Genomic DNA, 72,089 nt, shown 5'->3' on the forward strand with positions numbered 1-72,089 from the left:
GCTTTGGAAAAAAAAGCGAACAATCTATTACTATTATATAAAAAGTAATTATTTTTATTTGGGATAACCTGTCGAGAGATGTCTTCTCTTTTTCCCTTTTTATTGAGAGATGTGCGCCAATCGGCTCTCTTTGGCTTGACAAGCTATACAAGGGAAGGTAAAAAGATGAAGAGACAAAGCAACCTCTTTTGGAGCGCGTGACTTTACGGGCTGGGAGTTAGGACAGGGCAGCAAATGTTTTGCAAGCGCGACTGTCCTGGTTAGTTTGATGGAAGAAGCGGATCGTTCCTGAAGAAGCACATCCGCCTTTGGAGAAGATGAAAGTTATAGTGCCTGCTTTTGATCGCGTTTGATGGTTGCGATTTGATTACGAGAGATGGCATCTTTGTTTGCTTTTTTTTAATGATTCTATTTATTGAAAATTTTCTTTGTTAAACAGCAAATTTGTAATATTTATAAGTTAGAATCGTTACACAAACTGGTTTTATCAAAAAATAATTCAGCGAGAGATTCAAGTTGATCCCTGTATTGAGTTACATCCAAACCCTTGGAAATTTGGTTAAGGAGATAATAAGAGAAAATGGAGAGGGTATGGAAGAACGGTTAGACTCAATCTCACAGGTATACACGCAGAGGCGAACACCTGTGAGTCGTGCGCACCTTTTCGATCCCGGAATATGGATCAACGTCCGAAGGAATGCTGTGATACCTGTTCCGATGAACAGTGCGAACGTCGGTCCTACTTTTTAAGTCAAGAAACTTAATCTTTTTGATCCGGGACTGGACCTCATGCGATCTCAGGTATTAGAGGGAAGTGAATGCGAGAGGTGATTTCAATAAAAGACAAGGACTAAGTTACATTTATTAATAATAAAAAGAAGAAATATTTAAAAAAAAATTTTTTTACACATAATAAACTTCTCTTTTTTTTTTAACATAAGAATATACTTAATATATTATGGAGGCATGTGTGTGTGTGTGTGTGTGTGTGTGTGTGTGTGTGTGTGTGTGTGTGTGTGTGTGTATGAGGAGAGGAAAGGGTTAATGGATATGGGAGGAAAGTGTTGCAAGAGTACATCGGGATGAGCTGCTTGTAAAAGATGGTGTAAGGGGTGGGGTTTCCTGGGATGTAAACTGTGACTATTCTATCTCCTGTGTTGGAGGGGGACGAATATAGCCTAAATAACCGATCCCAGTCGATCAGTTCGGGATTCGCTTGTAAAGGAGCGGTTGAGAGCTGATCCAAGGGAGGAAGGAGAGGAAATCCTTCTTCGAGAGAAGGAGGGAGAGGGAATTGTCTCTCGAGAGAAGGAGGGGAAGGGAATCGTTTCTCGAGAGGAGAAGAATAATTTAGGATTTCCCGGATAGTAGGATCGATAACAGGAGGAGAGGTGAGATCTAAGGGTTGTGTCTGTTCTAACGTTGGTGAGTAGGAGACCTCGCGAAATTGGTCGTCGGTCAATTGTGGCGACGCGATTGTGGGTTGAGCAAGGGGACGGTTCCGCCTACTCCTCCGGTCATAAGGGGTTCGTCCGCGTTTTTAATGATACTAGTACGCACTACAAAGGGTTAAAATTAAATATGTATATGTTTCGTCAGAAACGCGGATAAGTGAATGTAAATGTGTTTCCATGCGGGGAGACGAGGAGATGAACCGGAAGGAATGGCGACTTATTATTAGCTGGCTGTCCACAAGATCGGGTAGCTTCCGATAGGTGACCGAGGAGATCCGTCCGCGGAGAGCGTCAGAAGGGCAGTCGCAGTGGCGTACGCCTAATGATTTCAATGACAATTTGCACTCGTATCACAACTTCGCACTCGTATGAAACCGCGAACTGGCGTGATTAGCGCGGGTTTTGATAATTTCCGCACTGCTCGCGACAATGGGTTAATTTGTGAACTGATGTGAACTGAGTTAGCATGATTTTCGTACTGACCGCAACAATAGTTTGGATCGCGAACTTCACTGACGTGGACCGGGTGGTTTAGAATTCACTGACGCTCTGCGCTTCCGCGGGACTTCTGTTTATACCCCGAAAAAAGGGCGTTGTACCTTTTGTCTAGGATGCAAAAGTTAGTTGCAATGTCACGCGAGATTTATTGGGTCGGGGAAAAAGTTTCTTCGTATTTTTTAATTCAAAATTGTATATACAATATCTTCGTCAAAAATAAATGAAATTTCAATTTAAAAAGAGAGTTTTAAAGCTTGAAATCTCTACTTTCGAAAGATTACTATATTTTTTCAGTTTCTGTGAGTTTAATAATTTTTACATCAAAAAAACTGCGAGCTAAAAAAGATGAAAATTTTTCTTTTCACTTTGAGGGTCTCTCACGTATCCAAAAAAAATTTACAAAAATTTTCGACTACCTATCGTAAAAGCTCGAAGCTTTTCCTACAAAATCATTTTTTAAAAATGTTCCTATGATTTTTTGTTACTGAGTTATTCGCGTAAAGGAGCATTCTAACTTTGTTCGTAACTCCGATAAAAATCATCTCACCGCAATTTAAAAAACAGATTCTTAAAGCTAAAACTTTGCTCTAACGAATAATATAATTGTAACGAAAATTTTGCAACAAATGAAAAACTTTTGCAAAAAATTCTTTTTAAATACGAAGAAACTTTTTCCCCGACCTAATATGATTTTTATAGCGTCCTATCGTTGTTAATTTAAAGTACATTGTTAGAGGAGTTTCGAGAAGAAAAGAAGTGATTTACGTTTTTCTTAAAGAGCCAAGATTGCTCCAGATGGATGACGAATTCTGTTATTCTCGCGAAAAATATGACTAGGTAAACAGATGGTTACCATGCATAACTAATTTTGAGTGCAGGGCAACCATTGTCAGTCGCGAGTCCGAGCTTAGATAACGCTACTGTGAGAAGTTATCCCATGCGTTTTATGATTTTTTAAGCGCGACATGACGCCTGTTTTTCTAAAATGAAATTGTTGGTCAGTCTCGACAAAGCTTAGATTTTTACTATTGCGTGACTTCGGTGCATTTATAATGTTTTTTGCAATCTTATCTCTTTTCGGGCCTGCATTAAGATTGTTATTCTTTCCAGGTTGATTGGAATTTGCGAATTTTCGCGGGCCTGTCCGGTCCCTCTTTTCAATTCTGTCAAACTGTTATCAGAAAGCTTAGCTCGAGTCTCGCAGACGCCAACCAGTCGCGTGAAGCCGAAGAAAAGAATCGTGACGTCTATAGGACAGTAGTTTAAAAAAAAGAAAAAAGAAAAAGAAAAGAAGAAGGTTAAACGTGATCTGTAAGGTGCTAAGTATCTTCTTGAATAGCTTTAAGTTAATTTTACTTTCCCGAGATCTACATATTAGGCTGCTCGTGGATAAAACGCCCCGAGTCTTGAGAGGATTCGCTTATATACATCGGAGGGGTGACGTCTCGCGACAAGAGAGATCGTCACTCATAAGCTGTACGAGTATTGTTTCAGAATATACTGTCGATTTTGAGAATTTCGGAACTTTTTGTGCGAAGCTGGTGCCAATTTTTACAGCGGAGAGGGTTTTCATATCTCCTCTTTACATATACTTGACCGGAGTTGTTCCTACTGCACCAGGACGCCATCTGCAACCTTACATGTATATTTACACCGATTCTAACTGATGCAACACAGATGGTTCTAGTGTGAGGCACAAGTGGAGAGGGGAAAGTGCACTCAGACGCTGAATCTGAGGGAGAGGAAGCGCGTCACTAGGGTCCGTATTAGAGGGAGAAGGAGATGATTGTTCTTTTTCTCTCTCACCCGTTACGTTCTAACTCGTTACCTGTCCTGCCCGTTGTGGTTGTACACTTACCATAATATTCGCTCTCTCTTTCACCCGTTGCGCTCTTTCCCACGTTCTCTTTTCTTCTTTCACACACGATTTTATTAAATAGATATTTGTTTTTTACGATTTTTTAAATAATATTACTCAGCAATAATTTTAATTTAGCAATTGATAATATGTTTACCAATACAAATGGTCAAGCATGCTTTCTTATCAAGTAATTCAGTATGGGGGTATGAAGAAGGAATGATTGAGTGACAAAAGATTGAATAATTTTAAACAAAGAATAATATAATTTTAATATTTATTTATTTAATATTCTTATTTTTCATGCATAGTATACAATATGTAATGCATAGCATACAATATGATCTGAAGCATATGCTATTAATTCACATTCGATATTAGAATTTCTATCATAAATCTTGCGCAAAATATTTACCGTATTAAATTAATTCATAATACAATTTTGACATAAATAAATCATGAAATATTTAAATTTATCGCTTACACTGACATAAATCGTACAATGACATAAATCGGAATACATGTGTTTAACGCATCATTCAAGTTCATAAAAAGTATAGTCGATAATTTCATATACAAACACTTATCACATAATGATAATTTTATATTGTGCACATTATGTACTTTGACAAGTTCAATCACAAAATCTTGAATCATTAATGACGATGGAGTATTCGACCACCAATCGCTCGATATTCACCCGTTTATCGACGAATACCGTCCACATAGCATATTGTTCGAGATCGGTAATTCGAAAGAAAAGCAAGAATTCTTTCAGTCGATCGACATTAATTGTCATTGAACGCATGCACAAATTGAGCTCGTGATTTCATCTCAAACATGATTTTAATCCTCGTTGAAATCATCAAATTCGTCGTTCTTTGTTCTTTTTAAAAACAATTCGTTACACGCAAACAAGTTGTCGTTACCGGCAACGGACAATCGAAAGTTCTAGAACGATTCAATTCGCGCACGCGAGCGCCGCGCTCCAACGAATACGTCACGCGCTGTCACCAATCCCACGCACGGATTTTCTGTCGCGCATGACTGTTACGTTGAACGTCGCTAGAAAAGAATCCAAAGCGCCAATCAATTTTGTACACCTAATGCCACGTAATAATTACGATTGTGGCAAATTTTTATTGGATTTTTCCCAAAAGGGAAAGCTCAGATCGAAAGCAATAAATGCCTCGATCTCGCCGTCCTCCTTCTTACTTCCAAAAAGTTCTTAGAGTTCTTAGAGTCATAGTCGCGCTTCGTAAAATCGCCGTGCTAACCGTTTAGTGAAATCGCTATAAACCGAATCTTTCGAGAAGCTTCGAGGAAACTCGCCGAGATTTTCCATCACCGCGATTCCAAGCTCAATTTGGAAAAGGTGACCGCATTTAATATTCTGTTAATCTGATCTTTAATTAATTATATCTTTTGACTTTGTAACTGAATACATTAAAGAAATTCTTTTGTTAAATTAAATGAAACGGAGTTCTCTTCACTGTCGTGCATCATATCAACCTTGTGCCGTTTTCTCACTCGAATCTGTCCGCGCGGTGCGCTCTCGCACATTTTCTGGTCCTTCGAGCCGGATTTTCGCCGGCATCCGCAGTGTCGAGTGCATCGCGTTCAGTGCGCGTGTTATCAAGAAGATCTGAGAAAGAAGAATTCGCGAGTGAAATCATGAGTGACGAAATAAACGTCTTGCTGAACTCCCAGCGCCACATCCATGATCGCATGGCCAGGTCAATAACCAATTTGAAGAAATTGGGGACGGCCAACATCACCCACCACACGGTCGAATCCCGCTTGGCGCTTCTCGACCAGATGTGGGCGAAATTTGAGAAGCAACACGATCTTCTTCAAGTTCATTACAAGGACGCCTTCGATGAGAGTGAGTACAACACGTCTCAATTCGTCGATTCCGTCGAAAACACGTACGTGCAGCAGCGAGGACTGCTGAACGAGTATCGGACGAAACTCATTGCGAAAGAACCGAGCTCAGCTTCCAAAACAGAAGGTAATGTGTCTTCCGGAAAACCGTCGCTGCCTCGCCTCAAGATTAGTTCGTTCTCTGGCGCATTCGAAGACTGGCCTACATTCCGAGATCTCTTCCAATCCATTGTCGGAAACAATTCATCAATCTCAGCAATTGAGAAATTCCATTACCTGAAAACTTGTCTGGAGGGTCCTGCCAAGGAACTGATTCAACCATTAGCGATGACCGAAGACAACTATCCACGCGCATGGGAGCTGCTAAGCGAGCGGTACGAAAATAAGAGAGAGTTATCTCGCTCTAATTTCTCCAAGTTTACCACCGTGGCTAAGATGAAGAGCGAAAGTGCGGAGGAGCTCAACCGCGTCTTCAACGCCTTGACCAGGGTAGTCAACGGCCAGGAGAACATTGATAGGCCTATCAACTCTCATGGCTTCGATCTACTAACTCATCTTGCCGTCGAGCTCTTCGATCCAAGAACTCGCCTGGAGTGGGAGTCACTCTCACGCGCCTCGAGCGACATGCCCACTCTTAAAGAGCTAATGAACTTCATAAACCAAAGAGCACTTACTCTTACAGCCGCCAAACCACAATCGCTCAAGGTCTCCGACAACCCGTCGCGATCTGCCAAATCGCATCACGTCAAAAAATACACCGAATCTTCACAATGCGTCCTATGCAAGGGAAAACACAACGTGATGGTATGTGAAGAATTCAAGAAAAAATCCGCGGTCGACCGCAAGGCCGTCGCCGAAACTCACAAGCTGTGCTTTAACTGTCTCGGCTCTCATGCTTTCGCGAAGTGCCATTCGACGAAGACGTGTGCTACGTGCAAGTCTCGTCACCACTCCATGTTACATGACGCGTACGCTTCACCGAAACCTCAAGAAGTCAGCTCACTGTCGGCGGTGCGACGCGACAACAACCACAAGGCCATTTTGCTCGCAACGGCGCGAGTTTCCATCGCTGATCGTCACGGCAATCAGCACACCACACGCGTGCTCATCGATCAAGGTTCGGAAATTTCTCTAATTTCCGAGGCTCTGGTCCAACGCCTACGCTTGCCACGCTCTCGATCCTCAATCGAGGTCATCGGCATCAGCGGCAAAAGCTCCGGGCCCAGCAGGGGAAAGGTGACACTCAAGGTGACCTCGTTAACAACAGGGACCGACTTCACCGTCGGAGCCTTTGTTCTGCCACGTCTGTCGCTTTATCAAGGCTCTCACGCAAGGATCAGAACTGAGTGGCCACATCTAAAGGGGCTCCAACTGGCTGATCCCGACTACACAGCAAACGACGCTATTGAGTTGCTTTTTGGAGCGGAAGTATGCTCAATCATTCTCCAGGATGGTCTCCGCAAGGGAGGCCCCCAAGCGCCTATCGCTCAAAAAACGCTGCTCGGCTGGATCTTATCGGGAGGTTGCGACCAAGTAACCAACTCAGCACAACGCCACTCGCTTCAGTGCACCGTAGATCACGAGCTTGCCGACCTTGTGCACCGCTTCTGGGAGCAGGAACGAGAAGCGCCCGCTCCTGTCGCACTCACGCCAAGGGAGCAGCAATGCGAAGACATCTTCGCGCTGCAGCATCAACGCACTGCCGAAGGACGATACATCGTGCGACTACCTTTCGCATCTCCGCTGACTACGATGATTGATACGAGAAGATCCGCCGAACGGCTCTTAGACGCCATGGAGCGACGATGTGAGAGAGACGCACGATTCGGCGATCTCTACCGAGCCTTCCTGAAGGACTACGAGGACCAAGGGCACATGGAATTGGCGCCAGAACCTCCGAATTCCAGCGAGGATCGGTGCTACCTTCCGCATCACGGTGTCCTTCGAGAATCCAGCACCACGACCAAGCTCAGAGTCGTCTTCAACGGATCGCAGCGCACAGGGTCTGGTGAGTCGCTCAATACGCATCTATTAGTTGGGGCTAACTTGCTGCCACCCCTCGCGAACGTACTTCTGCGGTGGCGGTGGCATCGGTACGCGCTAGTGGCTGACATCGAAAAGATGTATCGGCAGATTCTCGTTCATCCCGAAGATCAAAGGCATCAATGCATACTTTGGCGCCACAGCATCGACGAACCTATACGCGAGTTTACGTTGAAGACCGTTACTTACGGTCTCGCTTGCGCGCCATTTCTCGCCATTCGCACGCTGCGCCAACTCGCCGACGACGACGGACCGCGTTTCCCTCGCGGCGCGAATGCGTTACGACACGACTGCTACGTTGACGATGTCGTGACCGGAGCGCACGATAAAGACGACGCTATCGCGCTCCAAGTCGAGCTCCGCAACCTCTGCATGGCGGGCGGGTTTTCTCTCCGAAAGTGGGCCGCCAACTGTCAGGAACTTCTTCGCGACATTCCGACTGAGTTCTGCCTCACCAGAGACTCGCGGTCGTGGGAACAAGAGAATCACTCAACGCTGGGATTGCGCTGGTATCCAACTAGAGACGAATTCGCCTTCTCCGTCCCTCCTCGCACCGTCGTCGCGTTCACCAAGAGAGGTCTGCTGTCGGAAACCGCTCGACTCTTCGACCCGCTCGGATGGCTGGCTCCAGTAACCATTCGAGCTAAAATGCTGATTCAGTCGGCCTGGCTGCAGCAGCTAGAGTGGGACACACCATTGCCGTCAACCATCGCTGGAAAGTGGAAGCGGCTCTGGGAAGAACTTCCACTGCTTGAGAAGATCAGAGTCGGCCGCTGGCTCGGCACCGGCGACACGAGCTCTCAACTCGAACTGCACGGCTTCGCGGACGCGTCCGAAAGAGGTTACGCCGCCGTGGTATACCTCCGTATCACCGCAAACAACCAAACGAAAACTCTGTTGTTGACCGCCAAAAGCAAGGTCGCGCCGATCAAGCTCGTTTCTCTCCCGCGACTCGAACTCTGCGCCGCCGCCTTGCTGACAAGCGTGCTCGTGCACACGCGCTCTGTGCTAAACCTGGCGACAACGCCAGTGATCCTGTGGTCCGACTCCAAAGTCACGCTCCACTGGATTCGAGGTCACGCCTCGCGCTGGAAAACGTACGTGGCCAACAGGGTGACACGAATTCAGCAGCAGCTTCCAGAGGCTCAATGGCGTCACGTCCCGGGCAAGGACAACCCTGCCGACTGCGCCTCCCGGGGTCTGACACCAAGTGAGCTCCTCAGCCATTCCTTATGGTGGACAGGCCCCGCCTGGTTGAGCGGGAATTCGTCGCTATGGCCAAGCGTCAACCTCGAGCCCATCAAGGACGTACCGGAGCGACGGGCCACCACACTCGCGGCGGTCATCAAAAGCAACCAAGAGCCGGAAGAACTCCTCAGGTTCTCGGCACTGCACCAATTACTGAAAGTGACTTCCTGGTGCTTGCGTTGGCGTCGCCGCAGTCTATCAGTCGGATCCGGAGATAATGAGCTCCAAGGGTCAGCGCTTCTCCCAGCCGAACTCGACGCCGCACTCCTACAATGGATTCGCATCGTGCAGTCACGTCACTATCAGGAGGAGATGACTGCGCTCGAAAACAAACGCGATCTTGCAAGATCCAGTCATCTTCAGACCCTCAGCCCGTACATGGACGAACACGGAGTCCTACGAGTCGGAGGACGCCTCAAGCACGCAGCGCTGTCTTTCGACGAGCGACATCCTGTCATCGTGCCTCCAAGGTCATGGCTCACTCGCCTGCTGGTGGAAGCCTACCATCGCCGTACTCTCCACGGAGGAGTTCAGCTGACCCTGGGGTTGCTTCGCCTCCGGTTCTGGATTCCACAAGGCCGAGCGGTGGTCAAGCGATGGCTGCATCAGTGCGTGACATGCACACGGTGGAGGGCTGCCACTCCGCGACCAAAGATGGGAAACCTTCCTCCAGGAAGAGTGACGCCAGCGCGACCATTTCTTCACGTGGGCATCGACTACGCCGGGCCTATTTTCATCAGGACGAGCAAAGGGCGTGGGCACAGCGCTCACAAAGCGTTCATCGCCGTATTTATTTGTTTTAGCTCCAAGGCCGTTCATCTCGAGGCTGTTTCAGCGTACACCACCGACGCCTTCCTGGCTGCTCTTCGTCGATTCACATCTCGCCGAGGACTGTGCTCAGACATTTATTCGGATTGCGGCACCAATTTTTTGGGCGCCGATCGGCAACTTCGAGAAATGCTTCGAGCCTCCTCGGCAGAAGGACAAAAGATCGCACACGTAGCTACATCGGAGGGGATTCATTGGCACTTCAATCCTCCTTCGGCCCCTCATTTTGGTGGTCTCTGGGAGGCGGCCGTGAAATCGGCTAAGTATCACCTGCGCCGAACCATCGGCGAAACCAGGCTCACCTTCGAGGAAATGAGCACCCTGCTCGCACAAGTGGAAGCATGCCTGAACTCAAGGCCCATGTATGCACTTTCGGACGACTCCGACGACCTCACGGCTCTGACACCGGGTCACCTGCTCATTGGGGCACCACTGCTGGCCATTCCTGAGCCGTCCTTGTCGGACAAAAAGGAAAATTTTCTTTCCAGGTGGCAACTTATTCAGCGAATGCGAGACCACTTCTGGCAGAGATGGTCACGCGAGTACTTACACACTCTGGCTACCAGACCGAAATGGACCAAGGACGCTTTGCCACCACGCCTTGGATCGCTATGCATCATTCGCTCCGAGCTCTCACCACCAAATAAGTGGCCTCTGGCGCGAATCACGCAGCTACATCCTGGAGACGACGGCGTAGTGCGGGTGGTCACAGTCAAAACCGCCTCATCTGAATTAACTCGTCCTTTGATCAAATTAGTTTTATTGCCAGACGAGGCTAACGCGTTTATCTCGCACGCAAATGCATCAAATGTAAAGAAGAGCTTGAATTGATCGCGTGTATTTTCGTGAATCATTTTTGTCAATGTTATCTGTCATACAACTCTCGTTTACGGTTCAAGTTCTTCCACGAATTCATTGTATTGTATCGCTTGTCTTATTTACAGTTTTGTAATCTCAACGAGCTCGAGGTAACGTCAATACATACATCGTCACGGAGATGACGAGGCGGGCGGGAATGTTCGAGATCGGTAATTCGAAAGAAAAGCAAGAATTCTTTCAGTCGATCGACATTAATTGTCATTGAACGCATGCACAAATTGAGCTCGTGATTTCATCTCAAACATGATTTTAATCCTCGTTGAAATCATCAAATTCGTCGTTCTTTGTTCTTTTTAAAAACAATTCGTTACACGCAAACAAGTTGTCGTTACCGGCAACGGACAATCGAAAGTTCTAGAACGATTCAATTCGCGCACGCGAGCGCCGCGCTCCAACGAATACGTCACGCGCTGTCACCAATCCCACGCACGGATTTTCTGTCGCGCATGACTGTTACGTTGAACGTCGCTAGAAAAGAATCCAAAGCGCCAATCAATTTTGTACACCTAATGCCACGTAATAATTACGATTGTGGCAAATTTTTATTGGATTTTTCCCAAAAGGGAAAGCTCAGATCGAAAGCAATAAATGCCTCGATCTCGCCGTCCTCCTTCTTACTTCCAAAAAGTTCTTAGAGTTCTTAGAGTCATAGTCGCGCTTCGTAAAATCGCCGTGCTAACCGTTTAGTGAAATCGCTATAAACCGAATCTTTCGAGAAGCTTCGAGGAAACTCGCCGAGATTTTCCATCACCGCGATTCCAAGCTCAATTTGGAAAAGGTGACCGCATTTAATATTCTGTTAATCTGATCTTTAATTAATTATATCTTTTGACTTTGTAACTGAATACATTAAAGAAATTCTTTTGTTAAATTAAATGAAACGGAGTTCTCTTCACTGTCGTGCATCATATCAACCTTGTGCCGTTTTCTCACTCGAATCTGTCCGCGCGGTGCGCTCTCGCACACATATAATAGAACGATATGATTACTTCGAGTATCGCCGATCGCGATTTCCACGTGGAACATTAGTCCCACGGTTATTCCAATATCCAGATATTTGTAAGCTGTAGGTAATGCATATCTTCTTCTTAAGATATAAGGCATATAGCGAGAAAATGTGCTGTAATTTTGCATGATTCTTTTTGCTAATTCTAATGACAAAACGACACGGAAAAGTTACCAGAAACATACTTGCTCTTGTTAAAACATAATTTCTTCCACACAATTCTAGAATTTTCCACTCGCGGGACATAAATAGTATATAAAATGTCTTTCATGATTAGAGTTAGATATTTTCTTTTTGATTCTTGAACAGTTTAATATATTTTCCAAGTCTTGGATTCCACAACTCAACTTATTGTTAACACAGCTATCATAATTTTTATATATATATATATATATATATATATATATATATATCACAGTTAAATTTGTTGTTTGAAGAACTATTAACATTATTTATAAATTTCACATTTAATAGAAAATGTGTTTCAATAAGTTCGACTAACTTTTGTGACAAAAATACGACATTTGGCTTTTGAATTATTTGACATGATTTTATGGACTAAAAAAAATTTTTTTTATAACAATATAACTTAAGTGTCAAACGCAATACGAAAATATAATTGTAATCGTGTAAAATGTTCTATCTCATTATGATAATATTTGAATAAAATTTATGCAAAATTAGGCGTTCTCAATATTATGCAAGTTACACATATTAATTTTGTACTGAAAATGGCCTGATATAAAACCGAAACGTCTATTTTATTGTATTGTTTTTATTCTATTGTAATCTATTAAAATATAAATATTTCGCTGCTAAGTAAACGCTCAGCTTGTAAGTAAACGCTCGTAGTATATGTCTTTTTAATCATATTGTTTTAAGTTTTAACCACGTTTTGACTTCTATTGTGATTATAATTTGAATCACATGCATCTTCACATATTTGCCATCTCCCACGTTTGGCACACCATCATTGCGAGTAAGCACGTTTGGAAATCCAAGTTCTCTACCATGAAGTGCACCATCGATGAACAATATTGTTTATTTGTACTCATTTTGCATAGACTAGCGGAAATTCACAATTCTCGTGCATTCTCGATTAAAGTGCGGGGAAGAAAAAAAACTGATGCATTAAAATTCTCTTTATACATGTTTCCTTTTCCACTTTTTTTCGGACAGTGTATTCAATCTAGAATTTTACTTAACTTTGGAAATATGCGAGTTATTTTTTTCAATGTAATTGTCATCAAAACCTACGTTAAAATAAATGCAATGATATATGTACTAACAATGCACTTTAAGATATCAAACTTTTTTATGTGAGAGGATCGATGCCAACGACAAAGTCTGTCTGTTCCCATTATCTTTTTTCAAAAATAAGTCTTAAACAATGTATCCAATTTAGAATTTTACTTATCTTAAAAAATGCAAGTTATTTTTTAATGTAACTGTCATTAAGCCTAATGCACAATGACACATGTACTAAAAATGCACTTTAATGATATCGAACCTTTTTTTTATCTAAGAGATCGATGCCAACAACAATAAAATATGTCTGTCTCTTCCTCTCTCCCATGAAAGTAATGTACCATCAATATAAATGTCCCATTTCCATCTAGTCTTTTGCCAAAAATGTGGAATTTACATATCTTAATCATCGATGTAGAAATCATTAGCCATACTATGAATTACCTAGAGGGATACAAAAATAAAAAATTCGATAATGGAAAAAGAATTGAATATTCACAAAAATGCAATTCCTATCCTCAGTAGCATATAAAAATGGAGAGATCTGTATACACACTATCAGTAATGAAACTGAAAGGTTTGATGGAATACATACGCGCAAATCTTCAATTTTTCCAAAATTTTTTTCTTCGAGTTTTATTCACTTGGAATACGAAGATGTAGTGAATACGAAGAAGTAGAAGCAGAACTCAAGAAGAATTAGAAATTGATTTAGAAGATACAGAAGATGAATTTATAATTGATGAAGAAGAATCAGAATTAGAATCAGATTATGATATCGCGGACTCATGCTATGAAAGCGACATTGTTAGACATGCTGAAGTAACAAATCGTTCGACAACGCGAGTTATAATCAATACTTTGGATGGAACAAATAGGATGTGAGTCATATACTTTTATTATTTATATACTTCAAACCATTCTTTAGATTGTGACAAGTTTTGCTCATCGTACATCATAAAAATGCATGATTTATTTTTACGTCTTCACGCTATTCGACAACATGTTATTAGTCAAAATATACATATTGACGGTATGTATTGTAAGGAATGCCGAGATTCGCTGTATCAAATATTATCATACAATCTATGCCCTATTTGTACAATGTGAAAGACATTTAACGCAACTGTGCAAAATTTATATTTTTAATGAGTGTGTGAAAATTATATTTTAGTAACTGTGAAAAACAGTTTAATATGGATCAAACGGAGCGTGATTTGATGGCGCAAGCCGCTCGATTGAATACGCGAGAAGAGTTTCTTGCGTGGGAACAGCGTTGCGATAATTTTATCAAATTGCTGGAGGAACGGAGTTGCGTTAAATGTCCGCGATTATCCGCGATTGATGTTAAACATTCGTTAAACATCGCTCGTATCGCGAGACTGGAAAATTTGAAAGATATTGTTTATGGACGTTTTGTGCAAGTGGGTGCTGGATATAGTGCGGGACTCCGATAACATACATTTTATTATCATGGATATAGTTATCGCGTATAAAGGACGTATAGAATTACTTCTTATAACTAAAGAAAAATATATTTTGTTTACGAAACATGTCGATAGCATTATAAACAAAAATGATCAAAAGAAAACTTGTATAAAATTATGATTTATTGATTCATATAAATTTCTCGCATCAAGTTTAAAAAAATTGGCATTATATCTCGATAAATTGAAAATTACATGGTCAGAATTTTTTAATCTCAACCTGGAGAATTTCGATCTACTCACGCGTAAAGGTGTATTTCCGCACGAGTACGTTGATTGTGTCGAAAAATTAGAGGATACATGTTTACTTTCGTGCGAAGGATCCTCCAATTTTTTTATAGTTCGTTATCGACACTGTATCCGAGAGTGATCCGCGCACGCCTTGAATGTATGGCAATGGTTCTTAAACATTCGGCGAATATAGCGATTTGTACTTAAAAACAAATGTATTGTTGTTGGCCGATATATTTGAGAATTTTCGGGATAGTTGCATCACCAGTTATGGACTCGATCGCTCGTATTATTATGCACTATCGAGTTTTACGTGAGACGCGATGTTGAAATATACTCACCTCAATTTCGAACTTCTTATCGACGTTGATATGGTTCTATTCATCGAATGTGATATACGTGGCGGTCTGAGTCAATGTTTTAACAGATACGCGCAGGCTAACAAGTACATGCAGTTGTATGATCCATCAACACCTGATGTACTATGACGTCAACAACCTGTACGGCTGAGCAATGTATCAATGTGTTGCCATACGTTGATTTTCGCTGGGTTGACGTAGACAATTTTGACGTTATGAATATCGCGTAAGATTCACCGACGAGTTATGTTTTTGAGGTTGATTTGGAGTATCCGCAAGATCTCCATGATGTGCACTCCGATCTACTGTTTTGTTCAATGCGTGAGAACCTGGCAAACGAGAAGAGAAGCTCCTCGCGACATTGTATAATAAAAAGCGTTATGTCATACATTATCGCAATTTGCAGCAATGTACTCGTCACTGTCTCCGCATTATAAAGATCCATCGTATACTACAATTCGTGCACTCTCTATGGCTTCGCGAGTACATCGAACTCAATACAAATTTTAGAACTTTAACAAAGAATGAGTTCGAGAAAATCTTATTCAAATTAATGAACAACGCGATTTTCGGCAAGACCATGGGGAATGTGCATAATCACGTCGATGTAAAATTATTAACAAAATGGAAAGGCAGATACAGTGTGGAGGCAATGTTCACGAAACCAAATTTTCACAGTAAAAGCGTTTTTTTCGAGAATCTAGTCGCGATAGAAATACGAAAGTCGAAGTGAAGTTCGAAAAACTGATATACGTGAGTAACTGATATATGTGTATCCTGGACATATCCAAGATATGTTTGTATAAATTTTATCACGAGTACATGTTACCGCTTTTTCATGAAAAATGTAAAATTATGTACACTGACACTGATAGTCTCATATATCATGTAGCATGACGATATCTACGCTGTTATGAAACGATATCAATAGATTCAATATGAGTGATTACGCGATCGACAATGCTTACGACATTCCGTTAGTAAATAAAAAAGTTCCTGGTTTAATGAAAGACGAAAACAATGGCGCGATCCTGACTGAATTCGTCGGGCTTAGAGCGAAAATGTACGCCTTGCGCGTCGATAGCAAAAAATACTAAGAAGGCAAAGGGCGTCAAGAGCAACGTTAAAGCAAGATCTATAACGTTCAATGATTATACGCGGTGTCTCAATGACACAATTAAAATGACGCGCAGGCAATCGTGCATAAGATGGAAATTGCACGAGGTATACATCATATCCGAAACGAAAATTGCTCTGAGTCCATACAACGATAAGCGGTACATTGTTCCAGATTCTATCGACACGCTGCCATGGGAAATTATAAAATATTATTATAAAAAAATTCATTTCTTTTTTTTTCGTATTTATTAATTTTTGTTATTGATAAAAACATTTGTATATGATGTATAATATGTTTAATATATATGTTATGTATATTATGTATAGTACGTATAATACGTATATTACGTATAGTATGTATGTATGTATGTATATACGATGTATGTATATATGTACGTACGTATATATGTATGTATGTATGTATGTATATATGTATGTATGTATATTACGTATAGTATGTATGTATGTATGTATATGTATGTATGTACGTATGCATCTAATATGTGTAATGTGTATAACATGTATAATACGTTAATATTAAATATATATTTACATAGGGAAGAAAAATAATTATATAATTTGTAATAAATTTTATTTTTATAACACACTATCCTTGTATATCCAAGAGTTATGCGAATTATCAAATTCTAGCCATTTTAAGTAAACTTTGTCTCCTTTTTTACGCAACATCTTTTCAATTAGATGTACGTCGGGATTAACGACGCGATGCAACTCGTACTCGTAGAATTTGCCAGCGACAGGTTTCCCACGGTAATCTTCCAGTAGATACGTCACGATTAGTTTTCTGTACTTTGATGATTCTCCGTGGTCCAATTTAGCATGTAACTTTTCTTAAAGATCGTCTTGAATTTGCTCACATGTACCGAATCATTCACTTTGAATCGTGCGAATGCGATAGCCTTTACGCCTATTGTACTTAAAAGTTTGTCAGTAATTGTGAGAGTTACATCAATAAGTCACATATCGATGCTTTTGCACGTTGTACTTAGACACGTGTCAGTCAGAGACATGGAAGCAAGTCGATCCATTTATAATTTTCATTGTGTGTAAATTGTTTCCACATATCGATTTTCAATGTACGATTGAACCGTTCAATGACAGATGCTTTCATTATGTTGAATAATGATTTATGTTGTGTTTTTTCAAGAATTTTTGCACGTTTGTGTTGTAAAATTCTTTTCCCATATCGGTTTGCGAATTTTTCGGACATCTCTCGATCATATCAGCCTACTATAGGTTATCGTATCCGTAAACTAGGACACGTCTGCGTGAAAAATTTTTTCTCGCCAGAGCGTACAGTTCTTCCACCAGTCGCCACTTTTCGAGGCTTTTCTTCTCATGACATGTTACATTATGTTATGATTATTGGCTATATAATGCGTAAAATATCACAAACTTCTTTCAAAAACGTTATTCATCGGCATTTCGATGTCAACTAAAATGACTGTGTATCCCGTTTCAATTTATAATAAAGTTAGTTTCACGAAGCTCCTCGATAATAGACAATATTTCGTCATCGTGGGCGTTGTGACCTGCCTGACGCGAGGCCTCAAGCAATCAGAGACGATCCACTAGCTTGTTAGGATCGTCCCAATGAACATAATCGATTTTATTGTCATTTAAGATCATGGTGCGTAGTATTATACCTTTTTCGACTCTTTTATCTAACTTATTTAGTTTCCTGGCGCGTGACATACCTGTATCTTACTTGATATCAAGGATACTATTATATTCTTATATTTGTATCCTTTGTTACCCAATATTGAATTATCCGCATTATAGCTGTGTCTATGAGCATTCGTTGCCAATAGTATACTTTTGTATGCTACGAGAGCAAGTCAATAAATTATTAGAAAAACATAGTAAAACATATTTTTTTTGATCGATTCATTTTTATTTCTCTACATAGTCTCCTTTCAACTCGATACACTTGATCCAATGATTTTTCAACTTTATCAAGCTGTCTGAATAATATGATTTGTCCAACCTTTCAAAATAAGCCTTTGTTTCGGCGATGAGCTGCTCTCTGGTGGTGAATCTCTTTTCTCCGAATCATTTCTTCAGGTTTGGAAATAGGAAATAGTCACAGAGGGCTAAATCTAGCGAATATGATGAGGAAGCAATTCATAATGGAATTCGTTGAATTTGACCATCAGTGCCGGGCATATGTGAATCCATGCATTGTCTTGCTGGAAGAGCACTTTCTTTTTCGCCAAATGAGGACGTTTTTTCTTTAAAATGTTGAAACGGTCCAATAAGGCTGCGTAGTAATCGCCATTGATCGTTTGCTTTGACGGAAAGTAATCGATATGAATTATACCGCGTGCATCCCAAAAAACTGTGGCCTACATCTTTCCGGCCGACTTCACAGTCTTCGGAGCTGGTTCACTCGGTGAAGTTGTTTTAACTGTTCCTTCGTCTCGGATGTGAAGTAATGGATCCATGTTTTGTTCACAGTAATGAATCGACGCAGAAATTCATCTGGATTACGTTGAAACATCTCCATACATTGTTTTGAAATCATCACACGGTCACGCTTATAGTCCACAGTGAGCAAACGCGGCAGCCATCTTGCCGATATAGCCGATAGCTTTTTCATACCCAATTGTTCGTGCAACATTGATATCACTGTGCCATGTGATATGCCTGTGGCCTCAACAAACTTGTGCACTTTCACTCGTCGATCAGTCAAAACAATATCGTGGACTTTATCAATGATTTCTAGCGTATGATTTCTAGGCGTAGCAGCCTCAATTGGACGTCTCGAACGAGGTGCATCACATGTGGATGTACGACCACGTTTAAATTCATTTACTCAATTGTATACAGTCGCAAACGCTGGTGCAGATGTGCTATGAAAATTATTCAACTCGGCTTTGATTTCTTTCGGCGTTAAACCTTTCATATGTAGATGTTTGATCACTGTACGAAACTCGTTTTTTTCCAAAAAATACAAAGGTTATTCGCTTTAATCGTCTACAGAAATAAAACCACGTGATGAATTCCGCTCAAAATTTGACAGTAAACAGCTGAAAACAATTGGAGAAACTGGAAGAATGGTCAACCTATGGGTAAAGGAACACCAACGTCATGTCAGACTAATACACGCAATCAGCATTACAGCAGAACACAACATCGAAACAGGACATCAAATACTGTTTGACAAAACGACAACAGCCAACATTACATCATATTTTCTAAGAAAGTATAGAGAAGCCAGAAGTATAGAGATACAAAAATACCCTAATCTAAATAGAGATAATGGCTACAACATAAATATTATAAAATATGGAAAACCATTCTTCCGGTTATTGAAGACGGACCAATTTCTTCCACTTCTCCCCCCACTCACAATTCTTTTCATTCCTCTCATCACTCCAACAAGTAACGTAATATAAAAGGAAGGAGCAACTCAGTATCAGGCTGCTCCTGATGAAGTAAACTGCAAGGTTCCCGAAACGTTAGCATTCCAAGAATGGATCTGGACATGGAGAAAACCCGCGAAACGCATAATCTTTATATAAAAAGCACTCGTGGAAGTCTCAAGAATATATATTTATGTTTCCATATGTCTCAATCAAATCATGAAAGAAATGAACCATCATTCCAATTAAACTCCTTTTTGAAAAGTTTTACTCTAGTAATTATTGACTGCTCGTGATAAAACGAGTTTGTCAAGAGTGGCATTGTGGATGTACGATTAGAATTTGAATTTAAAGAGAATGTACCTGCGAATATAACCGCCTGTTGCTTTATCATACACGATCGCGTGATCGAATATAGCACAATGTTAAATGTAGCATGCAAGATTACGTAAATTATCATCAAAAAATACCCTCCCCTTCTTTTTAATATATTAAATAAAATTCAAGATCATTTGTGATCAAGCACAGTCTCGAAAAGTCATTCACCATGATTGTACCAACGTTTGTGGATCTGCAAGGATTTATCATTAGAAAGAAGTCTATTTCGAAGGAAGTGGCAGTATTGAGAAAAGGAGCTATTCTCTCTCATTATATTTTTATATGTCCCATGCCATGGAATTTCTTGACAAAATCCGAAAAATATTTCGCTTCCTAGCTGAATGCTTATCACTATGGATTGCAATGGGAAAACGGGATGATTCCATATAGCATGATGAAATGCCTGATTACGATGTGTAATTGGTGTGGAAAAGAATGACGACAATAAGGCTGTTGTGTTCGTGAAAAACGCGAATGGCTGGCTGGTATATTCGATAGCAACGACTCGACAATTGAGACTCTGAATGCTGATTTACGAAGATATACAGTCTTTATGAAATCTTGATATTAATACTGTATGATGTGGAAAACATGTTAAAAATTGTGCGTATTTAATGTATGTAGAATGTATTTAAAATATACAAATATTAATTATAAAGACTTGAACAGATACAACTTAGTAATGTAAAGGTAATTATGCGATTGGAATTGAAGGACGCTTACTGTCATTTGTACTCAACCAGAAATAATATCTCTTTACTTTACAACACAATTTTTTACAATTTACCATTCCCGTAGCTTGTCAATTTTTCAAATATTTAGATCAAATTAACAGTTTTCATTTTTCTAAACAAATGTTTAGAATCAATAAAAAAACAAATTGATTACGACAGAAAAAATTAAAATTATCAAATTCAAAAATTAGACCAATCTCTTACGATGTTCCCAAAGACACTAATTATTCTCCAAGTATTCAACTCGTTGTTGATAGGTGCTCATACAATATCCAATCCAATTTCGAGAGAATTGATATTGCTCCCGACATTTTTGATGAGATTCCTCCTTTAGACTTTTTACGGGATAAATGGTTTATCAATCTAAGCGACATTGACGTTTCCTTAGAAGTTCGTTATCTTTTGCAACTTGGCGAAAAATTCGGGCTTCCAATCAACAAATACAACAAAGACAGTATCTTGATTGAATTCATTAAACATATAGAAAATAATATTACTGGTCGTCCCAATAATATCATTAATTTTGTCAGGAATAATTCCCTTCCAATTCTCAATAGATTCCACAATGATTTTCCTTCTCCTACATTCACTGACAAACTAATTTTGGACTGGTTATGCACTACCAAGAGTTTTATTAATGACCATCCTAATATACTCATTACAAACGCCGATAAGGATAACGTCATTGTTGCTTTGGACAAGGACGCCTATGTATCGAGAATGGAGGAGATTCTCTCAGACACGAGTACTTACGCCTTCGTTAATAAAGATCCAAGTAAAAAATTAACTCGAGACTTACGCACTTTTTTGGTGAGATGGAGGCGAGATCAATTTATTGACGAACTAACATACCGTAGACTGCTTACATCTGATGGTGTTATACCTAGAGCTTACGGTCTGACTAAAATACATAAGGAGGGTTACCCATTGAGAGTGATTGTTTCTTGTATCAACAGTCCATTATATAATTTTTCTCTTTTTTTACACAATTTAATTAATGAGAGTATTCCAAAAGCTCCCAGTTACATTAGAGACAGTTTCCGTTTAGTTGAGCATTTAAATGGTTCTGTTTTTGATGCTAATTATGTTTTGGCTTTGTTGGATGTAATATTCCTTTTTACTAATATTCCTGTTGAGCTAGCATTAAATAGCATGGACAGGAGATGGGTTTACATCTCGGCGAAGACAAGCATATCAAAAAATGAGTTCATTATTGCTGTCAGATTCATTTTAAATTCTACCTTTTTTACTTTTAACAATAGAACTTATAGACAAGTATTTGGCACTCCGATGGGTTCACCGTTATCTCTGATAATCGCTGACATTGTAATGCAAGATCTAGAAGAAACAGCACTAAAAAAATTGTCAGCACAATCCTTGTTCTATTTTAGATATGTGGACGATATTCTGCTCGCGCTTCCATCTGATACTGTCAATGACACTTTGAACATTTTTAATTCTTTACATACGAGATTGCAATTTATCTTGGAGGTTGGTACAAGTGGCAGATTGAGTTTTCTCGATACAACACTGGTTATAGATAACCAGAGAATTATATTTGACATTTATCATAAAAAGACATTTTCTGGAAGGTTTCTTAATTTCCATTCAAATCATCCTCTGTGTCATAAAAAAGGTACCATCATCAGTTTTATTGACAAAATTATCCTATTATCACATCCACGATTCCAACAAAAAAATTTGATAGATGCTATTCATAATTTCTTAAATAACTGTTATCCTCTTTCCTTTATTTTCTCTACAATAGAACGCAGATTAAAGTTTCACAAATATAACAAAGATACTACACACTATTCACATAATAAAGACAAATATTTTACGATTCCTTATGTTAAATCTATTTCCGAAAGTTTCCTTCTAATCTTTAGTATGTTTCATTGTAAATTGGCCTTTTCTATTCCTAACACTTTAAAAAGCTTCATAAAGAGAGGAAAAGACAAGCTTAATTTCCTATCCAATCAGAATGTTGTCTACAAGATCTCATGTGATGATTGTGAGGCAAGTTATGTTGGTCAGACAAAAAGAAAACTGAGCACGAGACTACACGAACATATCTCTGATCATATCTCTGACATCAAAAAGAATACAGGTTCTCCTACTGTCATAACTGATCATCGAATCAATTTTGATCATAATTTCAAATGGAATGATGTGAGAATTTTGGACTACGAATCTTCTTACAATAAGAGATTGGTGTCTGAAATGATTCATATTAAAAGACAGAAACAAGGCCTTAATAGGCAAAATAATACCGAATCTTTACCTGATACTTATTCACAAATCATTCAATCTCTTTCTCCTTCTTGACTGCTTTCCCTTTCCTATTCTTCTCTTCTCTCCCTATTTTCTCTCCCTTCCACTTTATTCTTTCCTTCTTATTTTTTTCCCCTTCCCTTTCTAGTTTTCCATTTCAACCTTCTTGTCTTTATATGTTGTACTTTATATCTTAGCTTCCTAGAGAGATGATCAATTTCGATTCCCATTGCATTGCCTAATCGATAATACATCATTTCGACACACACATAAGGTACTTATTATAAATTTATTTGTTCTAAACTCATTATACATATACAATGAATGTCGGCATTTTACTCTTTTTCTATCATCATTATTATTTCTTATGTGCTTGTCTTATAATATCAAAGACAATTTTTGCTTCTTTCTTTTAATTTTGACTTATTATTTACGTCTTGTTTTGTATCTTTCTTTTTATTATTTGCGACTCTATTTGTACTTATCTTATTATTTTTATTTACTTCCGTCGTTAATTTATTATTATAATTTATACTTGCTAACAGAAACATGTTCGTCCTTATACACACACACACAGTTCGGAGGAGCACATTTGTGTCAACTATAATCTTTGTTTGATTTCCTTTCAATTTGGAGCGAGTTTTATAGTTAATTTTGCGTCCGAATGCGAATTTTACTTAATTTCTTATGTTTTTATCTACGTTACAACTCTATTGTTAATTACCATTGTTAATTTATTTGTCACATTAATTTATTTGTCACATTGAAAATCCAACAAGGATCGAAACGTTTGTTTTGTTCACCTTCTGTTTGTCAAATTATAATTTACGTTTTTAATTTTATGACATAGTTTTATTTTATTTTTTAACTATTTATACAGTTTGTCAATTTATGTTTTAGGCTCGTAGCCCTTTTTCCTATTTACTTATTTAAAATATACAATGGTGGTCGCAATACCAAAAAAATATATGTCAAATTCAAAAAAATAAAGTATGAGATTTTTTTAAAAATGCATTTTAATGTCTTTCGCCTATCCCTATAATTAAGAATCTATCAATAATTGTTCGAGATTAACATCCGTAAAGCCGATTTTACGGAATTAATGTATGTACGGCATGTAATTTAGAAACGTCTAGAAACGCTATATCATTTAAAATTGTTCTAGAAGTTTCCAAATGAATTTGACGATCACCTTTCTTTGTTAAAGTCAAGAGTGTAATCAAAACCGCATGTACATAAAAACCAATTGTTAAAAACGACAATTACAATTCTGATCGATCACAGCGCACGCGCGACGCGAAATGTGTAATTCGCTCATGCCCAATCATAGTCGCTGATTCTGCGGGTGCGCATGGCAATAACGTGCCGTTTGACCATCGTCGCTAAAAATTGCCAATGGCGGCCCGAATCATGAGGTCACCTCAAAAATTCATATTTAGGGAATCTCATAGGCGATTGACGAAAAGAACCTTTATTCGATCAAATCGATAAAAGGCCGAATCGAGTGGGAATCAAACCCTTAGTCGCAGTTAATGCTCCGCAATCTAGATCAATCGCCTCTGAGATGCTCCGTCAAGAGAAAACCACCGCGTTTGACTCGTAAGACTTACAAAAATCCGAAAGAGTGTTCGCCTGTAAAAAGGAAACGTTCATTTCCATTTGCATTTATTTGTGCTGTACTGTATTAAATTCATTATCTTAAAAATTATTACATTTTTGTGAAATCATCAACTCCGTGAATTGTTCTAAATAAAAATTGTGATCTGTTAAGTGAACACTCGCGTTGATTGAATTTCAGCTCGAAAATGTCTTCCCGCTCAAATTCTCTCTCTCTCTCTCTCTCTCTCTCTCTCTCTCTCTCTATCTCTCTCTTACTCTCGAACATTGTTGGTCCTTCGAACTGGTCCTTTCGCCTTCGCCAATTATTGCTTGTTCGGAAATGCCACCGTCGCGTTTAGTGCGCATAATACTTAAAAGAGCAAAAAGAACGTAAGTGAATGAATCATGAGTGGGGAAATAAATACCTTGCTGACCGCTCAAAGTGGCATCCACGGGCGCATGGCTAGATCAGTGACAAATTTGAAGAAGATGTTTGGCCAAAAAATGTGCGAGAGCGAACCAGAGCGAGAGCGCTGACGTGAAATTTTTAAAGTGATGCGACGTTTGTCTAACAATGTTTCTCGCTAGTTCAAATCCGGCTCGAAGGACCAGAAAATGTGCGAGAGCGTACCGCGCGGAAAGATTCGAGTGGGAAAACGGCACAAGGTTGATATGATGCACGACAGTAAAGAGATCCGTTTCTTTGTAATTTAACAAAAGAATTTTCTTTAATATGCTCAGCTACAAAGTCAAAAAATATAATTAATTAAACATTAGATTAACAGAATATTAAATGCGGTCACCTTTTCCAAATGATATTTTGGAATCGCGGTAATGGAAAATCTCAGCGATTTTCTCGGCACTTCTCGAAAGATTCGTTTTATCGCGATTTCACTAAGCGGTTAGCACGGCGATTTTACGAAGCGATATAGTAGCAAGACTATGACTCTAAGAACTCTAAGAACTTTTAGAAGTGAGAACTCTAAGGAGTCAGAAAATTCTAAGCGATGTAAACGGTTTAAGCGATGTAAACTATCTAAGCAATCTGCCCTGAGGGACGGCGAGATCGAATCATTTATTGCTTTCGGTCTGGGCTTTGTTCTTGGAAGAAATCCAATTAAATTTTGCCACAATCGTAATTATCACGTGGCATTGGTTGTACAAAATTGATTGGCGCTTTCGATTCTTTTCCAACGACGTTCAACGTAACAGTCATGCGCGACAGAAAATCCGTACGCGGGATTGGTGACAGCGCGTGACGTATTCGTCGGAGCGCGGCGCTCGCGTGCGCGAATTGAATTGTTCTAGAACTTTCGATGGTCCGTTGCCGGTGCCTGTTTGCGTGAACCGAATTGTTATGAAAAGACTAAAGAACAATGAATCCCTGACTTTGACGAGGCTTAATGTCAGGCTCGAGATGAAATCATGAGCTCGCCTTGTGCGTGCGTTCAATAACAATTACTGTCGGTCGACCGAAAGAATTCTTACCTTTTTTTTCGAATTACCGATCTCAAACATTTCCGCCTCGTCATCTCCGTGACGATATATGTATAAGGTTACGCATAGAGATTACAAAAAAAACAGTAAACGCGTAAATAAAACAAGCGATACAATACAATGAATTCGTGGAAGAACTTGAGCCGTAAACGAGAGTTATCGGATAAATCACATTGAAGAAATGATTCACGAAAGTACACGCAATCAATTCAAGCTCTCCTTTTAGTTTGATGCATTCGCGTGCGAGATAAATGCGGTAGCATCTTCCGGCAATAGAACTAATTTGACTAGAGTACGAATTAATTCGGATGAGGCGGTTTTGACTGTGACCACTCGCACTACGCCGTCGTCTCCAGGATGTAGCTGCGTGATCCTCGCCAGAGGCCACTTATTTGGCGGTGAGAGCTCGGACCGAAGAATGCATAGCGATCCAATGCGTGGTGGCAAAGCGTCCTTGGTCCATTTCGGTCTGGTAGCCAGAGTGTGTAAGTATTCGCGTGACCATCTCTGCCAGAAGTGGTCTCGCATTCGCTGAATAAGTTGCCACCTGGAAAGCAAATTCTCCTTCTCGTCCGACAAGGAAGGCTCGGGAATGACTAGCAGTGGTGCCCCGATGAACGCTTTGTGAGCGCTGTGCTCACGCCCTTTGCTCGTCCTGATGAAGACAGGCCCGGCGTAGTCGATGCCCACGTGAAGAAATGGTCGTGCCGGTGTCACTTTCCCTGGAGGAAGGTTCCCCATTTTCGGTTGCGGAGTGGCAGCCCTCCATCGAGTGCACGTCATGCATTGCTGCAGCCATCGCTTGACCACCGCTCGATCTTGTGGAATCCAGAACCGGAGGCGAGGCAATCCCAGGGTCATCTGGACTCCTCCGTGGAGAGTACGGCGATAGTAGGCTTCCACCAGCAGGCGAGTGAGCCATGACCTTGGAGGCACGATGATCGGATGTCCCTCGTGGAACGACAGCGCGGCGTGCTTGAGGCGCCCTCCAACTCGCAGAACTCCGTGTTCGTCCATGTACGGGCTGAGGGTTCGCAGATGGCTGGATCTGGCAAGGTCGCGTTTGTCTTCGAGAGCTGTTCTCTCCTCTTGATAATGCCGTGACTGCACTATGCGTATCCACTGGAGGAGCGCCGCGTCGAGTTCGGCCGGGAGAAGCGCCGACCCGTTGTGCTGAGCGTTCACAGAACCGACCGAGCGACCGCGGTGACGCCAACGCAAGCACCAGGAAGTCACTCTGAGCAGCCGATGAAGCGACGAGAATCTGCGGAGCTCCTCCGGCTCGCGGCTGCTCCCGATGACTGTCGCGAGTGCTGCGGCCCGCCGCTCTGGTATGTTCTTGATGTTGATGGGCTCCAGGTTGACGCGTGGCCATTGCGTCGGATTCCCGCACAACCAGGCGGGACCCGTCCACCACAAGGAATGGCTGAGGAGCTTGCGTGGTGTTAATCCCCGGGAGGCACAGTCGGCCGGGTTGTCCTTGCCCGGGACGTGACGCCATTGAGCTTCTGGGAGCTGCTGCTCGATTCGTGACACTCTGTTGGCCACGTAAGCTTTCCAGCGCGAGGCGTGACCTCGAATCCAATGGATCGTGACCTTGGAGTCTGACCACAGGATTACTGGCGTTGTCGCTAGGTTTAGCACAGAGCGCGTGTGCACGAGTACGCTTGAAAGCAAGGCGGCGGTGCAGAGTTCGAGTCGCGGGAGAGAAACGAGTTTGATCGGCGCGACCTTGCTTTTGGCTGTCAGTAATAGAGTCTTTGTTTGGTTTTTTACGGTGATGCGGAGGTACACCATGGCGGCGTAACCTCTTTCGGACGCGTATGCGAAGCCGTGCAGTTCGAGTTGAGAGCTCGTGTCGCCGGTGCCGAGCCAGCGGCCGACTCTGAGCTTCTTAAGCAGTGGAAGTTCTTCCCAGAGCCGCTTCCACTTTCCAGCGATGGTTGACGGCAATGATGTGTCCTACTCTAGCTGCTGCAGCCAGGCTGACTGTATAAGAATTTTTGCTTGAATGGTCACTGGAGCCAGCCATCCGAGCGGGTCGAAGAGTCGAGCGGTCTCCGACAGCAGGCTTCTCTTGGTGAACGTGACGACTGTGCGAGGAGGAACAGAGAAGGCGAATTCGTCCCTGGTTGGATACCAGCGCAACCCCAGCGTTGAGTGGTTCTCTAGTTCCCACGACCGCGAGTCTCTGGTGAGACAATACTCAGATGGAATGTCGCGAAGCAGCTCCTGGCAGTTGGCGGCCCACTTTCGGAGAGGGAACCCGCCCGCCATGCAGAGGTTGCGGAGCTCAACTTGGAGCGCGATAGCGTCGTCTTTATAATGCACTTCGGTTACGACATCGTCGACGTAGCAGTCGTGTCGTAAAGCATTCGCGCCTCGAGGGAAACGCGGTCCGTCGTCATCGGCGAGTTGACGCAGCGTGCGAATGGCGAGAAACGGCGCGCAAGCGAGACCGTAAGTAACTGTTTTCAACGTGAACTCGCGTATAGGCTCATCAGTGCTGTGTCGCCACAGGATGCATTGATGCCTATGATCGTCGGGATGCACAAGAATCTGCCGATACATTTTCTCAATGTCAGCCACCAGCCCGTACCGATGCCACCGCCACCGCAGAAGTACGTTCGCGAGGGGTGGCAGCAGGTTAGCCCCCACTAGCAGATGAGTATTAAGTGACTCACCTTGTACGCTGCGATCCGTTGAAGACGACCCTCAGCTTCGTCGTGGTGCTGGATTCACGAAGGACGCCGTGATGCGGAAGGTAGCACCGATCTTCGCTGGAATTCGGAGGTTCTGGCGCCAATTCCATGTGACCTTGGTCCTCGTAGTCCTTCAGGAAGCCTCGATAGAGATCGCCGAATCGTGCGTCTCTTTCACAGCGTCGCTCCATGGCGACTAAGAGTCGCTGAGCAGATCTTCGCATCTCAGCCAGCGTCGTCGGCGGAAATGCAAAAGGTAGTCGCACTACGTACCGTCCTTCGGCAGTGGGTTGGTGCTGCAGCGCGAAGATGTCTTCGCATTGCTGCTCTTTTGGCGTGAGTGCGACGGGAGCAGGCACTTCTCGTTCCTGCTCCCAGAAGCGGTGCACAAGGTCGGCTAGCTCATGATCTACGGTGCACTGAAGCGAGTGGCGCTGTGCTGAGTTGGTTACTTGGTCGCAACCTCCCGATAAGATCCAGCCGAGCAGTGTCTTTTGAGCGATAGGCGCTTGGGGGCCTCCCTTGCGGACATCCTGGAGAATGATTGAGCATACTTCCGCTCCAAAAAATAGCTCAATAGGGTCGTTTGCTGCGTAGTCTGGATCAGCCAATTGGAGCCCCTTTAGGTGTGGCCACTCCATTCTGATCCTTGCTTGAGGGTCTTGGTAAAGCGAAAGACGTGGCAGAATAAAGGCTCCGACGGTGAAGTCGGTTCCTGTTGTTAACCAGGTCACCTTGAGCGTTACCCTTCCCCTGCTGAGCCCGGAGCTTTTGCCGCTGATGCTGATGACTTCGATTGCGGATCGAGAGCGTAGCAGGCGTAGGCGCTGGACTAGAGCCTCGGAAATCAAAGAAATTTCCGAACCTTGGTCGATGAGCACGCGTGTGGTATGCCGATTGCCGTGACGATCAGCGACGGAAACTCGCGCAGTTGCGAGCAAGGTAGCCTTGTGGTCGTTGTCGCGGCGCACCGCCGACAGTGAGCTGACCTCTTGAGGTTTCGGTGAAGCGTCGTGTAACATTGAGTGGTGACGAGACTTGCACGTAGCACACGTCCTCGTCGACTGGCACTTCGCGAATGTATGAGCGCCGAGGCAGTTGAAGCACAGCTTGTGAGTTTCGGCGACGGCCTTGCGGTCGACCGCGGATTTTTTCTTGAATTCTTCACACACCATCACGTGATGCTTACCCTTGCATAGGACGCATTGAGAAGACTCGGTGTGTTTCTTGACGTGATGTGACTTGGCAGATCGCGCTGGGTTGTTGGAGACCTTGAGCGATTTTGGTTTGGCGGCTTTGAGAGTACGTGCCCTTTGGTTTATGAAGTTCATTAGCTCTTTAAGAGTGGGCATGTCGCTCGAGGCGCTTGAGAGTGACTCCCGCTCCAGGCGAGTTCTTGGATCGAAGAGCTCGACGACAAGATGATTTAGTAGATCGAAGCCATGAGAGTCGATAGGCCTATCAATGCTCTCCTGGTCGTTGACTACCCTGGTCAAGGCGTTGAAGACGCGGTTGAGCTCCTCCTCAGTTTCGTTCTTCATCTTAGCCACGGCAGTAAACTTGGAGAAATTGGAGCGTGATAACTCTCTCTTATTTTCGTACTGCTCGCTCAGCAGCTCCCATGCGCGTGGATAGTTGCCTTCGGTCATTGCTAACGGTTGAATCAGTTCCTTAGCAGGACTCTCTACACAAGTTTTCAGGTAATGAAATTTCTCGATTGCTGAGATTGATGAATTGTTTCCGACAGTGGATTGGAAGAGGTCTCGGAATGTAGGCCAGTCTTCGAACGCGCCAGAGAAAGAACTAATCTTGAGGCGAGGCAGCGACGGTTTTCCGAAAGACACATCACCTTCTGTTTTGGAAGATGAACTCAGTTCCTTCGCTATGAGTTTCACCCGGTAATCGTTCAGCAGGCCGCGCTACTGCACGTACGTGTTTTCGGCGGAATCGGCAAATTGAGACGTGTTGTACTCACTCTGATCGAAGGCGCCCTTGTAATGTACTCGAATAAGATCATATTGCGAATTTCGTCCACATCTGGTCGAGAAGCGCCAAGCAGGTTTCGACATTGTGGAGGGTGATGTTGACCGTCCCCAATTTCTTCAAATTGGTTATTGACCTGGCCATGCGACCATGGAGGTCACTCTGGGCGCTCAGCAAGTCGTCTATTTCGTCACTCATGATTTCACTTGCGAGTTCTTCTTTCTCTGATTTTCTTGATAATGCACGCACTGGACGCGATGCACTCGACACTGCGGATGCCGGCGAGAATCCGGCTCGAAGGACCAAAAAATGTGCGAGAGCGAATCAAAGCGAGAGCGATGACGTGAAATTTTAGAGTGATGCGGCGTTTGTCTAACTGTCTTTCTCGCTATTTCAAATCCGGCTCGAAGGACCAGAAAATGTGCGAGAGCGCACCGCGCGGAAAGATTCGAGTGAGAAAACGGCACAAGGTTGATATGATGCACGACAGTAAAGAGAACTCCGTTTCTTTGTAATTTAACAAAAGAATTTTCTTTAATATGTTCAGTTACAAAGTCAAAAAATATAATTAATTAAATATTAGATTAACAGAATATTAAATGCGGTCACCTTTTCCGAATGATATTTTGGAATCGCGGTAATGGAAAATGTCGGCGATTTTTTCGGCACTTCTCGAAAGATTCGTTTTATCGCGATTTCACTAAGCGGTTAGCACGGCGATTTTACGAAGCGAGATTATGACTCTAAGAACTTTAAGAACTTTTAGAAGTAAGGACTCTAAGAAGGAGGCCGGCGAGATCGAAGCATTTATTGCTTTCGGCCTGGGCTTTCTTCTTGGAAAAAATCCAATAAAGTTTTGCCACAATCGTAATTATTACGTGGCATTAGGTGTACAAAATTGATTGGCGCTTTGGATTCTTCTCTAACGACGTTCAACGTAACAGTCATGCGCGACAGAAAATCCGTGCGTGGGATTGGTGACAGCGCGTGACGTATTCGTCGGAGCGCGGCGCTCGCGTGCGCGAATTGAATTGTTCTAGAACCTTTGATTGTCCGTTGCCGGTAACGACAACTTGTTTGCGTGTAACGAATTGTTTTAAAAAAAGAACAAAGAACGCCAAATCGATGATTTTAACGAGGATTAAGATCATGCTCGAGATGAAATCACGAGCTCAATTTATGTGTGCGTTCAATGACCATTAATGTCGATCGACTGAAAGAATTCTTGCTTTTCTTTCGAATTACCGATCTCAAACAGCCAACATCACTCTCCACGTCGTCGAAACCCGCTTAGCGCTTCTCGATCAACTGTGTTGATCGAGAAGTTTGTTGGTCCAAGTTTGAAAGACAGCATAAGTTCATACGAGCACATTATAAGGAAGCCTTCGAAGAAAATGAGTACAGTACGTCTCAATTTGCTGATTCCGCTGAAATCATCTACATGCAGCAGTATAGCCTGTTGAACGACTACATGACAAAGTTCAAAGCTGAGCAATCAAATCCCGCTCCTCCGAATGAATCTAGAAATGATTTCTTCACCAAATCAGCGCTGCCACGTCTGAAAATCCGACCATTTTCGGGCGCGTTTGAAGACTGGTCATCATTTCGAGACATATTCTTGTCCAATATCATCGGTAATAATCTGTCCATCTCTAATGTAGAGAAATTCCACCACTTGAAGCATTGTCTAGAGGGATCCGCTGAAACATTGATACGTTCATTAGCCGTAATCGAAGATAATTATTCTCGTGGGCGCTGTTGTGCAAGCACTACGAAAACAAAAGGAGTTGTTGCGCTCCAATTTTTGCACGTTTACTGCAGTGCAAAAGATGTAAAGCGATATCATTGAGAAGCTTAGCCGCATTTACAATGCCGCCGTCATCAGTGCCGTTGTGAGGGATTCTTAATACCTCACTAGTGCAACGAGTGTAGAAAGGTTAAGGATTTTGTAGGTAGCGAGTTGCCTAGCAGTGTCTAAAAAAATGAAAATTTATAACAGATCGATTATATTGTACGGTCATATTAATTTGTGCTCGTGATAAAAATTATTAATTATCAGTTACAAGAGAAGTTTCGATCATTATTTCTTATATCACATCACACGACAAGCGTGGGCTTGTCTAGAGAATCTGACTTATCAATTGAGTCACATATTCCCACATTGGTGACCCCGTGATACAAAAGACCGACGTGATACGAAAGGCCGACGTGATACGAAAGGCCGATGTGATTCGAAAGGCCGACGTGATCGAGAGGAAGAAGCGATTGACCGATAACTGTCGTTCGTGCAACATCGAAACGAACTTGGTTTCGAACTGAGCAGAAGTGCACATTGCCGATGTCGTAGCCGATAAGGAAGCTCGTCGCCGACATCGTAGCCGACAAGGAAGCTTGTCGCTGACGCCGTGGCCGACAAGGAGGCCCATCGCCGACGTCGTAAGCAGCAGCAGGCCCATCGCTGACATTGTAAGCAGCAGGAGGCCCATCACCGATATCGTGATCGGTCACAAGGCCCCATCGCTGAGGCCGGGGCCGGCGGAAAATTCTCGCTGTCGGAAGCACAGGGACATATCCAACGATAGGCGCACAGCGTCCTGCCGCCGTGGGAATCGCACGTGCCAGCCCAGGAGTCGGCGTTCAGGACGCCATCGCTGTCGCCGCCATTGTGACCTGTGAAGGACGATATCGCCGCCATTGTGACTTGTGAAGAACGACTTCGCCACCATTGTAGTCGGGCAAGTTGTGTGCGCAGTGCGTTAGTTTTTAAGCGCGCGTAATCCGGCAAAACAGGAAAGTAGACCCTCCGCGCTTTTCTTCACGAGGTCATTGCACGAACGTCAATTAACAATTTCTCAATTATTGACAGTCAGTATTCAGCGATCAAAGTTTTATATAGCGCGCGCGTAAGCGGTTAATATTTAAAGCCGTTAGGAAGTATTGATTGTTCGCGAGCTTCGTCACGCTAGACGCATAGTCATGGCTCCACCCACCAACGAGGAATTGCAGGAGCAAATAATGCAGCTGCAGGCGATGCTTCGGCAGATGCAGGACAAAGTGGTCGGCAATGTCGCGCGTGTGGATTCATATAGGGTTCCGAAAATTCCGCCGTTCTTAATTAAAGATCCGGTGATATGGTTCATTCAAGTCGAGGCCACGTTCGAGGCTGCTCGAATCACAAAGCAAAAAACTAAGGCGCATCACGTGATAATGTCTCTGGACGCCGAAGCCATCGCGTGCTGCAGAGATCTCATCGCGGAGCCCGATGAGAGCGAACCATACACCAAATTAAAACAGCGTATTATTGAAAATTTTTCAGCGTCAGTAGAAAGTTAACTGCGACAATTAAAAAAGGCCAAGTACTAACGTCAGGGAAACCGTCGCAGATTCTTAATCGACTTCGTAACTTGAACTCTGACAAACGATGTGACGACGCCGTAATAAAAACTGTGTTCTTTGAACACTTATCACCGCATATTAGAAGCATTCTTGCGACTACCGAAAGCACGGATCTGGACAAGCTAGCCAAAATGGCGGATAAAATAGTTGAGACCGTTCTGCGCAGTGTGCCGCATCGTCGTCAGAGTCTAAGCCGTCCGACTTAAAAGCTAGGATCGATCGTCTGGCCGCTGATATTGCCATCCTCATGCCTGAGGCCAAGCGATGCAGCAGATCTCAGATGAGAGACAATGCAAATAAAAATCGTAAGCGTTCCAAAAGCAGAAGCTCTCGTGTCTGCTTTTGGAACTAGCTGGCCGCATCGTACTTTCGGGGAACAAGCGCGAGTCTGTAAGGGAACTGAAAAATTCCCGTGCCCTTGGCCAAAGCTTTAACGGACGGAAAGGCGGGGGAATAGAATCGTCTGCCACCAAGGAGACAGGTATGGCGGACGTCAATTCTTTTATCCGTCTTCACATCCGCGATCGAGTCACCGGAGAGCTATTCCTTGTAGATACGGGGGCGGAAATTTCGCTGCTTCCCAACACTTACGCGAAGAACAAAACTCCGACCAATTTCAAACTTTACGCGCAAACAATACGCATATAGATACGTCTTTCCGAACGCTACATTTAGGGATACGTCACATGGAATTTCTGCGTAGCATCAGTTCCGTACCCGATTATTGGGGCCGACCTGATTGCACATTACGGTCTCCTTTCGGACCTTAAAGGTCGTAGACTCATCGATTCACAAAATAATGTGTACGTATCGGACATTGTCAAATCGGTACCACAGCTTGCCATTAGCACGGTCAAACCCAGTACGAAATTCGCAAGCATCTTATCTGAATTTCCGGAGGTCACCGGTTTAGAACAGGCAACTCCGAATTGCAGTAGCGATGTTCGTCATCATATCATTATCACGGGCCCGCCAGTAGCCGAGCGCCCTAGACGGTTAAGTCCAGTAAAATTAAAAGCAGCAAAGGCTGAATTTCAACGGCTAGTCAAAGCCGGTATATGCCGTCCGTCCAGTAATTATGGACAAGTCCCATTCATGGTACTGAAAAAAAACGGATCATGGAGGATCTGCGGCAATTACCGTTGTCTTAACGCAATTATCGTGCGGGATAAATTTCCCGTACCACATTTGCACGATTGCTCCTCCAACTTGCGTGGGAAAGTCATTTTCTCTAAGCTAGATCTGTATCAGGCATATAACCAAATTCCAATGGCGCCAAAAGATATTCCGAAAACGGCTGTCGTTACGCCCTTCGGGCTGTTCGAATATAAATTCATGACATACGGTCTTAGAAACGCGAGTCAAACATTTCAGCGTCAAATCTTTCGCGCTCTAGGCGACCTGAAATTTGTGTTTGCATTCATCGACGACATACTCATAGTCGATGTCTCTTGAAGAGCACGAAGCTCACTTACGCATAGTGTTACAGCGATTTAAAAAATTTTATTTACGACTCAATGTAGATAAATGCGAGTTCGGCAAGCAAGAATTAGAATTCCACGGCTTTACGATTAAGCGAAGGTTGTAAACCAACACTCGATAAGATTCAGGCTATTCGCGAGTTTCCAAGGCCTAACACTATAGTCGAATTGCGTCGTTTTCTTGAACTTGTCAACTTTTATCGTAAATTACTGCATAATGCAGCTATCGTTCAGGCACCATTAAATGAGTACCTTCGTGATTCACGCAAAAACGATAAACGGCCAATTATACGCCGGTGGCTGAGGAAGCGTTTAATAAGTGCAAGGAGAGTCAACGCAACTATACTCTTTCACCCCTCCGACGTAGCCGAGACGCGCCTCGTTTGTGACGCGTCAGATTTCGCCATCGGGGCCGCCCTCGAACAATGTCTGGACGACTCGTGGAAACCGCTCGCATTCTTTTCGCGCAAATTAAATTCGGCGCAACAGAACTACAACGCGTACGATCGGGAGTTTAGGCGATCGCCGAGGCAATCAAATATTTTCGTTATTTCTTCGAAGGGCGAAATTTCAAGATTGTGACCGATCACAAGCCTCTCATCCGCGTTCATGCAATGTTCCGAAAAGGCATCACCTCGGCAACAGAAACAACTTTCGTTCATCTCGCAGTTCACTACGCGTATCGAATACCTATCGGGCAATGATAATATTGTGGCGAATTCCCTTTCCTGCATCGAAGCCATTCGTTTACCTGCCGAGATCGAACTAAATGAGCTTGCACAGCAATAAGAACAAGACGAGGAGCTACGGTCCATTCGCGAATATCCTGAATTTCCGCTTACTATGAAGCGAATTCAATGGAGGCCGACGCATACTACACTTTACTGCGAAATGACCGGCGAGGCAATCCGCCCCTATATATCGGCATCTTTACGAGATTGCGTCTTTGACTTGTTCCATGACGCAGCTCATCCGGGCTCTAAAGTCACTGATCGAGTAATCCGTCAACGGTATGTGTGGCCTAACATGCATCGCGATATCGCAAAGTGGTGCAAAAATTGTCTTGATTGTCAGCAGTCAAAAATAACCCGACACATTCAATTACATCCTGAAAAATTTGTCGCACTCGACGAGCGTTTCGAGCATGTTCACATGGATCTAATAGGTCCCTTGCCTGAGTCAGACGGATACAGATATTGTGTGACGATGATTGATAGATTTTCGCGTTGATTAGTAGCAATACCTCTGAAAGACATTGAAGCCATTACAGTGGCACGCGCGTTTTACGATAATTGGGTAGTAAATTTTGGAGCACTCAAAACGATAACTACTGATCAAGGTAGTCAGTTCGAAGCGCAACTTTTTACTGCACTTCTTCAGCTGATCGGCTGTCAACGAATTTGTATCACCCCCCCTCCTCCTCGAAGGGTATGATCGAGCGGTGGCATAGAAGCTTAAAAGCTGCTATTATGTGTCATGCTAATGAAGGTTGGTTACGAGTACTTTCGACCGTACTATTAGGTCTGCGTACTAATGTCCGCCTTGACATCGGCGCATTGCCTGCTGAATTTGTTTATGGAATGACGCTGCGCGTCCCCGGAGAATTTGTACTGCCGGACGACTTCACTCCTAGTCCGCAAATTTTCATTGAGGAATTCCGCGAGCATATGCGCAAAGTTAAATCAATCTCGATAGAACATAAGCACAAGAAACGCGCATTCGTATTTAAAGATTTATATTCATGTTCCCATGTATTTCTACGGATGGACGGTACCAAGAGAGCGTTAGAGCGTCCCTACATCGGCCCTCATAAAATTGTAAATCGTGTGTCGGATCGAGTATTCGACATTGAAGTTAATGGTGCACAGCGCAGTGTATCAGTCGAGAATTTGAAGCCAGCGTATGGCATGCGCGATGACTTGTGTAGTGCGATTCCAGAAGCAAGACAAGCAGCCAATTCGTTCAGCAACGAGTGACCAACTTTGAGAACGTATGCGCGCTCAAAAAGGAGGGTTACCTTCGCTATATAATTTTAATAAATCTTCCCAACGACAAAATGTAATTAACTTTAGACAGACACTTATAAGATATTTTGTATGATACGTTGTATATGTTTTATATGGTAGATCTAAGTGCCGGCATTATAAATGACTAAGCGATATTATGTTAACCTAGTAATAAGCATAAGGTTCAGATTCGTTGTCACTCGGGAGGGAGTATGTGGGGGATTCTTAATAGCTCACTAGCGTAACGAGTGTAGAAAGCTTAAGGATTTTGTAGGTAGCGAGTTGCCTAGCACCGTCTAAAAAAATGAAAATTAATAACAACAGATCGATTAAGGCGTTCATCCTGTACGGTCATATTAATTTGTGCTCGTGTAATAAAAATTATTAATTATCAGTTATAAGAGAAGTCTCGATCATTATTTCTTATATCACATCACACAACAAGCGTGGAATTGTCTAGAGAATCTGACTTATCAATTGAGTCACATATTCTCACACCGTGAACGGCCAAGAAAGCATAGGAAGACCAATTCGCATGGCTTCGATTTTTTCAATCTTCCTCATCGAGCTCTTCGATCCGAAGACTTGTCTCGAGTGGGAATCTTACACGAGCGATTCCACGAACTTGCCAGATCACGATGCCCTGATGGACTTCATCATCAAGCGAACTCTGACTCTCAAGGCCACAAAATCAAAGACTACCAAAGTCTTCGGAGATCCACGAATCGCATGTCGCTAAATGCAATCGACGGCTGTGTTCTGTGTAAGGTTAGGCACAACGTCATGATGTGCGAACAGTTCAAGGCGAAATCCGCATCCGAACGAAAGTCGCGGAAATATCGGTTGTGTTACAATCGGTTCGCATACGATCGCGAAATGCCAGTCAATGAAAATGTGTTTTACGTGCAAGGCGAAACATCACTCGTTTCTTCACGTACGTCACTCCGAAGTCCGCCGACGTAAGTGCGCTGACCGCTGTACACCGAGACGAAGATTGCAAGGCCATTCTGCTTGCTACCGCGAGAATTATTGTCGCTAACCGCCACGGGAATTCACATCCGGTTAGAGCCTTAATCGATCAAGGATCGGAAGTTTCTTTGATCTCCGAAGCGCTAGTCCAGTGCTTACGTCTGCTGCTTACGATCCGGCGCGGCAATCTTCTCAATCTTTGGAATTGGCGACTTACCTTCGGTTTCCTTCGCGGAAAAGTGTCTTTCAGCCTCACATCCAGGATCAATGGAATTCGAGTTACCGTTATCGCTTTCATCCTGCCACGTCTTTTGCTGTATCAAGGCGTACTTATGAAATGCAAGCTTACATGGCCTCACATGAATACATTGAAGGCCTCTAACTGACTGATCCTCACGGCTGCCGATTCCATACTCGGCGCGGAAGTGTGCTCCATCATATTACAAGAGGGCCTTCGAAAAGGCGATCCTCATATTCCCGTCACTCAGTGCACTCTACTCAGATGGATTTTCTCGGGAGGCAGCGGCGAGAATCTCTCAGTGACTCCACACCGCTCCTTTCAGTGCACCGCGAACCACGAGCTGACCACGCTCGTGTAATGTTTTTGGGAGCAAAAAAAGGAATCTTCCGCTTCAGTGTCCATCACGTCAGACGAGCAACAATGTGAGGAGATTTTTGCTCGAAATCACAGCCGCACAGCTATAGGAAAGTACATTATGCGATTACCATTTGCCGTCAACAGCCGAGCGACTGCTCACCACGGAGTGATGGTGCGAACGTGACGTTCGGTTCGGACATCTGTATCACGCCTTCCTAAAAGAGTAGAAGAATTGAATCACATGGAATTAGTGTCAAGGTCATCGGAATCACAAGCAAGATGCTACTTACCTCACCACGGAGTGTTCTGAGAATCGAGCGCGTCGACCAAACTCAGGATGGTATTCAACGAGTATCAGAGTAGTACAAGGTTCGGTAAGTCACTGAATACTCAGCTGTTAATCGGCGTTAACTTGCCGTCGCTTGCTGATGTATTGACCTGTGGCGATGACACCGATACGCACTCGTAACGGACATTGAAAAAATGTACCGTCAAATTCTTATGTCGCTTGAGGATAGAGGTTACTAACGAATTCTCGACGTTACTCGGTTAGCGATCCAGTTCTCGAGTATCGATTAAATATCGTGACATACGGTCTATCGTGCGTGCCATTTCTCGCCATCCGCACACTTTATCAGCTCGCCAACAAGATTTTCGCAAGATTCCGCCATACTAAGACTGCTACGTCGACGACATCGTGACCGAAGCGTATACTAAAGGCAAGGTAATCGCGATTCAAATCGAGTTCCATCAGCTGTGTATAGTGAGCGAGTTCCCGTTGAAAAAATGGACCGCCAACCATCCTAAAATTCTCTTCGGTATTCCTGCGGATCACTGTCTCACGGATTCGCAGTCGTGGGAACACGACAGTTACGCAACACTAGGCTTGCAGTGACACCCGGTCGACGACACCTTCACATTCTCAATTCGAAGCACTGTTGCAAAATTCATCAAAAGGGAAGTTCTATCGGAGACCGCACGTTCATTTGATCCGCTCGGATGACTGACACCGGTGGTGATCCGCGCCAAAATCCTGCTTCAGTCAGCGTGATTGCAAAGGCTGGACTGGGACGCTCCCTCAAGCAGACGCCTGCCAGTGGAGTCAATTCCTAGAGGAACTTCCAAAGCTTGAACATCTTCGAATCAACTGCTGGTTAAATACGGATGCCGAGGTCGCAAGAGTAGAGCTTCGCCGATGCGTTCAAACGAAGGTACGCAGCCGTGGTGTACCTGTAGCCGTGTCATCTGCGCTAACAGTATCAACATTCTCTTGCTAGCGGCAAAAAGCAAGGTCTCTCTGATTAAGCCAGTGTCCTTGCCGCAATTGGAATTGTGTTCCGCCGCCATACTAACAAAATTAGTTGCACACACACGCACTATTGTAAGCCTGTCCACAGCTCCAGTCACTCTCTGGTCTGACTCCAGTCACTCTATACTAGATTCAGGGCCACGCCTCTCGATGGAAGACTTATGTGGCTAACCGCGTGTTCATGATAGGAGGCGCTTCCGGAAGGCGTTATGTTCCTGGAAAGGACAACCCGGCCGACTGCGCCTCGGGGAGCTCATTGACCATCCACTCTGGTGGTCTGGCTGCTCAACTCCACCTAGCCCAGCGAACAACCTGAAGTTTCACTGGAGGAACTGTTCGAGTAATATGTCCACTCTCGCACTGTCACGTCAAAAGTTGTTACGGAACCAGAGCTCCTCCTTCGATTCTCTTCACTTCACCGGCTCCTGAGGGTCACAGCGTGATGTCTACGTTGGCTGCACTTAAGAGAGATGCCAACGACGGAAGGAAGTCCGGAGTCGATGTTGACGTCGCACTTGGACGAGCAGGAGGCAGCTTGGATCCGAGCAGTCCAGGCACTGCACTATGTGCACGAGATCATTGCCACAAAAGATCAGCGCCCGATGCCATCTCGCAGCCAGTTACGGGCCTTGAATCCCTTCATACACGAACACGGAGTGCTGAGAGTCGGAGGTCGCCTGAAACACGCAGTGCTTCTCTCTCCGGACGAGCGGCATCCTATGATCATTCCGTCGCACTCATATCTCACGCGCCTCTTAATATCGTCATGTCACGGCTTCTCTATGAACGTGAGCAATGTATCCCAGTGTGATGTTTCTTTATGAGAGCATAAGCTAGCACATTTGGGTCGATATGCGCAGAAATCATGGCAGTACATAACTTTGCTAGTTCTTTTTGAAATTTTTCTAGAACAATACACATATAGTAATTTTTAATATTTTCATGCGTATTCCGTGATATATATAATAATACGAGGAGAAATAACTAAGAATAGAAACTTATTTATTTACTATAAATTTTAATTTACAGTATTGTACGGCAATGTCCGAATTTTCTAAATAAATAAATGTAAATAAATATATAAAATGACGTTTTTTAATGAAATAAAAAAAATTTGATACTGCATGGTCTCAAACTCTCTTCATCAGATGTAAAAGTAGTACGCGCGCTTTAGGTCTCTCGGCCACCGCACTTCTTGCTTTACCCTTACTTATTCACTTACCACGCAGCAGGTCAACTTCACATGCAAATTTCTCTTAAATGAGGGCCCATGTATCCAAACCTTTACACTTTTTACACTCTCGACTCCGCCTTTCGAATGGTATAGGTTACATTCTAATTCGTATTTCGCAGTTCGTATATTATCTCCTTGTAAGTGTGAAAGCGCGTCGAGGCATAAGATATAATGGATGAGAAGTAAAGACAATACATATATAGTAATGTGAACGAAAAAATTTTTATTCATATTTTATTAGGTGTTGGAATTAATTCGTAGCGTTTTACAAGTGATGGGAAGTACTTTCATTAATGTATTTTTTAATGCTCATGTGAAATAAATAACATTCTTTCATTAAAAAACGCTACGAATTAATTCCAACACCTAATATTACATAATGTTTTTCATATGTATTAAAAACTAAAGTTAATAACTCGCAATCGACAAGCTAATGCTTGTCGAATATATCGCTATCACGTAGCGTTCTCGGACGCGATATTGGAAAATCGCGTATACTTGATATTGTATCTACTAATCTAGCTAATCGTTCAAATGTTACATTGACACATCCGTCAAACTCAAATATACGTCATTTCAATCATCATCATATGTACGAATGAAGAATCGAGACTTACGAGCGTAGCATTGTTCAGCATACAAACTCTGATGGTTAGCGACCTAACGCTTATAAAATTGTCTTTGTATTCGTTTCGAAGCATCTTGTAAATATTCACTGCTCGTAGAGGCCATTCCACGTTGATCGAGAAACAGTGACAGTTCTTGTCCACGATGATTTCCCAAGGCGATTTCCACATAATTCGGTGGACCAATGTTGATTCCAATTTCCAAAAATTTGTAACCTGTAGTCGCCTGTAGATCGTAACGTCTGCTAAGTAAACGTACCGCGTGATGCTCCATGTTGTGTACATACGTAATGTTTGAAAACATGTTTTTTATTTTTGATGTATAGTTGAAACTTACATGTTACTACAGTCCTTCTTCACTTCGTACGATGCGCTGCTTTCTTTGACGAAATACATTCTTGAACCGTTCGTAAAAGCGGGTAAGACTGATTGCATCCGCGTAAATTGTGACGTATGGTAATACTTCTAGAAAAAGGATAACCTCCTCTTCCTTCTTTCCAAAAATTGCAAACGTGTTGCAACATGTTTTATCACAACTTTTTACGTTTTTTTTTTATTCGCGAGTGCATCAATGTTATATATATATATATATAAAAATATATATATATTTATATATATACACATATATATATATAATATAAAGTATACATATATATATATATATATATATACTTTATATTTTATATATATATATGTATAGTTTATGGCTTATATTTTGATGATATTGATGATGATGAACACGTTGGCGACTTTGACGTTTTTTCCCCAGGGCATTCCCAGTATCTAGCTTTTTCCTTCGATAGTGAAAAGAAATATAATACATAATAAATATGTTAATGTATTTTTATTTGAAAAATTATTTTGCAACCACCAGTTATATATTTTCAATATATTTTATAATTCGCAATTCTTAACATGTTGTCCATCACATATTAGTAACTTCATGTTAGTTGAAGATTCCATGTCTTCGTAAACTGCATCCAAAATCTCGATGTACATTCGTTCTCCCTCATCGTCCAGAAGCAAGTTTTACAGCTACGTTCGTTTCTTGCACCCCTTCACATATACGATAGCATTATCTTCAAAGACAATCGTCGTAATCAACTGTTTCGCTGTACAGGATCCTTCCGTCCTCCCATTGTAATCTATGGTAATAAGCAATCAATCAAGAAGCGCAAGACCTGTCGGATTTTGTCAAAAATTTTTATGGCACGGGACTCATAAAAATGTAATGCGGTGAGAACGGTTCCCTGTTTCAGCACCGCCACTTCCTTCACGATAAATTGTTAATGATGAATCCCCCCTTGCAGATCCACGAACGTTGGCACGGACATGTTGTCGAGAAGAAGAAGAAGACTGTGATTGTGACGTATCGCAGATTTTTATACCGTGTTGGAGAATGCACTTAGATAATTTTGCGCATAACGTTGGTCGGATTATTCTGAACCACGCGATCGTGTATGATGAGACAATAGGCTGTTTGTATTTGCAGGCACATTCTTCTTACATTCAAAGTATAATCGCACGTTCACGGTACCACTCTTGACCGATTCGTTCTGGCGAAAGCAATCAATGATCACGAACGGATATGAGCATCTCGAATCGAGCCTTACCTTTACGTAGAAAAGTCATAAATGTGAGGGTCGGTTCGAGATACTCATATCCATAGTAGCCCTTGCAGAAACGCGCGTACAAGTCATATAGAATCATACATCTGTTTTTATCAAAATCCAGATTCAAGTCATCGTATGGATAACGTTCCGAGTTCAGATAGAATTTCGCATTGATTAATTTGCAGTCGTCGAATCGACTGCAACTTATGTTTTCGGATAAGACATTTTTTCGGCCTGTTTGCATAGCGAAAATGACGTAGCGCTGCTTCTCGAGCTGAGTAACCGTCTTGATGGCCTACGAATGCTTGAATGTGTTCTTTAAAAGCGGGAACTCGTACAGATCCCATGAGCGAAAAGCCATGCAGATATCATCTGCTCTCCAAAGCGTGACAGCTTATTTATCTCGTTCAATAACATGGCATTCGCCACTGTACTTTGAATAATTCGAGCGTTGGCTCTACCGCCGGATCTTCCGCCAGACAATTATTGTTGTTGCGCGTTTGTAAGTCAACTCGTAACGAGCGTTGATTACCACACATTTGTAATCCTCGCAAAATCCCAACAGTACGTAGAGCGGTACACAGAAATTAGAGTATCTGGCCGCAATAGTCTGCGCATCCCAGTCGGTATTCCGCAGAATCACGCTTAGGTTGAACGACACTGTTATATAGTTTTTGAGAATGCTAGTTATGCCCATTTCTGTTGCGGTCAATTTCCACCATTGAATTCATATCGAATCGAATATGAATGCGACGCAATTATTTTCCAATGTCACATTAGCACCCTGGACACTTTGTTTTTCATCAGTTTTTCCTCGACATATAGAAAGCTTTCGTACGACAGTGTGTACAGATCCTGTTGCTGTATGGGTATTCTTATCTCATCGCTGTACCAGAACGTGTTGAACGGGTTGTACGTGTGAGTCTCAAGATTGACGATGCGATCGAAGATCGATTGAGCTTGCCAAAGTTTATTCTGCACGCACATCTAATCTCGCATCTCATCATGTTGTAGTTTGCGCGGAGCGAAATCGGATATTCTCCACCTTCGCCATCGGTATTATTGTTGCTATTGTCATCACGCACTACGTCAACGGTTTCAAACGCGTCGCGTCGCGGACGTTTTTGTAAAATCGCACGTTTCAAAAATTCATTTATGTCTCGCACATCGTAATGACACATTGAGAATTGTAATTTCCGCATCTTTGGCAAAATAAAATTTATTGTTCGATTTGTTCACGTTTGGTGATTGTGTGATAAGTCTCAAAAATTGCCAGACTAAGCTCGTAATCGTCGTCACTCAAATCTATGATGGAAAAGTAGTTCGCCGCGAGAACAGTGCTCTTCCCGCTCAGTATAAGCGACATAAAAAAGCATTCGACCAATAGAGATTTCACGGCATCTCGTCGAGTTTTTTAAATTTACGCGCATCGACTATTTGTAGAAACCGCAGACACATTTGTCTGCAGAAGCTCTGATCGTACGTCTGATAGGACGTGTGATTATATTATATCGTAACACCGTTCCTGACGTCGCACGGCTTTGCTGTCGTTTATCGCTTTTGCCACGCTGGCCACTCCGCCGATCAAGCGCACCTAATATTGGCAGAAATGGTAACGCGTCACCTCGTTTCGTCATTAGAAATATTCGCTTTTTCATCATCTTTTTCTTCGTCTTCTTCTTCGACTTCATACCTATGCCGATCTTGGTCTTGGCTTGCTCAGAGCCGAATCTTTCGCGATAGCGTCCTATCGCTTTATCGGCTAGTACCGCATGTCTATCGATAAGATTGATGCTTTGAGAAAATGTCGTATTCTCGGCACGCCGCGGATTTACGTGTCATCTTTGGCTAATCGTTTCATCAACCGAGTGCCCGGACCGTAAAACTGGCAGTCTGGAATATGTAATTCGAAAGGAAGCGCGTTTATCGCTCGATTCAACAAATCGCCGCGATGTCGACATTTACTACAGTCCTTTATCTTAGATGTAGGATCGTCGATGTGCGTCCACTGCCACGGCTGATAGTACTTGTTGCAACGACGATAGGTTCGAACCTCCGAAAGCTTGTTCCGGAAGCTTGTCCCATACGTGATCGATATAGTCACCGTACACGCATAATAATATGACCTTTGGTATATACTGCAATGCTCGGCGCTCAAGTCCAGAATGTTGGAAGGATGGTACAGCGCGAGATATATTTTGCTACTGCACGATTCACGAATTCGTTTGCCTTTAAATGAGTGTTCGAGAGCGCACAGCCCGCGAGCATAAAGTTCGTACGACAACCGGTGACGATACGCGTCACGAACCGGTGACGCAAAATTGCGATTGATGGGAGGCGGCGCGGAAAAGCACAAGCACGGCGAAATGCTGCCGAGTACGCGCGATCATTTGCGACCCGTCAAATTGCGGTAAAATCAACGTTCTCATAAGTTTACTCGAGAGTCCGAAAGGCGTACATTTCGAGAACGTATATCTACTCAAAATCGCTGCAACAGCCAAAGTATCGATATCTCAAAAATTGGTTTACATCTATCGACGAAATCGGCTATTTTACGTTCTTCAAACAGTGACGTCGTTCCACTGAGCAAAGTGCGGACAAATTCTATTTTTCTTTGATGACGTAGTATGCTATAGCAGGATATGATAAAAGAATATTTCTTGATGGGTTCGTCAATCGCCACGCAAACATCGATTGTTTCTTCTCTCTCAAACGTACGTGAGGATACCTAAATATCTGATACGCGACAACGCGAACTGCGATTCTGTTCAAAGGATGGTATCAATTTGTGCGAGAGCGAATCTAAGCGAGAGAACTGACGTGAAATTTTAGAGTGATGTGGCGTTTGTCTAACTGTCTTTCTCGCTAGTTCAAATCCGGCTCGAAGGACCAGAAAATGTGCGAGAGCGCACCGCGCGGAAAGATTCGAGTGAGAAAACGGCATAAGGTTGATATGATGCACGACAGTAAAGAGAACTCCGTTTCTTTGTAATTTAACAAAAGAATTTTCTTTAATATGCACAGTTACAAATTCAAAAAAATATAATTAATTAAATATTAGATTAACAGAATATTAAATGCGGTCACCTTTTCTAAATGATATTTTGGAATCGCGGTAATGGAAAATCTCGGCGATTTTCTCGACACTTCTCGAAAGATTCGTTTTATTGCGGTTTCACTAAGCGGTTAGCACGGCGATTTTACGAAGCGAGATTATGACTCTAAGAATTCTAAGAACTTTTAGACTCTAAGAACTAAGGACTCTAAGGAGGAGGACGGCGAGATCGAAGCATTTATTGCTTTCGGCCTGGGCTTTCTTCTTGGGAAAAAAGCCAATAAAATTATGCCACAATCGTAATTATTGTGTGTGTATAATTATACGTGGCATTAGGTGTACAAAAGTGATTGGCGCTTTGGATTCTTCTCTAACGACGTTCAACGTAACAGTCATGCGCGACAGAAAATCCGTGCGTGGGATTGGTGACAGCGCGTGACGTATTCGTCGGAGCGCGGCGCTCGCGTGCGCCAATTGAATTGTTCTAGAACTTTCGATTGTCCGTTGCCGGTAATGACAACTTGTTTGCGTGTAACGAATTGTTTTTAAAAAGAACCAAGAACGCCAAATCGCTAATTTTTATCGAGGATTTAGATCATGCTCGAGATGAAATCACAATTTATTAAAACACATTTACAACGATCACGTGAATACCGATGTCGTACGACGAATTTTGCACGTCGTGCCGTGACTGTTACCAACAAAATATGAATTTCTAGTAATAGACAAAGACAGTGCGCTTACAAACGATACAGGAAGGAATAGGAATAGGATAGATACAGGAAGGAAGTTAACGAATTCGTGATACTATAACATGATCAGTCGTCGATACTTCGCCAGAGACGAATGGCAGATGTGCGCGAGCGTGAAAAAATCGTGAAGCAAATCGAGAAAACGAGCGAGTCAATTCGCAAGAAACATCGCGCTTTGAAGATTGATAGAATCGACGAGGATATTGCGTTGAACAAATATTTTAACCTCTTATTGAATCGCTACTTTTCGCCGATAGCCATGGCGTGCGCGCGACAATGATGCGACGTCTGCCCTTTAAGCGTGAGAGGAAGAAGAAGCCAGCAAGACGTTTGAGCGTTCCGCAATCTCGTGTAAATCCGATAATCGACACACGATCGTGAACAGCCGATAATCTTCACCCCGCATGCGACGATCGTACCACTGACAACTTCCACCCCACGTATATCGACGATAGAGTCGTTGAAGAACGTTTTCGAAACAACTGATGACTCGCTCGCAATGAAGGTTCAAAATCGGTTGCAAACGTTGGAAGATCAAGAGGCGTTGCGAGCCAGCTTGGAACTGCTGGCCGACTTGGACCTACTGGGTCAAAAGTACGTCGAGGCTGTCCTGAGAGGAGTGCGAGATAAAGAGAGCGGTATAGATGATGTGTATGGCATTTACTTACACAAGGATGGACAATGATGTCTGATGCAATAAATGTCTTGGCAATAAACGTTTCGACGTGGATGACACGGACATAATTATCGACGGCGTACGATACATCCGGTTTTTACGAATTGATTTTCAATTCGTAAGTACAAGAGCATGCTGCTGGCAACGAACACGCACAAACACAAGCAACATTTGCAGGGTCGATTATTGAGCAAGGGGATACAAGTACAAATACATAATCGCCGTTGGTGTTGATCACGCCCAAGAAACAGAAGAAGAAGAAATCTGGAAAGATATTACCTCGCGCCATGACACTGAACGACTACGCGATCGATTACGTGCACTGGGATGATCCCAACAAATTGGTGGATCGTCTATGATTGCTCGACGCTTCGCATTGAGCGGACAACATTTATGACAACAAGATGCTGTCGATCATCGAGGAACTTCGTGAAGCCGGTCTTATTATTAAATCGGTATTAAATTAAATCGCGTATCGATGAAACGGGCCAGTCGAGTGGCGTCAACGAGAAACAATACATTTTTTTTCTTGTACTCTGTGTATTACGCATTGAATCATGAAAAAGAGATCTAGCGAAAAGAGAAAAATTATTCTGAGAGACGTCGATTCGTCTAGGAATTGCACGATCCAGCGAGAAGAAATTTTTCGCGAAGGCGCATCATAGTCAGGAGTTATGATGATCTGTGACAGGCTGATATCGTCGAGATGCGCCCATCGATGTGTTGAGCAAGTACGCTTGGTCCGTACTGCTTAAGAGCAAGAGTGGAAGCGAGACGGTTGACGCTATCGCCGAGATAATTCGTGCGAGTGGAAGATCCGAAAAATTTATAAACGGATATGGAGAAGAAGTTTTACAATGCCGATGTGCAGAAAATCTTGAAAAAATACAACGTTAATCACTACTTGAAAAGCGTTGGTCGTTGAAAGCGGTGGTCGAGCGGTTCAATCGTACATTCAAAAGCGATATGTGGAAGATGTTTACAATCAACGGCAATTACAAGTGAGTCGACAAGCTGCCGTGTTTCGTGTCGAATTACAATGCGAGCAAGCATCGCACCATCGGCATGCAACCCGCCGACGTAACTCCCGCGATTGTCGAAAAATTCTTGAGCACAGTGTACAGCGCGATAAAGATCATGGATCCTGCAAAATTCAAAATAGGCAATTCGGTACGCGTGAGCAAGTGCAAGACGATTTTTGAGAAGGGTTGCATGTTAAATTGGATTACCGAGGTGTTTATGAAGTGCAGCGTATCAATTCCGTAACCAATCTACTCGATGACTATCGCGGAAATTCCGTCGCTGGAGCGTTTTACGAGTTGCATCATGCTATTCATCCGGACGTATATCTCGTGGAGAAAGTATGCAAGTTATGCTCCTGTAATTCGAAATCTGAAGTGCTAGGGTTTACATCTTTAGTTTTGTTCCTTCCTAAATGTAATAAAAGTTGAGTAAGTGAATCCCATACGGCTCCCAGTAAGTATACCGATCAATCGTACACAATGTGTAGAGAGTATCCATGTACAAATGTGTCTAATAGCAAAAATTAACAAAAAGAAGAGCATAAAACAACAGCACAAGATATTATAAGTGATATTTAATATATAATTAATTTAAATTATTTATAAATTAATGTAAATTATTTATAAATGTAATTATATATTGTAATTATATATTGTTAAATATCATAAAGAATATCTTGTGCTGTGATTTTATGCTCTTCTTTTTGTTAATTTTTGATTTACAAACTACGTTTGTTATAATTATATATGTCTAACAGCAATTTGATAACTCTAACAATTAGGTATGTCCCGATTAATCCAGCGCTGATATTGTCAAAAATTAAAAATTTATTCCAGAATTTTTCCCAAACGGAAATAGCGATTCTTTCTATCGATGCTTCGTCTATGAGATTAGAGAGTAATCTTCCGTTTATTACGGTTGAGCGCCTTAATATGTCCTTGCCATATTGGTATTGAGGATTGCAGGTTGTTCCGCGGGGAACATTATATGATCCTTGAGTTCTTCCAAATTTGTGAATATTTTTCACTGGTCGTTAGTGCTCCTAGGCTGATGTATTTCCATGACCGTTTAGTTGAAGGCTTCATAATGGTGGGTAATGTTTCCACCGGTTTAAGCATAATTTTATATCATGAGTCTCCCAAAAGGTACATGGTAGGTGCAAAAGAATTACAGATAATCTGAGTTCTGTGGCGTGTTAATATATGCATTTGAGGGATCAGAAAATATGTTTCATTTTCTCGTTACTGGAAGCTGCTCGTAACATCCTGTGGTTCGAGCTAATTTTACTTTGACCAGTACACATTTTACCATGTGAATTACTTCTCCTGCCAAAAGTACCATATATCCCGGACATAGACCCCCATACGTCCCTTCATAAAATGATGCGGGAAGACGTCAGGTGATCTAGCGGCTATGACTAATGCATTCTACATCATATCATATTCAAATTAACATTGTTCCAATAATATATTTCAATATAGTTGATTAATTTGAGTACGAACGTGTCTTTCTACGTATACGAATTTTGAATTTACGTATATGAAGATATCGATGTTTACTGCTATAATACCAGAATTTTTAAAAACTTCAGCACCAAACGTCGTTTCGGAAATTATTAATTTTGGATGTTCGATTCTAATAAGTGTATGTCCACAAGTGATATATGTTCCAGTGCTAGTTAAAGAGAGAATCATATTTATCGTGGTTATTTAGTAGACTGTTTGAGATCGCTCATTGTAGCATCAAGTATTTTATTAGCGTTATATAATACGCCATAATCGAAAGCTCTACAATGATACGACAGATACGGGATCTCAAAAGGTATCTCCTCCCTCTATGTCAGTGCAATGAGTAAAAATTAGTTTACAGGTTACTCCTGATCTGAGGTGTACACGGTTTGTGTTTATCCGAACGTCAGCGATGTAATCTTGTAAGGTAATTTTGAAGCTGCCTAATACAATGACATTTCCCCAATTCCCATAAGGATCTGAATAAGCATTGCCGGTACATGCGCCGTCATTATCAACATGCCCGGCTAAAACTATTGGATGCAGTCCGACAGTAGACAGTAGACCTGTTATGTGAGTTCCAGCTATTTCGAAGTTTCCATAGGTATGCACGCATCGACATATATCTCGAGATACATCGGCAATGAGAATTGCCCGTTATATAAGTCCATCGTGTGAAAACATCCAGCATCTTTTTACTGTACAATCTATTTCGATTTTACATTGTATAGTTTCACAGATTTGAAATTATTGAGTTGAAATACTTGTATACAGACTTTGTTAGAGTTTACATTCTGTGGGGGAATATCACACTCTTTGACATTTATTAGTGATAACGTAGTTAAATTTGCTGCTGCAAAGTCACAGTCGTATCAGGAGACGTGGTAGTGTCTCCGACAAAAGACATTATAAGTCTTTCTCCTGAGCTACCAAGGTCCATTTTTTGGGGGTACAGGATATTATTAAAATATAAAAAATTTCGAATCGCACGTAACATATCCTGAAAGGCGGCATCGCTACGAGTAATTTGAGCCAAAAGAAATAAAAATCGATCAAGCCGTTCTGGACATACAAGCGATCGAAAAGTGATGATTTTCTCCACCTCCTACACTACCTACCTCCACCATCCCCCATCTTTTTCGCCCTACTCTTTTTCTCACTCTCTTTCGTCCTCTCTCACCCTCGTCTGCTGAAAGTGTCCGAGTGGTCACTCAGGGTCGTGATCTTGACAATATGAGTCACGGTCGTATTAATTTTTTTGTATAACTTCGTAATGCGTCATGGATGATTGCTACAATCTTCCAAAGGTTGTTCGGTGTATTGATCTTCATAATGTATGAGAGAGTCATTAGAAGTGAATAGTCCATTTTAATTTTAATAGCTTCTTAATGGGCAACGGTCGCTTGTTGAAAGGTCCGATGGTCATTCAGGGTCGTGACTTTAATAATATGAGTAAGGTTTTAATTTTTTTGGATAGCTTTGTATATATATATATATATATATAATGCGTGGTGGGTGAGTACAATTTTTGAAGATTGTTCGGTGTGATGATCTTTATAATGTGGGAGGATGAAAGTTATCGAAGGTCAATTGTCCTTCGATGGTCACTAAAGGTCATTACCTTAATTATATATGTCACGATCAGTGTCATCGGAGTTGAATCTCAATTTCATTTTTAATAACTTCTTAACATAAGATGGATGACTGCTTAACCTTTCGAAGGTTGCAGGAAATGTAATGGGTAGACAAGTATCGTATGCCGTCTATGTTAATAATTCCAGATTGAAAAAGGAATAAAATTAAAAGTTACCGAAATATGATGAAAAGGCTGTTCTTATAAAGCATATATTATAATTATTCAAAGCATATAATTATAAAGCATATAATTATAAAGAACACAAATTAAAAATAAATGATATTTCGAGCCCGATTAGATCATTCTTAATATAATACAAAGTTGTATTACATTCTTATTATAATTACAAAGTGACAAGTATATATACATATTTAAAATAATATATATATTTAAAATAAATCTGTTTTAAACTGATCGATAAGAAGATAAAAAAAATATATGTACAGACTTCTAGTGGATGTGTACTGATGATCATTATCGCAATTCATCACCCTTCATCGCCCATTCTTGTGAGAACGCAACCATATTTTCTTTGTCTCTTCGGTTTTAACACAACCTTTATATTTATTCTGATTGTAACAGAATGAATTTTTAATATTGTATGAATATGTTTTTTTTTGTTTGCGAAGAGGAGAAAAATCTTCACCGCCGGAATTCTCCCGAAGGAGAACCTAATCGAATGAGGGGAAGACACCCAGGAGCCGGTCTCCTGATTGTGCAGGATACGATGAATCTACGTCTTTCTTATAAGAAAGGACAGCGGACATCATCGCCTAAAATCATTGCTAAAAAATTCTCCCTATTCAGCACCTTCGCCAGACCACATTGGGCACATTTCGGAACTGCCTATCCGGCATTTCATCAAAGTGCATCCAAGTCGTGGAGTACATTCCACTTCCATGGTCTGGTATACTATTTAAAACTAGAATCCTATTCTATGTTAATACTATCCTAAATATGTACATTATATATACATTTTTACACATGGTTGTCGTCAGACCTTGGACAGGTTGAAGTTAAAAAAGCCCTTTGTCTCTTCAGGGCCTGACGCTCCGATTTTAACATGATCTTTGACATAGAGATTTGACATAGAGATGGAAGTTTTTTGATTGATTTCTTAAATCATTCAAATCATTGATTCCAATCATTGATTATTTTGAGAGCTTGTTGCCGTAAATATCCAACACTTTCGCAAGAGGGAAGTGCGTTAAGGCAGCGCAAAAATAAAAAATGCTTGGAAATAGTAACGCATAAATTAGAGAATTATTTTGTAGAATCAGAGTATTTAACAATAAGATAAGAAGGAAACAAGACCGTTTATGTTAAATAATATTATTTTAAATACGAAGCGCCACTACGGTCTGAGTGTTGAGATGTTGAACTATATATATATATATTCATACATATATATATTTCAGAAATGATAAATACGTGCCGATATGGTTGTCGGAGTTTCAACGCAATCTGAAATATTAATAATCCCCCCAAATTTACCAAATTAATCTAAAATAATATAAAAAACTGTAATAAACTTAATAAATAAATTTAATTTTGCAAATTTCTCGATTGGATTGTTCCACTCGATAATTCGAAGAAGAAGCATTTGCAAATACTGTGATTTCAGTGGTGGGCATTGGATTGCTTGTATTACGACACAAAAACTGTTATTATATATATTTCTCATGAAGATAGCCGTAATGCTATATGCAAAATTTGAATGGAGAAATTCAAGTTTTATGGATAGATTATTTCTCTTTCATGAATTTCAGAACAATTCAAAGTATTTCCTGAAGTTCAGTCACAAGGCGACGGTTGTAATTGTCCTATGTAGTTATTGCTACATCGATTCTGTTCGGCATAAATCCTTGCATTGTAACGTATGATTGATCTTTGCTAAGATCTCATTTGTTTGTAAGAAAAACAATAACTCATTTTCCGTATCTCTATAATTTAACTGCTCCATTAACGCTATTGCCGTTGAAGACGTTAAAAAGACGAGAAGCGGATGCACTGAGAAAAAGACTTGCATGTAGCAAGGAAACTGAAGAACAGCGTTCCAAACGAATGGAAAAAGATGTTTTTTCTCACAGAGAAAAATAAGTTATGAATTTTGAAATAAAATGTCAGAGGAGACGTGATCAGTACAAAAAAGATCCTGAAACAAAACGTCAGAGGGTGCGTGATCAGTACATAACAGATCCTGAAAGGAAACGTCAGAAAATGCGTGATATATACAAAAAAAATTTAAAAAAATAACCGGTACATTAAAAGAAAATGTTATTTGAAAAATGCTGCCCGTGAAAGGATCGTCAACAAAAATTCAGACAAAAATATCCTGACTTAAAGAAATTACAATAAAAAGTGCAAAACATGGCGAGAAGTCTATCATACAAAGATGAAAGACAATCAAGAGATTGAAGAAAAAATTCGATATTGTTCGATCTTGGCAAAAGTGTTTCAACTTTCCAAAATGCTCAGTTATATATTCGATTGATGTCGAGGAAAATTAATAAACTGCCGGTATGTGCTCGATTGAAAGTTGAACAGATATTCAAGTGGTGCGTAGCAAAAAAATCATACGTCAGTGCAGCAAGAAAAGTGTTTTTATATTTGAAGAATGTTGCTGAAGCTGCGTTATTGCGAATGAATGTAAAACTTTGAAATGTTCAAAATGCGATCGAATTAGAGTTCTTTGTGGTTCATCCAAACATACTTCGTTTTCCGAAGTGTACTTTTATCAAACTGTTTATGAGCAAAGGAAAAAGTTTGAGCAACCACTTATAACGCGAAAATATCTCCTCACGCAGTCATTAATGTTTTGCCGTTTGGATAACAATGGTAAAAAAATAGAAATGTGGCACTGTGAGAATAAATGTCACAAGTGATATTTCCATGGAAAAGTTTGTTGAATTTTTTGAACAGTTCGGAGGAGGTACTTTGAAGAATGCTAAATTCATGGCGCGGCTCAGAAATTGTTCCGTTTCACATGCGAGTACCAGATTAGGACATCCTCCGGAATGCTATGCAAATCCTAATCTATGCAAGCCATACATTGCAATGATAAGCACTTTATCGCCTCATTTTCCTTTCATGAGGAATATTCAAAGAAATGTTTGCAAATTGATAGGGAATTATAAAAAGTTTCGTCAGTTGTTTTCAGCTTTTAGATTCGTCAATATGGATAAATTGCTTGAAATTTCCAATGATTTAAAGAATAAAGCAAGATGTTATCCAAGAAATTTAACGGATGTTAGTTTTTGGACGAGGAAAAGATTTTCTCGCAAAATTACGAAGCGTTTAAAGTTATGAAAAAGCGAGTGTTGGATCTATCACATCTCCTTTGTATTTCATGCGAAAAATTATGTGTGAGTAGAGACGTTTCGAAGCTTGAGAAGTTGAGGAAAACAGTGGACGAATCTTTTTGGAAAGATCTGATGGCCTACGTAACAGAACACAATATCGATACTGGATTCATTTGTAAGCTTTGTTTGAGCAAATTTCACAAAGGCGTGTTGCCTTCTGCTTGCATTTTGAATAATCTTACCGTAAAATCATTATCAGATATTTTATCGGATTTCAATGATTACGAAAAAATATTAATCAAGAGAGTGAGCAACTTCCAAATAAACGATGGGTTGTGTTTCGAATAAACATATGCCGCATAGACAAATGATCCACAAAGTAAAAGGTAGAACATTTCATTTGCCTCTGCCTTTACAAGAAACACTAGATAAGGTATGTCCTCCGGAAGATTCTATAATATAAATTTGAATCACGAGTTGCACATCCTATTTCGAGATATACCCAAAAGTTCTAAAGTTATTTGGTGGTTATTAATAAAGTGTAAAGCTTTACAATGACTGAAAGATCATAATCTTCATTACTCGGAAATTCGTCTTCCAACATCGTCTGACGATCTTATAAACAATTAATTGCAAGAAACAGAATATCGGATCGTCGGTGACAGAAGCGATAGTGATGAAATAGACGAGGTGGTTGAGAACACTGTACAGCACAACAAAGATAATAATGATCAAGCCGTTTTAAATTGTAAAGTTTTCCTCACGTAAATCAAAGATTCGGGTATTGATCAGTATACAATATACCCAATGTACGCGAAAAAAATCGATAATGAACCTGCATTCAAGCTTTATCAAATCTTAAAAATTGAAGATGTTCTAATGAATAATCGTTATAAATATCTGGATGTGTTTCCCTGATTTATATCTCGAGGGTGTCAATGGACAATGGAAAGATAGAAACTTTGTATTGTCGGATTATTTATTTGTCGGAATGCGATTGATGTTAAAACACAGGGTTGAATCTACAGTACCTGTTCTTTCTTCTCAATGATGCTAACTATCGACAATTGAAAAATGGTATCTATTATACTATGATGATTGCTAATCCACGAGAGAGATACACTGCTGGTAGATACTTGAATGAATTAAAAGACGAACAATTGAAATCGAATTTTTACAAAACTGAGAAATACGGATCAATTTTGGCGACAACCGTCCAATAATGTCAAATGCATGACTCTGCATTATACTCTGGCGACATGATTTTAACTTTGAGTCCTAGTGAATGGAAATGATCCGATTTGAATATTTACGAGACATGAATCCTGATAAACAGAAGTTGGACATTAGCGAACTAATCGCATATGATCATATAAGTACATCTAGATTCATGTGTATAAAATTTAAAGCCATGATTGATTTTATTTGTTCGTCCGGTAACCCAACAGGAAAGGTCATTCACTATTTCTGACGACTGGAATATTAAAGATAGAGATATCCAACATGTGCACTGTATGATTTAAATAAAAGATCCAATGCTAGGAAAATCGCCGGATGAAGAAGTTGTTGCGTTTATTCGAAAATACGTGATATGCGAAATTCCAGATGAAAACGTTTCGCCAATGTTGTACGAAACGGTTATAAGGGATCAGAATCATAAACATAACTCGTATTGCATGCATACGAAAAAAAAACCGAATATTTACAGGAAGTATCGGTTTTCCTCGGTCAGTTATTGATAATTTCGTTTTAAAAAACGTCATCACTTCGATAGTGGGTAGAAAACTTTACGCAGTAAGAGCAGATTTTATGATCTTCCTCGCAAGAAGTCAGAAAAATTTATCAATGATTATAATCCGGTTATCAAGTTAGCCTGGGAGGGGAATATTGACATATAATTTATTGGAGAAAAATCTGAGTTTTTAAACTCGTACTTAACAAAATACACGACAAAGTCGGAGAAATATAATATAGACTTTGCAATGATAAATTCCGATAAGCCCTTGGCATCGAAACTGTCGAATTTCGCGATGCATTTATTGAATAACAGATAATGCGGAGCTTTAGAAGCTGCGGACATACTGCTATGGAACCCTTTGTATGGAACAGGCAGTGATACATTGTCAAATGGATTGACGTTAATGAGATGAGAAACAGAAAAGTTAAAGATTTAAAAAAATTAAAGCTCTCGATGAAAATTCTGCGAATATTTATTGTCCGTCGCTCATCGATACTATCCAAGCAGACCTAAGGAATTAGAATCATTGAATTTGTATGATTTTGCCAGATTTTGAGAAATTAGAGAGACAGATGCCAAAAAGTGACGAAGTCGAATGTTACAAACTTGTATCGGGTTTATTTAAAAAAAAAAAAACGAAAAAAGTGTTATTTAATTAGAACTGAACCGAAAAATACTTTTACTCGCTGCTTCTTTTGTTTAAACCGTGGAGAGATTTAAGTGAAATCAAAGGTGCATACGAGACTTATACGGATGCCTTTAAGAATTCAGGGTCTTCTTTGACAAAGGCGAAATATCACGAAAGGCTCAAAGAAATACAGTCAACTTTTGAGCGCGTTACTGAATTAATCGACAAACGCGAAAATGATCTGAAAACAGTAGATAGAGACAAATTCGATGACAATGAACTGGAATATAAAAGCTGACGACGCGATGAAAAATCTGATAGATTTTGGTAAGATTGACCCCCCGATTGATTTATCACAAATGATGTCGCGATTGAACGAAGACCAGAAAAGAGTCTTCAATAGAGTACGTCAAGTTTTACAAAATAAAAATCAGATTCTGCGACTGTACGTAAGTGACGAGGGTGGTACAAGAAAAAGTTTTCTTATTGAAATGATTAAACATTGAATCAGAATACATTTAAAAAAAGCGACTGCCATATCTGCTCCTACAAGTATCACGGCATTCAATATCGATGGCTTAACGATCCATAGAATGTTTCAGCTACCCATGTATCTACGGCAAAATCGCACTCATCAGATATTTTTGAAAACTTTGAGACACAAATTAAAGACTGTCGAATTATTTATAATCGACGAAGTATCCATGATTTCGAATGTGACATTTATGTTTATCAATCTACGATTATGTGAAATCTTTGATACAACAGACATAGATGATGGTTTCTTTGGCAGAAAATACATTCTTCTGTTTGGAGACTTGTTGCAGCTTCCCCCTAAATAAATATAAATAAATATAAAAGAACAATCTCCGTTTGTGAAAATGTCTTGATCAGAAATTCACAAGTATTTAGGTACCATGAGTGGATCTGATTTGTTCGATTGCGATGAACTCTTGATTAATATGCTACAAAAATGCGACACATATCATAATATACTTTTTAAAATACGAAAGGTTTGGTATAATAATAGGTTTGGTAACGATCTGATATCAATGTTCTTCAGTCGAGCAAAATCCATTTCAAAGGAAGTAGTTGTGAAAGATTGAATGAACTTTGCACTATACTTATATGAATCAATTACCAGTTAATACAATATGTTTATTACCCACGTGTTATCTGTGCAAGGTTTTGAACACGGCAATGCTCAATAAAATTGTGGTGAAATTACTGATAGAAGATGATGTCAATTGTGCTCCAGAAGTGAAAAAAAGAGTGCACAAAATTTTGGAAAACAAAGATGACAAAGTTTCAGAAATAGCTGGCATTGAAAGAGTAATAGCGATTAAAATTGGTGCTAAAGTGATGATTCAACGAAACATTGATATAACTTTAGGACTTGTCAATGGAACGATAGACAATAGTTGCAGTTAATCTCTGTTGACGGAAATCGTATTGATTCTATTAAAATAGTTATTTCGGATAATAAATAAATCACACACAATAACGAAAGTAGATATTAAATTGGAAGTATTTCACAAAATGGTGGTACATCAGAAACAATTTCCATTGTCTCTCAATTATGAAATGATTATACACAGAAGTCAAGGAATTATGTATAAAAATGTAATGATGGATCTAGGAATGAGTGTATTCAGTGATGGTCAAGCCTATGTAGGTTTGTCACGAGTGAGTACACTGGAAGGTTTACATTTGATAAATTTTAATCCGGCATCCGTTAAAGCAAACTCGGGAGCCATTGTAAAATATAATCGACTGAGATCTGTGTTTAAAGCTCAGCTATCACAAATCCATTCGCCCGAGAAAAAGGCTGTAAAAATTCACGACCGTTAATAAGCCATACCTAATATCATTAAGGGTGTACAAAATTATGGTTGCGAGGAACCAGAAAGTATAATTACATGGAAAATATATGGCCTCTGCAATGTCGATCATGTTTCGTGTTATGCTAATGTAATATTGCAATGTGCATATCGCACTTATTTTCTAGAAAGAAATTGTAATCTGTTTTATTTGTATGTATGTATGTTCGTTTTGAACTCGCACCTTCAATAACATATGAATTATTTGTCATAATAATATATATTGTTAGATAATCATTTAAATTTTCAAAGGTTTAAATTTTTGAGGATACACTTGATGTATGTTCACTTTAAACTGTTACCTTTAATATTATATCAGTTACTTGTTATGATAATACATATGTTATTAGATAATCATTTAATTTTTTTAATTTATATATGTTTATTTTGAACTGGTACCTTTAATAATACATCAGTTACTTGTCATGGTAATATATTATCAGATAATCATTTAAATTTTTAAAGGTTTACATTTTTAAGAATACGCTTCATGTATATTCACTTTAAACTGAGACCTTGAATAATACGAGGTCTGTTCAAAAACTATCGCGAATTTTGTGTTTTTTCAAAAATTATTTATTTATTCATGAATATCTATTTTGTCCCCTTCAAAATAATCCCCATCAGATATTATACTTGTGCCAACGTTTTTTCCAATCCTCGAAGCACTTCAAAAAATCATTTTTTGTGATCTTGTTCAGCTCCTCCTTCGATGCCGTCTTTATCTCTTCAATCGTAGCATAGCGTCGTCCTTTCATGGGCCTCTTCAGTTTCGGGAACAAGAAAAAGTCACAGGGGGCCAGATCTGGGGAATATGATGGCTGCGGCATCATTAGTGTGTTGTTTTTGGCCAAAAATTCGTGCACAAGCAACGATGTGTGAGCAGGAGTATTATCATAGTGCAAAAGTCAATTTTTGTTCTTCCACAAATCCGGGCGTTTCTGGCCGATTGCTTCGCGCAAATTGCGCATGATTTGCAGGTAATATTCTTTATTGACCGTTCTACCCTGTGGCAAGAATGATGCACCACGCCCTTGCAATCGAAGAAAACTGTAAGCAAAACCTTCACATTCGACCGAACTTGGCGCGCTTTTTTCGGTTTTGGCTCGTGTGGCAGCTTCCATTGGGATGATTGAGCTTTGGTTTCCACGTCATAACCATAAACCCATGATTCGTCACCAGTTATGACCCTCTGGAGCACATTTGAGTCGTCGCGGACAGAGTCCAATAGCTCCTTAGCAATGTTAATGCAATGCTGTTTTTGATCGAAATTGAGCAATTTTGGTACGAATTTCGCGGCGACCCGTCTCATGCCTAAATCATTGGTAAAAATCGAATGGCATGAGCCAATCGATATGTTTAGGTCCTCAACAACTTCTCTAACGGTGATTCGACGATTGGCCAATACTATTTTCTTCACTTCATCAATGTTTTCGTCTGTTGTTGATGTGCTCGGGCGTCCGGCACGCTCTTCGTCGTTCACATCTTCTCGGCCCTCTGAGAACATTTTGTACCACCGATAAACGTTGCTTCGGTCCAAGGTAGCTTCACCATATGCCACAGTCAACATTCGGAATGCGTCCGCGCACTTAATTTTGTTTTTCACACAAAATTTATACAGATTCTTTGATCCATTTTTTGGAATAGGCAAAAATCGAAGACGAGCCAAAACACGTGCAAGCAAAGCAGCTGTCAAAAATTAACTGAACATTCAAAATGGCCGAACTTGTCGGCATAAGTGAGAGATATGAGTACCAACATAACGCCACAAAAAAATCGAAAATAGAATATATGTAACCCGCGGAAATTCAAAATTCGCGATACTTTCTGAACAGACCTCGTATATTAGTTACTTTTTATGTTCTATTATTCCATAAGTTCCTTGAGTCTACATTATTATTATATTGTAAATATGACCGTTATTTCTTTGATGCAGCAATCCATCATCTGAAATGTCAATTTGATTTGTTTAATTATTGTGAACTGATCTAATGTGAGAAATTCGCAAGCAGTTGGGGTGAACAATGCGATTATTTTTCTTTATTTTAATTTTAACATTATTTTTGTTTAAAATTTCCAAGATTTCATGAGGCTCGGTATATTGGTCTCCAAATTTTCCGGGTTTTGGTCTCTTTAATAGAAATACATGATCTCCAGGCTTGAATTTCTGTGGATTAATTTTCTTATCGTAATGTTTTTTCGATTTTAACTTTAGTTTCTACGATGTTTTCACGAGCATTTGATTGGATTGCATGGAGTTGTCTAAATTTATTAGATAATCATCGTAATTCGCTAATTTGTCTTCAGGGTTTAAGAGCTCTTTTGACGTTACTCTTGCTATTTTACCGAACACTAATTCGTATAGTGTATATTTCGTAGCCTTGCTAGTGTTGTAATTGAACATAGCTAAGCCGATCCATCTGTCCCATTGTTTCTGCTCATTTGCGTATTATTTCAAGTATTCTCCTAATGTGTGGTGTGATCCATTTGACTGAGGGTGAAATGCAGTTGTACGGAATTTGCAGATTATAAATATTTTTGCTATCTTCTTCATTGATTCACTGATGAAGTTTCTTCCTTGATCTGTTAATATAGCTTTAGACACTTCCAATACGCAAATAAATCTGTCGACAAAGGCTTCTGCCTGTGTTTGTTTCTGATGTTTGATTCGGAAATGGTATTTTCATGCAAAATTTAGTTAATTAATCTTGCAGAGTTAAAATGTCTCTTCCGGTTTTAGGTAAATATCTTACGATATCCATAACTACTTTATCATAAGATCTTGGTGTGTCGGTGATTACCATATGATGTTGTTGGATTTTACTCGAACTAATTTTTTTAACTGACATTGTGAACATTGTTGTATGTATCGTTGAACATCGGACTTTAGATTTTTTCCGAAGGTATTAGGTGTAGTAAAAAAAAATCCATTATTTTTCCAATAGATGACTTTAGTAATCTGCATCTCGCGAACGCGATAACAAACTCAGCGTGGTCTTGGGCGTTAGATGCGAGATCAGAATGTTGAGGATCCTATGTTCGATCCTGCTTTTTCCTTTTTTTCATAATTTTTTTAAAAATAAATAACGTTATTAATGAACATATTACTTCAAATATATTTTTATAAAATTATAGAAATTATATAAATTATATGTGTACTTCAGTGTGCTCAGTTACACATTTCGAGCCAATTTCTGAAGTGCTGCCTATTTTTCCTTTACAACCGCTCAACAGTCGACGGCTGAACCGCTGGATCGCGCACGGACGTGCATCTCAGGAGCGTCACAGTATAAGAAATATGCTGCTATCATACCTTCTAACATGAAAATTAACATGACAACATTTTAGCATGAAAATTATCATGAAAATATTTTCCTTCCTACATAATTGTTATTTTCTTAATAATAGTGATTGAACATCATATTAATAAGTAAATACATTTTATTGAACATTATATATTTTTAAAATATTACTTTTTTATTTTTGAGATACATTCGGTTTTCTTTCAAAGAGCTACTGACCACGCTTATGTGCCACAAAATGTAATATCTTTTAATATAGAATACTGATAATATCAATTTAAGGTTAAAGAATAAGAGTCGAAATACAGAACGAGATGCGTAATTTTAAACTAGAATGACTTAACTCCAATAATTCCGCGATGTCTTCTTTATTCAACATGTGAATAAAGAAGGCATGTTGCATAAAGAAGACATCACAGAAGACTAAGGAAAGTAAAGGATTGATAATTTGCTTGAAGGTACGGTCGTAGCATATTTCTTAGTTCAATGCTCCTGAAATACACATCCGCGCGCGATCTGGTACGGCTCAGCCGTCGAGCATTGAGCGGCGGCGGTGGGGGGAAAGAAAGCGACGCTTCAAAAGTCGACCAAAAATTTAACATGTCCAATAACTATAGGAAGAATACTGAATCACTTCAATAGATAAATAAAAAATTATTTGTATATTGCATATAAAGGTTTTTTGATTTGTTAATTATAAAGTTATATTGACATCATCCTTATAATTATATTAATCATCGCACTTTTGCGATTTGATTATCAGAATTTTCATTCGGATGATAGTTATAAAAAAAACATTTCACAGAAAGTACTGATCGACATCAACGTAACATTATTACAGAAACATGATTTCTTTTTGGATTTTTTCTAAAGGTAAACAGATGTTACATATATTTTTACATATAAAAATATTGATTTTCTATCTATTCGACGCATACTACGTCGAATTATTTTTTGCTACAATTGTCGGTTTAAAACTTTTAGAAATACACATATAATTTCAATAATTAAATAAAAATATATTTAGCCTGTAATATGTTTATTAACAATGTCACTTATTAAAAAAAACATTATGAAAAAAGAAAAAAGGAATTGATCATAGGATCTCTAACATTCAGATCTCGCATCATACGCGTGAGACCACGCCGAGGTCATGCAAATCACTTCTATGAACGTTGTATATAACGCTCATGGAAAATCATGGAAATATCAATATCTCGTAAATTATCATATTTTGAAATTATTTTTGCTATTATACATAAATTGGAGGGATATAGGATTAGCATAATTTATTAAAACTTATATGTTATCTATAATGTTCCTTCTCCTCTTAATTATATATGTTGAGCGGCTGAAATTTTCCAGAAGCATTTTCGGTCCCTAGAAACAAGTGACCGTAGAGAGATGGGGGAGGGAGGAGAGAAGAGGAGAGAAGAAGGGGGGAGAGAGAGAGAGAGAGAGAGAGACTCTGAAGGATAGACTTGCTGTTTCGTTCGACGAGCCCAGCTCGGCATGCGGAGTCTCACCGATTACAATCGGAGTTTCTATCCTTTTTTGTTTTTTCTCTGTCTCGCTCTGTCGTACTTCTGTTTCAATAATTCGTTCTGCAATTCAAGAATGTGATTTCTATCGATTCTGGCATCATCGTCGATGCAGCAAGGACGCACGAAAAACAACGATTCTGATATATATTTCTATATATATAAAAATATATTATTATGGCATTTCCGACTAATAATATATTGCTGGTTTATTTACAATGCATTTCTATAGTTGAATAGCGGTACTACTTCGTTTGCGCGCGACCGATAGGAGGAATGGCGCTTCTTACTAAGACTCGACATCCGAGTCGAGTCAAAAATGTGCTGTACAATAATTTCAGACCTTGCATAAGTAGCTGGCGATTTACAAAAAACCTCGAAGAACAATATTATGCTTGCAGAAATGAGTTATGAGTTTTAGTATAAGAGCAAAGAGTATTCGAAAATTTCATTTATATGCTACGTCTGGTACGAGATTGCCGCTTGTCGTTTCGACATCCGAGTCGAGTCAAAAATGTGCTGTATACAATAATTTCAGACCTTGCATAAATAGCTGGCGATTTACAGAAAACCTCAAAGAACAATATTATGCTTGCAGAAACGAGTTACGAGCTTTAGTATAAGAGCAATGAGTATTCGAAAATTTCATTTATATGTCTGCTATGTCTGCTACGAGATTGCCGCTTGTCGTTCCGACATCCAAGCAGAATAGAAGCTCAACCGAAACACACATCGCGTCCCGAACCTTGATATATGCATGTGTAAATAATTCAGAAAATAAAGTTTAGACATGTTTTGTATATATGTACACACACACACACACACACACACACACACACACACACACACACAGACGCACGCGCGCGCATGCATACGCATGTATGCTATTATATATGCACATATATATATATATATATATATATATATATATATACACACATACACACACATATATACATATACATACATACACACACATATATATATATATATTATTTTATATATATGCATCAATAATTTACTAAATAAAATGTATGTAAAAGACAGAACAGTGTAATTAAAATAATTATCTTCATTTGTATTCATATGTAAATATTGAATATGGTATGTTTCTTGTTTAGGAAGAAATTATTTCAACAAAATTGAAATAATTAATATCATATTTATTTTATTATTATTTTTCCTCTCAAAAGAAAAAACTTTGACCAGGACACATTTATTGATATGGGCCTGAGTAGGTCGATAATTCAGATCATTTCTATGGTTCAGCGACGCACTTTTCATGACAGCGCTGTCGGAATATCGCGGAACTAAAATACTGCTTAGTTTCATGGCTTCACGTCAATTTCATTCGTAATATACAAACGAAATTTTCGGATATACTAAAATATCTTAGCTTTTCTCTTATACTAAAACTCCTACCGCGTTTCTAAAAGCATAGAATATTGTTCGTTTAGGTTTTCCGCAATTCGCCAGCTATTTTTTATGAAGCAAGATCTGAAACTTTTATATGCAACACATATGTGATGTGTTGACTACAGAAGCCGATAACAAAACTGTAAGTCTTTAATTTTCTTTCGTTTTTCGCATTCAAATGTAGCTGGCGAATTGCGTTGTTGTCGATACTTTAATTGTGTAGAAGGATTTTTCAATCCATAAACACAGTTCCTAGAAAATCTAATACCATACTCCATCATTTGTTTCCAATTGTTTTGAGTCTTCCTTTTTGGGAACTATCTATATAGGCGTATTATACTGAGAAGGTTTTACGATGCCTCCTTCTAACAGTTCCTCTATCTGTCTATTTATTTTTTCTTTATGAATTTGTGGGAATCTGTATATCTTGTCGCGTATTTATAAGTTCGATCATATGTTACAGGTATTTGGTGTTGTAGTACATTTGTTGCAACTTCTTTCCAAGGATGTGAAATCTGTCCTGATTATCAGTTATAAGTTTTGTTATTCTTGTTTTTTCCTGGAAACTTAAATGCTCTAAACGCAACAATTCTGTAATTTCCGTGAGTCTATCTTTTCCGATTTCTTCTGTTACTACTAAGCATTCGTATGAAATATTTTTCGTAGCTTCATTTCGACATTCTTGTTCAGTCCCTTCCTGGTGTTTTGACTTGCGTTTGCACATAAATTTGTCTATTATTTCTTGAGATTGATTTTGTGCAGACTTTAGGATTTTAGAAGATGATTTATTTCTCTTGAAATTACGAATATTTTTTTATAAGGATTATATTATTGCATTCTTTCTAGAAGTTCATCGATAGTAACATGAGAAGAATCATTTTGATGATTATCATTTTTTGCGGGCATTCCAATCTTTGGTAATTTAATTTTTTTGAGAGTGGAGCTCTTTTTTTGGCTTCCTTTGATAGAATTGAGTCGCATTGCATAGCAAGATTTGGTTATTTACTTTCTTATAATCGACAGGAGTAGAATTTAACAGGGAAGCATGGAAACTTTCCTCTGTAATTCCAGATTATTTAATTTTTCACGAAGGGTTTGGTAACTTTCCTCTCCAAAGAATCTGGATTTATTTAGAATTTCAGGAGAGGTAACTTGTCTCTCGAAGAATTTTAGGATTAATTGAATTTTCAGGGTAGGTAACTTCCCTCTCCAAGGATTTTGGATTCTAGGAGAGGATTTCGGGTTTGGAGAAGATGTAGAAATCTTTCCTTCGATGAATATTTGGAATAGAATTTTTTCTTGATTTTTTAATTCTCATTAATTTATTTTCGTTAAATACCTTAAATTTTTCATTTATTTTTCTATTATTCTTGTCATAATGACTATGTCTCCGTAATTCTGTCATTATTGTTATTTGAATTGGCACCGTTACTAAAGCTCTTGAAATGAATTTGAATATCCTTTGGATGGGTAAGACAAATTTGCGTGTTTGCGATTTCTTCTTTATTATCACACATTTCAATGAGCTATCGTTGTCAAATAATTCATTCAGGGATTTGTGGCGCAAGATTAGTTCCTCAACTTCTTTGCTTAACGTTCAACGAACGCTTTTCAGGAACATTCTCTATTATTATATCCCCTAGGTAAATTCCGTGTGCGATTTTTAATTTCGGCACATATCCTATTTTTATCTCTAGGATTTCCTATTCTCACATAAAATAAAGATTCGTAGTGCGATGATGGTTTCTGATGAAAAGGAAGATATATTAACTCCTTCGCGTAATTTTCAATTTTCGAGGAAGTCTGTTTGAAGAAATCATTACCTAATATTCCGGATTGTAAGATTAGAAAATCACTTGACACGATATGAAAGGTAACTTTTTCTCCAAAGAGGGGTAAAATTAATTCTCCAAGCTATATAAACAGGATATTCGTTTGTGCCATTTAATTTTAAAATATTGCTATAATTGACAATACTGTTCTTAGATATAGTTTTCCTTGATTATGTTTGGCTAGGAACTCAGTATCTAACATAAAAGCTATATGGTGTTGACTCGCAAAAGTTTATCTAAACGATAGGCACGCGACTATGCTTGTCAAAGGTCACGGGATGTATTAACGCGTTTTTGCTTACTGGCTCTTTTTCGATATCGACGGGTGTGAGACTCACTCGGATCCCTGTGTTACACTCCACTTCGAGGGGTCGCCAGAATTTCCCTGTTCATTTATCTTTTTTCGGTTATTGCTTGCGATTCGTAATTCACAACTTTCGAAGAGATATCCTTGTCCTTTACAGTACCGACAGAATAATGAGCATGAGGATGCTGCGTTTTATCCTATCTTAGATTGATCTTTAGCATTATGCTCAAAATTGTTATAGATTTGACAGACAATTTTTATTTTATTAACTGCATTATGATGCTCATCCTGTTTTTTCCAGCAGTTAGCTGAATGAACTGGCTTTATCACATCACTGACAGATTACAGAGGATTTATTCTGATCATTGTTATTATTAGTCCGACAACTTTTAATGTTATGTCCTGATTTTGAACATATTTGACAAATAATTATTTCCCTGTGAAATGTTATTGTCGTGCTTGAGCATCACGAAGTCGACATTGTCAGCGCTGTTTTTTGCAGATTTGACTAAAATCTCTGTTCCAAAGTTAATTTTCTACAGTTTGAAGCTAAATGTCATTTTTTATAACAAATCTGACACGTTTCTGGTAATTTATTCATATTCAGAGCTTTACTCGATGTACTTTCTTGATTGTATAATAAGTCTGTCATTGAATGGAGTTCTCTTTCTATTCATAACGTATCGGCTACCGTTTCTTGAACACCTAAATTTTTTGTTATTCTTTGCTCAATTTTAATCCTCTTACACATGTCTTCTTCTAAAGATGATTTAATACTTTGATCGGAAAGGAAACTTTCCCGAAATTTTATGGGCTTTCATTATTTGTTTTCCTAAAATCTTTACCCGATTCGTGTATATGATTACGTTCTCCTCATTCTTTTGATAAATACGATTTAATTCACCTTGCAGTTGATATATATTTTTTGAAGCTCTATAAACTTGATTTAAATATTTGGTTAATTGTGCTACACTGTTAAAGTCCTGATCTATAGTATAATGCGACGCGTTTCATCCACAATTCTCGTTCTTATAATTTTTGTAAATTGTAATTCAGCTTCATCCGCTAACATAGATTTTGCTTCCTTGCATCTCTCGACAAAGTAGTTTAAAGAGATGTTTTACCGTCGAAAAAGGGTACGCTTCGATAGCGTATTTTAAGGTAAAGTAGTTTAAGTGTAGCGTGGTTTAGTGAATAAGTTTTGATGCGTCATTGTTCCATCAGGTCCTCTCGATTTAGAGATAGCCACAAATGTTTTACGTTTACTCTCAGTAATATCACCGAATTCGCGCGCGGATTGAATGATTATGTCCTCTAGTCGGCGGAACCGTCAAACACAAGAGTTTTAGAATTATTTGAAATTTCTGATTCATTCAAAGAGAATCCCGCTGTTTTCAAATTTAGATTCGGAGGATTTAAGGGAAATAGAGGTGTGTAATGTGTTTTGTGTACTCGACTTTAACTTATTCAGATTTTCTATTGCAGTTTCATAAAGGCTTTCTTCAGATTTATCGCTAGAATTTCTCGTATTCATCTCCGTCTCCTAATATCGCACCTGTATCCCGGAGGAGTCCCCAAAAATTCATTGGACTGTTACGTTCAAACCTTTGAAAATTTGTCAAGGAGACAATGAGGGAGAATGGAGAAAGTATGGAAGGACAGTTAGACTCAATCTCACAGGTATATGTACAGGTATACGTACAGAGGTGAACAGCTGTGAGTCGTACGCATCTTTTCGGTCTCGGAATATGGGTCAACGTTCCGAAAGGACGCTATGTCCTTTCCACCTGTTCCGATGAACAGTGCGAACGTCGGTCCTACTTCTTGGATCAAGAAACTTAATCCTTTTGATTCGGGACTAGATCTCGTGCGATCTCAGGTATTAGAGGGAACGGAATACGAGTGGTGATTTAAAATAAATGGAAGCTGGGAGGACCTTCATTTAGAATATAAAATTTACATTTATTAAAAAAAAATATTATTACTAAATTTCATGTAAAACTTACATTTATAAAATAAAACATATTATTACTAAGTTTCTTTACAGTCATGTTCTTTTAAATTTAATATTAATTACAAAGCTTTGTCTAATCTAATGTTGTGGAGGTGTATTTGCGTGCGTGCGTGCGTGCGTGCGTGCGTGCGTGCGTGTGTGTGTATGTGTGTATGTGTGTGTGTGTGTGTGCTAAGTAAACAGATGGTTACTGTGCACAACTAGTTTTGCGTGCAGGGCAACCGTTGTCAGTCGCGAGTCTGATCTTATCTTAGATAACGTGGAAAGTTATGCCATGCGTTTTATGATTTTTTAAGTGCGACGTGGGGCCTTTTTTCTTAAGATGAAATTGTTGGTTAGCCTGGGACGACAAAGCTTGGATTTTTACTATTGCGTGGCTTAGATGCATTTATAAGATATGTCACTAAAATCTGTACAAATTTCAATTTAAATTTTCCTCTATATTGTGCCTCTATCAGATTGTTGTTGGCGTCCGAAAGTCTGATGCTTCTAGTAAACGGTCATATTCTTAAAATGGCCGTGATGTTAAAACTAAGTGCGGAGTATAATCAAAGAGCCGCGATCATCGAAGGCCTTAGCGTTGGCCGCTCAGCAACGGAAATTCGATTCTTTGGATACTCGAGATCAACGTTTATGACGTTGTGGCAAAATATACGGCTTTAGAACAGTTTAACGAAGGTTCCAATATGCCAGTGGGGAAGAGTCATTCAAAAGAACGCACCGCGAGGACCTCGCAGTCGTTGAAAGGGCTCAAATGCTGATTTCGGATGACTCAGGGCAATCGTTGCGCGTTCTGATGGATGTAGTGAGGCCGTAAATGGAAAGTTGGCGTCCGGAAAGCCATATGTTTTTTAGGACGGTGCACTGACTCATATGAATCATTTGATTCAAAATTGGCTCTCAGACAACACTGATATATCCAAGAAATTCTGGCCTTCCAACAGCCCAGATTTAGTCCCTTGGACTACTACGGAGCGTAGTTAAAAGAGTCACAAACAAGTCTCGGCATCCCAATGTGACGCCATTAAGGACTGCTATTGAGACAGCATTCATCGGCATGGACAGCGCTGCATTACAGCGTGCATGCGAATGCTACAAACGAGAATAAAGGTCGTCTGTCAAGCTAATGGAGGATATATCGAATAATTATGTTCTATAGGGATCCCCCAAGCCATGTAAAAGGATTTTTTGTAATATTAGTTTTTCTTTAAAAACATTTTTTGTTTAAAGAAATTGTTCGATTTGTCCGGATTTTGGTGACACACTCTGTATAATATCTTTCGCAATCTTGTCACCTTTCGGGCCTGCATTAAGGTTGTTATTTCTTCCGGGTTGATTGGCGTTTACGAATTTTCGCGGAACTTGACCGGTCCCTCTTTTCAGTTCTGTCAGATCGTTATCAGAGGACTCTCGAGTCTTATAGATGCCAACCGTAGTCGCGACGTGGAGCCGACTTTTTCGAAAAAAAAAAAAAAAAGAATCTTGGCGTCTACAGGACGTAACAGCCTTCTTACCATCCACCCTCACATCTTCGCTTTGAATACGAATTCGG

General features: G+C 40.3%; 5 protein-coding genes and 1 pseudogene across 5 annotated transcripts; 2 read left to right on the forward strand and 4 right to left on the reverse strand.

Moving 5' to 3' along the window:
• Positions 1-4,550: 4,550 nt before the first annotated feature.
• On the forward strand, positions 4,551-10,644 carry LOC147906665 (uncharacterized). The gene is made up of 2 exons (XM_087416219.1): positions 4,551-9,593; positions 9,789-10,644. Exons 1-2 carry the CDS (start codon positions 5,485-5,487, stop codon positions 10,642-10,644), a joined length of 4,965 nt encoding a protein of 1,654 aa, XP_087272345.1. The 5' UTR covers positions 4,551-5,484.
• A 15,588-nt stretch (positions 10,645-26,232) lies between these two features.
• LOC147906666 (uncharacterized) lies at positions 26,233-27,807 on the reverse strand. Its single transcript, XM_087416220.1, has one exon. It carries the CDS (start codon positions 27,805-27,807, stop codon positions 26,233-26,235), a length of 1,575 nt encoding a protein of 524 aa, XP_087272346.1.
• Positions 27,808-27,972: 165 nt separating this feature from the next.
• Positions 27,973-30,781, reverse strand: LOC147906667 (uncharacterized). Its single transcript, XM_087416221.1, has 3 exons — positions 30,688-30,781; positions 28,695-30,564; positions 27,973-28,543 (listed from the first exon to the last, which is right to left on the reverse strand). The coding sequence occupies exons 1-3, from the start codon at positions 30,779-30,781 to the stop codon at positions 27,973-27,975; spliced, it is 2,535 nt and encodes an 844-aa protein (XP_087272347.1).
• A 6,221-nt stretch (positions 30,782-37,002) lies between these two features.
• LOC147906668 (uncharacterized) lies at positions 37,003-37,548 on the forward strand. The gene has a single exon (XM_087416222.1). The coding sequence runs from the start codon at positions 37,003-37,005 to the stop codon at positions 37,546-37,548; it is 546 nt and encodes a 181-aa protein (XP_087272348.1).
• A 12,195-nt stretch (positions 37,549-49,743) lies between these two features.
• Positions 49,744-51,127, reverse strand: LOC147906669 (uncharacterized; annotated as a pseudogene).
• A 9,621-nt stretch (positions 51,128-60,748) lies between these two features.
• On the reverse strand, positions 60,749-61,695 carry LOC147906670 (histone-lysine N-methyltransferase SETMAR-like). The gene is made up of 2 exons (XM_087416223.1): positions 61,132-61,695; positions 60,749-60,946 (listed from the first exon to the last, which is right to left on the reverse strand). The coding sequence occupies exons 1-2, from the start codon at positions 61,693-61,695 to the stop codon at positions 60,749-60,751; spliced, it is 762 nt and encodes a 253-aa protein (XP_087272349.1).
• Positions 61,696-72,089: the final 10,394 nt, after the last annotated feature.

Source organism: Acromyrmex echinatior, chromosome 19, assembly GCF_024713525.1.
Source record: "Acromyrmex echinatior isolate Ae372 chromosome 19, ASM2471352v2, whole genome shotgun sequence".
NCBI classification, from domain to species: Eukaryota; Metazoa; Arthropoda; class Insecta; order Hymenoptera; family Formicidae; genus Acromyrmex; species Acromyrmex echinatior.

What these genes read in the sequence shown, in the direction of transcription:
- LOC147906665 (XM_087416219.1), top strand. Translation starts at nt 5,485, where the DNA reads ATGAGTGACGAAATAAACGTCTTGCTGAACTCCCAGCGCCACATCCAT. An exon ending in GTCAAGCGATGGCTGCATCA is followed by an intron (nt 9,594 to 9,788) that starts GTGCGTGACATG and finishes TATTTGTTTTAG; the next exon opens with CTCCAAGGCCGTTCATCTCG.
- LOC147906666 (XM_087416220.1), bottom strand. Translation starts at nt 27,807, where the DNA reads ATGGTGTACCTCCGCATCACCGTAAAAAACCAAACAAAGACTCTATTA.
- LOC147906667 (XM_087416221.1), bottom strand. Translation starts at nt 30,781, where the DNA reads ATGTCGAAACCTGCTTGGCGCTTCTCGACCAGATGTGGACGAAATTCG. An exon ending in CAAGGGCGCCTTCGATCAGA is followed by an intron (nt 30,565 to 30,687) that starts GTGAGTACAACA and finishes CTTCCAAAACAG; the next exon opens with AAGGTGATGTGTCTTTCGGA. An exon ending in AACGGATCGCAGCGTACAAG is followed by an intron (nt 28,544 to 28,694) that starts GTGAGTCACTTA and finishes CGACGATCATAG; the next exon opens with GCATCAATGCATCCTGTGGC.
- LOC147906668 (XM_087416222.1), top strand. Translation starts at nt 37,003, where the DNA reads ATGATCGAGCGGTGGCATAGAAGCTTAAAAGCTGCTATTATGTGTCAT.
- LOC147906670 (XM_087416223.1), bottom strand. Translation starts at nt 61,695, where the DNA reads ATGTTGACTGTGGCATATGGTGAAGCTACCTTGGACCGAAGCAACGTT. An exon ending in TGCATCATTCTTGCCACAGG is followed by an intron (nt 60,947 to 61,131) that starts GTAGAACGGTCA and finishes ATGATGCCGCAG; the next exon opens with CCATCATATTCCCCAGATCT.